This window comes from Euphorbia lathyris, chromosome 3 (genome assembly GCF_963576675.1).
Source record: "Euphorbia lathyris chromosome 3, ddEupLath1.1, whole genome shotgun sequence".
In the NCBI taxonomy this organism is placed as follows: domain Eukaryota; kingdom Viridiplantae; phylum Streptophyta; class Magnoliopsida; order Malpighiales; family Euphorbiaceae; genus Euphorbia; species Euphorbia lathyris.
In genome coordinates this window covers 45,490,268-45,562,146 of record NC_088912.1, presented here as the reverse complement: position 1 = coordinate 45,562,146, position 71,879 = coordinate 45,490,268, and the positions used below count along the sequence as shown (strand labels likewise).

At 36.6% G+C, this 71,879-nt stretch overlaps 5 protein-coding genes across 5 annotated transcripts; 3 read left to right on the top strand and 2 right to left on the bottom strand.

Moving 5' to 3' along the window:
* Positions 1–4,787: 4,787 nt before the first annotated feature.
* Positions 4,788–8,484, top strand: LOC136223069 (probable alkaline/neutral invertase B). The gene is made up of 5 exons (XM_066010858.1): positions 4,788–4,945; positions 5,226–5,714; positions 6,042–6,473; positions 7,057–7,615; positions 7,877–8,484. Exons 2-5 carry the CDS (start codon positions 5,259–5,261, stop codon positions 8,164–8,166), a joined length of 1,737 nt encoding a protein of 578 aa, XP_065866930.1. The 5' UTR covers positions 4,788–4,945; positions 5,226–5,258; the 3' UTR covers positions 8,167–8,484.
* Positions 8,485–15,704: 7,220 nt separating this feature from the next.
* LOC136223168 (uncharacterized) lies at positions 15,705–18,537 on the top strand. Its single transcript, XM_066011036.1, has 6 exons — positions 15,705–16,041; positions 16,830–17,029; positions 17,179–17,319; positions 17,398–17,478; positions 17,986–18,110; positions 18,223–18,537. Exons 1-6 carry the CDS (start codon positions 15,819–15,821, stop codon positions 18,269–18,271), a joined length of 819 nt encoding a protein of 272 aa, XP_065867108.1. The 5' UTR covers positions 15,705–15,818; the 3' UTR covers positions 18,272–18,537.
* A 175-nt stretch (positions 18,538–18,712) lies between these two features.
* Positions 18,713–20,315, bottom strand: LOC136223167 (type III polyketide synthase B). The gene is made up of 2 exons (XM_066011034.1): positions 19,983–20,315; positions 18,713–19,852 (listed from the first exon to the last, which is right to left on the bottom strand). The coding sequence occupies exons 1-2, from the start codon at positions 20,167–20,169 to the stop codon at positions 18,864–18,866; spliced, it is 1,176 nt and encodes a 391-aa protein (XP_065867106.1). The 5' UTR covers positions 20,170–20,315; the 3' UTR covers positions 18,713–18,863.
* A 1,418-nt stretch (positions 20,316–21,733) lies between these two features.
* Positions 21,734–27,307, bottom strand: LOC136224283 (5'-methylthioadenosine/S-adenosylhomocysteine nucleosidase). Its single transcript, XM_066012568.1, has 8 exons — positions 27,079–27,307; positions 26,934–26,997; positions 26,016–26,107; positions 25,436–25,542; positions 25,054–25,128; positions 24,551–24,625; positions 23,567–23,659; positions 21,734–22,267 (listed from the first exon to the last, which is right to left on the bottom strand). The coding sequence occupies exons 1-8, from the start codon at positions 27,170–27,172 to the stop codon at positions 22,070–22,072; spliced, it is 798 nt and encodes a 265-aa protein (XP_065868640.1). The 5' UTR covers positions 27,173–27,307; the 3' UTR covers positions 21,734–22,069.
* A 23,574-nt stretch (positions 27,308–50,881) lies between these two features.
* LOC136222659 (COBRA-like protein 1) lies at positions 50,882–55,928 on the top strand. Its single transcript, XM_066010392.1, has 6 exons — positions 50,882–51,053; positions 51,126–51,205; positions 51,352–51,811; positions 54,066–54,225; positions 54,314–54,576; positions 55,612–55,928. Exons 1-6 carry the CDS (start codon positions 50,996–50,998, stop codon positions 55,926–55,928), a joined length of 1,338 nt encoding a protein of 445 aa, XP_065866464.1. The 5' UTR covers positions 50,882–50,995.
* Positions 55,929–71,879: the final 15,951 nt, after the last annotated feature.

The window sequence follows — 71,879 nt, the reverse complement described above, 5'->3', positions numbered from 1 at the left end:
TTACTTGGTATCCAACTCGTGTCACTAGAGTTTCCCTAAATTTCATGACCCACAAACTTGATTAGTACCCGAATTTGGACCAATGAGGTAGAAGAAGAGGAACCACGGGCTCGAGAGGTAGAAAGTGATCAAGAAAGAAGTTGGAAGTTGTTATATTGCAACCACATCAATGAAGTATACTATTCCCCATGGTTGGCCAATGTGGTGTTAGTAAAGAAATCCAATAGCAATTAGAGGCTATGCATTGACTTCATAAACCTTAATAAAGCTTGTCTAAAGGATTCATATCCATTTTGCTACATAAATATGCTTATTGACTCAATAATGGGCTACGCCATTTATTTCTTTACTAGATGAAATAACTGAATACCACCATATACACATGTCTAAGGATTTCATAGAAAAAATAATCTTCATCACACTTGAAGGGACTTACTGCTACAAGATCATGCCCTTTAGCCTAAAAATACAGGAGTTAAATACTAGAGACTATTCAACAAGATCTTTAAAGACCTCACTGGTGGTAAGATTGAGATCTATATAGACGACATGATCGTTAAGAGCAAAACAATATAGGACCACACTTTAGATCTAGAAATGGTCTTCAAACCACTAAAGGACCAAAAAATTGTACCTTTGGTGTCAACTCTAAATGTTCTTAGAATTTATGATCTCACAAAGAGGAATATAAGCTGACCTGAATAAAATTTAGGCCATCATCGACTTGGCTCTAATGAAAAAGATAAATGATGTCTAGAAACTCAATGGCAAGATCAATGCCCTAGGACATTTCATCTCATGCTCGGCCAAATAGTGTATGCCTTTTTTTATAAAAGTCAAAAGGGGGTTAAGGATTCCAACTAGATAGATGAGTGCCAAACGTCCTTAAAAAACTCAAATAATTCCTAACTTCACCCCTAATGTTAATCGGTCCTAGGAGAGACCCTCTACTTATATGTCAATGTGGCTGAAGAATTTGTAGGGATGGTTTTGATAAAGGAGGAAGACACTGAGAAGTTTCCCGTTTACTATATGAGTAGATTGCTAAGAGAAGCTTATATGAGATAATCAAAGCTTGAAAAGTTGGCTTGTATATCAGTCATTACAGCCTAAAAGCTCTAACACTTCTTCCAAAGCCACCCCATCATGGTACGAATATATACCCATTTGAGAAAATTACTCCAGTGTCTAAAAACTCAGAGAGAAATGCTAAATAGGCTCTATGATTGACAAAACATGACTTAAGGGTTGAGCCTAGAAAAGCCTTAAAGGCTCAATCACTTATTATATTCATGGTAGGAATTCAAAAAATAGAGGCAGATGCTATAATCACACTAGATGTTTGGGAGGTGTTTATAGATGCGAGTTCTAACAAACATGAAACTGGTATCAAAATTTACATCAAGGGCATAGATATGACCGCCCTTCGGTATGCTGCATTGTTAACCTTCCTCACCTCCAACAATGTGGCTGAATATGAAACAATACTAAAGCAAATTCAAATCCTAAATATGATAGATCTATACATAACAATGTTAAAGAGAGATTCTAAACTAGTGGCCAACCAACTTTATAGTAATTACGAAGCCAAAGAGATGGCAATGAAGAAACATTTGGTGTTGGTAAGGCAGCTCATGGCTTCGAGGCACTGGGAAAGAAGAAAACTAAAGATCATGCACATCCCAAGATAAGATAATAATGAGGTCGACCATCTGGCTATAATTGCATCAACTCTAGATGGGTCACGAACCTCCCCATGAAACCTCGAGGTCATATCACAAGCAAGCATTCATAAAGCCGATGTAATGGTCATATACTTAAATAATGAATGGGTTTATCCCATTTTCTCTTACTTAATAATAACGACCTTACTAGAGGATAAGAATGAACAAATCAAGGCCATAAGGATGTTCGGTCGATATTGAATACTATATAACACCTTATAATGAAGATCTTTTAGCCATCTCCAGCTCAAGTGTGTTGGTTTCGTCAAAGCCCAATGTATTTTTTGGAAGAAAACCATGAAGGAGTTTGTGGTAATCACGGGGGTAAAGATACTTTGGTGAGAAAGGATTGATTACAAGGGTTCCACTAGCCTAAAATGGTATAAGATGCAACCGATTTTATTCATAAATGTTCATCATGTCAGACTTACTTACCTCACATAATATCCCTAACTTCCATAATGAAGTTCAACCATCCTACATGGACATTCGCCACTTTGGGCATTGAGATAGTCAGTATTAATTGTAATTACATAGATAACAACTTCTCCCTTTATTTGTCTCTTTAAGGACTTAAGACGAACCAAATCATATGGCGATTGGAAATAAAGAAACTCACATTCTCGTAGATGGTGTCAATAAGAGCAACTTTTTTATCCCCCATTGGCCTTCTTTTTTAGATAGAATGTTCAATGATGGGAAAGAATTAACCTTACTAAGAAAGATGCTTGTTAAGTAAGGCATATCAAAAGAAGTATTGTATTGTAGCACTAGACTATTTCACTAAATGGGTTGAAGTTGTGTCCTTCATCGCCTCCAAACAGATAATTGACTCCATGAAAATGCATACTTGGAAAATTCATGATCCCTCACACTATAATCACACACAATGGAAAAAATATTAAAAGCAATGCATTCAAAACTTAATGTGAGTGACTACAAATCAAGCTTCGACTCACTTCAGTATCTCATCATTAGACAAACAAGATAATTGGGATTACAAACTGAACCACAGTGAATGACCTAAAGTAAAGGCTGGACACCCTTAAGACATATTGGGTAGAAGAGTTTCACAAAGTCCTTTGCGCGATAGAACAACACCAAGAACCACCATAAGAAAACCTCATTTCTCCCTCACTTATGGTTCAAAAGCTTCTGTCTTTATTGGGATAGGTTCCTACAACTTAAGAGCAGTTTTTTTACTAAGAGATAGACAATGAAGGAAACTTAAGGGAAAAGTTTAACCTGTTGGAAGAGAAGAGAACATGTAGCAACCAAGATGGTCATATATAGTCAACGATGAAAGCAACACATGATAAAAACGCCAAGCCAAGATAGTTCTATATAAAAGGCCCAGTTCTTTGAATCACTGAAGCTTCCCAAGTACATGAAGGGAAAAGGAAACATGAGCATCAATTGCGAGGTCCATTCTAAATAGATGAATGTTTGAGTACTCACAATTACTGCTTGAAAAAGTTAACATGAAAACAAGTCCCTATAACTTGGAATGCAACAACTCTCTGAAAGTATTACAATTAGAAAGACTTTTGGTCTCATTATGTTACTCTTTCATTTAAGATCATGTGCTTCAACAGTTAATAAAAAAAAGTTCTTAAAACCCTTCGATGAGGCTGTGAAAAACAATAAGAAAAGTAACAACAATAAAATTAAGATTATGTTTTGCTCTTTATGTGAGGACTAAACTAACTCCAATGGTATTGGTATGATGAAGAAACGTAAGTTTCTTTGGATAATATTGAAGAAACATAACTTTATTTATCGAATATCAGAAAAATGTAATGGTTAATTAGATAATGGCAGAAACGTAAAGTTTTCAGGAGAATATCATAAAAACGTAAATATATGAAGAATATCGTCATGTAAATGAATGAAAATCTACCATTAAAGGAAAAGAAAAAAAAACTAGTTAATTAAACTTGATTATCTTCCTTGTAAGGATATTTTTTTTTGTAAGGATATTGATTATTTACTTAGTAATATTATTTGTTTATTTATTGTCTAAAAGTTTATTACTTTCTTTATGAATATAAAAATTAATTTATCATAATTTATTTTAATATTAATTAGAAAATAAAATAAAATAAAAAAATGATAATGGAATTTAACATTTTACTCTTCATGTGAGGATTAAACTCACTCTAGTACTACTCGTACAAGAAGAAACGTAAGTTTACGTGGATAATATTGAAGAAACATATTATTATTTTTTTGTTCGTAAGGGCATCCATCGTCGGCAACAGTGACTATCCCCTTTCGCAGATGGTTTGCACCTCTATAGTTGGGACTGCTGACCACAAAAATTCTTTCCATTCGCAAATGTGAGGACCGAACCCTGAATCTTTGGTTAAAGGAGAAGAAACATATTAATGATTAGTTAGATTTATATCAGAAGTGTAAGCTTTTCTGGAGAATGTAACATAAACATGTTTATTTAGAAAATATCGAAACATATATTTGCATTTAAGAAAATGAACGATGAAAGTTTATAAGAAAGTGAAACTAAAATTAATTAACTAAGTATTCATTTGTTTCTATTTTTCAGAAATATTTTTTACCCTAAAAAATACCGATCTAAATCGTTAAACAAATTCACTTCTTACAAGGATATTGGTCATTTATTTAGTCTAATTTTTTTTTTTTTTTACATTTTGTAATCTAATGTTTATTTGTTGTCTAAAGTATTAGATTATTTTCGTTATATTGACCACAAGAATGTTAGGCATATCTAATTATTTGAGTATTCTTCAAAAAAAAAAAAAAAAATGTTTTGAGTAAAATAATTATTATAGTAAATAATACTAGTAGTAATGTATTGGCACGTGAGTGTAATTAATTTAATAAATTAATGATGGTTGTAATATCAAATTAAAGGAAAAGGTAAACAATTTTTTTTTTCACAAGGGTGAAAGGGAGAGGTGAGAGGTGAGCTGCATTAGAGAGGAAGTGAGAAGAACGGAAGTTTGGAAGCATCAGAGAAGGAAAGAAGGAAGATCAAAACTCGGTTTCAGAAAAAAACAATCAGAGTTTTTCCCAATTACACCTGATGCTCACCTTATACTATTCCTCCTCCTCCAGCAATTACCCGCTTTCCTTTTTCTATAAATTGCATCCAACTATCACTTTCAAATCCATCACACTCCTTCTTCTCCTTTCTCTTTCCCTGTTCGGCGCTTCAGGGCCTTTCCTGCCTTTTCCATTTGGTATGCTCTCACACCTCTTTTTTTCCATATCATCTTCCACTACTATTCACAATCTTTTCTATGCATGTTTCTTTTTATTCATTCTTTCGATCTTTCAATTTCTTCTTTTGCCCCGCTTTCTTCTGTTGCATTCGGATTTCGGTGAACATGTTTAATTAAACGAGCGAAAATCTTTTTTGTTTTCTGAAAAATTGTTGAAAAATGTGATGTAAAATCGGATCCTAAACCTGGTTTTGCTTTTATTAGATGAGAAATGTGAAATTTGCCAGTTCAATTTCAGGTTATAGAGCTGTGAACTTTGAAGTTGCGGAAAATGGAAATGTCAGGAAAGTCAACAAGGGATGTGAATGCCAATGGCAACGGGGAGGAGAGGAACGGAGATAACCATTTTAGTGCAGCATCTGAAGTAGAGGAATTGGATTTCGCAAAGTTACTCGATAAACCAAGGCCTCTCAATATGGAAAGACAAAGATCATGCGAGGAAAGGTCTATGACTGAACTTGGAATTGGAATTGGAATTGGGATGTCTCCTCGCGCCGCAACCAAAGGTGATAACAATTCGAAATGCAACGACCTACTCGAAACCGTATTCTCGCCGACTAGAAAGTCAGGCTTTAATACCCCAAGGCACAGTGACCTCTTCGACATGCATCCCGTTGTGGCAGAAGCTTGGCCTGCTTTGAGGCGCTCTTTGGTTCATTTTCGTGGCCAACCGGTTGGAACAATCGCCGCATTGGACAATTCTGACGAAAAGCTCAACTATGATCAGGTAAACATCCGTATTTATTATTTTATTGTTAATTTTATGATATTCCGTTTGCCATTATATTCTTTATCTTCTTTTTATAGAATTACGGATTTCATTTTCTTTATAACATTTAAGTGTTACTGTTATACTCCATATGCTGCTTTTTTATTGTCTGTCTATGTTTGGGGATGCGGTGGTTCTTGTTGTTTTCAAGCTAATAACTCACTTTAGCTCCATTCATTGTCTTCATATGTATGTGTCTCTGAGATCATAATCTGAGGTATTATGTTTTCCTTTCAAATTGTTTTTTTTTTGTCAGTATTATTTTCAGTTTCTTTGTTTGCATAGGTGTTTGTGAGAGACTTTATCCCAAGTGCATTGGCTTTTCTGATGAATGGTGAACCGGAGATAGTCAAGAATTTCATTTTGAAGACCGTTCGTCTTCAGTCATGGGAGAAAACGATTGACAGGTTTCAGCTTGGAGAAGGAGTAATGCCAGCTAGTTTTAAGGTACGCCATGATCCAGTCAGAAAGAAAGATATGTTGATGGCTGATTTTGGTGAGAGTGCCATAGGAAGAGTTGCTCCTGTTGACTCTGGATTTTGGTGGATTATATTGCTCCGCGCATACACCAAGGCTACAGGAGATACATCTTTAGCTGAAAAGCCAGAATGTCAAAAGGGTATGCGTAAGATTTTGAGCTTGTGCCTTTCGGAGGGGTATGATACATTCCCAACTCTTCTTTGTGCTGATGGGTGCTGCATGATTGATCGTAGAATGGTGAGTTCCCTGATGCTGAAGTTATTATTGCATTAGTACTAGATATAAGCAGACTGCAGCTTGTGATATATACTGTTTATTTGTTAATATTCTAACTTCAGCATTGGACACCGTTGTTAATGTTTGAGTTGCATTTTAGAACTTATTACTTAGTTCATTAAAAGAATTTACTAATTGATAGTGCAGAATCCAAACCTGCATAGTTCAAGCAAGTTTGATAATTTTATCAGCCTTATTATCCCTATGCAAGTACTGCACTTGTATATTTAATGCGCTTCAGTTGTTTTTAGTGCTACCTTTGTTGTGTAAAATCAAACATACTGCTTAATGGATTTGTGATACTACTAAAAAATCTCAGAATCAAGCTGAGAGGCTGAGGATTCAGCTAGCTTAGTTCTGTTATGTTCGAATAGATGAGAGCTCTGTATTTGTGATTTGTTCAATTTTTGCTTGGCAGTTGGCACAGTTTTGAGTCCTTTAAGTAATGATTATCATTCACATGGATAGTTAGTTAATTGACATGCTTTTGTCTTCCCTTACATTTTTAATCAATGTAACTTAATTTGGTTACTTTTCTTATTAGGGAGTCTATGGGTATCCAATCGAAATTCAAGCACTGTTCTTCATGGCCTTGAGATGTGCTTTGCTTTTACTTAAGCAAGACCCGGAAGGGAAAGATTTTGTGGAGCGAATTACAAAGCGTCTTCATGCCTTGAGCTTTCACATGAGAACTTACTTTTGGATGGATATGAAACAGCTTAATGATATATATCGCTATAAGACAGAGGAATACTCTCACACTGCAGTTAACAAGTTTAATGTAATACCTGATTCTCTTCCCGATTGGATCTTTGATTTTATGCCTGATCACGGTGGTTACTTTATTGGTAATGTTAGTCCTGCAAAAATGGACTTCCGTTGGTTTTGCTTGGGGAACTGTATTGCAATTGTGTCATGCATGGCAACTCCTGAGCAATCCATGGCAATTATGGATCTGATAGAATCGCGCTGGGAGGAGCTAGTGGGTGAAATGCCGCTCAAGGTGTGTTATCCTGCCCTTGAAAGTCATGAATGGCGGATCATAACTGGATGTGATCCGAAAAACACCAGATGGAGCTATCACAATGGAGGGTCATGGCCAGGTATGTTCCCGAATACTTTTTCAGTTGGTGGGTATATCAGAAACTCAGAAAAATACAAATACTATTTATACTTCCAAGTAAATTTTGTTTAATGTTTTTGTTGCAAGTTATCTGGTGTTCTGGCATTGAGTTGAAAGAGCAACAATAACCTTTGATATGCTCCAAAAACCTGATTACACCATTTCGATTACATGCTTTATTGGTATGAAGATCTGTAATCTAATCATTATAACTGGAAAGTTTAATTACTTATGGGTGCAGTGCTTTTATGGCTTCTCACGGCTGCAAGTATCAAGACGGGACGCCCTCATGTTGCAAAACGCGCCATCGAGATTGCTGAAAACAGATTGGTGAATGACAACTGGCCTGAATATTATGATGGTAAGCTGGGTCGATTCATAGGGAAGCAGTCTCGCAAGTTTCAAACATGGTCGATTGCAGGTTACTTGATATCGAAAATGATGGTGGAAGACCCGTCCCATTTGGGCATGGTGGCACTTGAAGAAGACAAACAAATGAAGCCGGTCATGAAACGATCAACCTCTGTTTGATGTGTGTTATCAAAGTCGTCTACTTGGCTTGTGTAGATGTTAAACTAGTGTTTTTATAGTGGAAGGAAGGTATATAAAGCTTCCTAGTACTGCTCGGTTTTTCGCTTTTCCGGTGGTTCAAGTGTTTGAGCAATCAAGGCTTGGTCCTAGTCGTGTCTATGTACTGTTGAATGTTAGAGTCTGTTGTTGGTGTTTTGTCTGTGTTGTTGTATATAAGTTTCTAGTCTCCAAGTGAATGTAATGAAAGGCGTGGTTACTTGTAGTTGCTTTCACTGAAGTTAGAAGTATGAATAAAAGCTGAGTTTTGCAGCCCTACAATTATCGTTTTGTGAATTAATTTGAAGGTCCCTACACAGAATCTGTTTGCTAGAGTTGTGTCTGCCAAGACAAAGACAGACACATTCTTTGTTTTTAGATTAGCCGTTCAACCTTGACTTTCGACTTGTGATTTTTTTACAACTAATGCAAAATAATGTGTTCCAGTCACAATTTGACATGTTGCATTACAAGACTTACTTTAACGAACAATCTATACAGTTTGGAAAAAAAAAAAAAAAAGATAGTGCCTTGTTCACTTTGTTTACTTGGCATAATAAAATTATGACTTTTTAGTGGTATGACACGTTGATTTGATGGTGTAGTATGTTAATTTGATGATATGAAAAATAATATTAGAACGCTAGTATGTTAATTTGATGATATGAAAAATAATATTAGAACGCTAATAACTTTTGTATCTGTATAGATACAAATCACACCTAAATATAACAATCTATTAGAATCTTATGTTACTTTAATATTTTTTTATTACAAAAATTGGACTGCAAATGTACTTTTACAATTTTTAGGAATTAAAAGCAAAACTTATAAGAAAGTTGTCTCGCAAAAGAGTATCATGAGTATTTGGCTAACTCTCTATTTGTCTCCTCCTCGAAGCTCATTCTCTCTGTTTGGATTGGTTTTTGGTTTTGATATCAGATTGTAACTTTTATTGGTAGACTGTAATAGAGCCAAGCTGAGCTTTGACTTGCTCAAACTCAGTTCGCTATAAAATTAACGAGCCCGAATTTTGGCTTGTTCAAACTCGGCTCAACTCATTAGAAAATAAATGAGTTCGAGCCGAGCTTCGAGCTTGTTTCGAGCTAAAAATTCTCTTTGAACTTGGTTCATTAAAAAAATTATCTAACCATGAATTATTTGTGAGTAAATCGTTAATTATATTTATGAAGTTTGCTTGCAAATAACTATTTAATTGTGTACATAAACAAGCTCACAACAAGCAAAGTTTGTGAATAAATAAATAAGATGCTTACATATAGTTCGTCTATTACACATTTATTATGTTTGTGAATCAACTTTACTTTGTTTTTGACAAAGTAAAGCTTACTTTGTTTTTTCACCATTGGATAATGGTGGACTTTAATAAAGTAAGTTCATCCAATGATAGTAAAAACAAAGTAAGACTTACTTTGTTTGACAAAGTAAGCATAACCTAACTCTTAAGTTTAGATATTTGTGAACTAACACAAAACTATATAGTTTTCTACAAAACTAAAATTTATTCATAAATATTCTAATCGGGTCTTCTCGTGAGCTTTTGAGCCGAGCTTTGACCTGCTCAAACTCCGCTCATTTACAAACCGAACCAGTAAATCGTACTTTTGAATGATTTGTTTACAAATCGAGATAAGTCGAGCCGAGTTTTTATTATGCCGCTCATGAGCAGCTCGACTCATTTAGCCCTACTTATTGATACAAACCAAAGAGAATAACATATAATGGTTGGTGATAACTCCACCATTAACAAACAAATGAGCAGCTCTCACTTAAATTTCTTTATTTGTTAACTTTCTAAAGCATATATACTCTTTTTTAACACATTTCTACTTGTAAATTTACAAGATGAAACTACAAGAGTTTTCTTTGTAGTTTTCCTATCTGTTATATGTATATTCAAGTCCATAAGAGTTTTATTTATAATTTTTCCTATTTTTTATACAGTCTGTGCTTATTCAAGCGTGATGAAACCACAAGTATTTTTTTTTATAGCATATTCAAGTGAATAATTATCAAGGATGAACCTAATATGTCTCTCAAAAATTGTTCATGAACTATTTCCAAACAAGAAATAAATTTCAAAGTGCTGATTAATTGGAACAAGATATCTTTAAATGCAAAAACTATTATCATAGTTATCAAAACTAAACAAGTCATAGAATCGGAAAAACAAAGGGTCAAAGGTTAAAGATTCAACCAGGGTTTAATCGGGATTCACAATATCCTGTAAAATGAAAATACAATATTTTTATTCACATTTAACCTTATTTAACCTTATAATATAGTAAAATATTTTATTTTTTAAGAAAATAGCAAAATATTAACATTATTCTAAAAAGTATAATAATAAAAATATTTCTTTAATATCAATTAATAATTTTTAGAGATATCAAATTTATAAATTAAAAATATAATCCAATTCAATGCACATAATAATTTAAAAATATAAAGTATATATTTCTTAAACTAAATAGTTGTTATTGTTAATATTACTTACATGTGACTGTAATAAAATAGTAGAATAGATATTTTATAGTAGAATAGATATTTTATAATTCAACTTAAAATAGTTTTTGTATATAAATTTTTGTATATACAACTTAATATTAGAAAAATAAAATAAATTTTGTATAATAATTCTCAAAACATAAAATAGAAAAAAATAATATTAAATGATATTTTAAATATTTAAGTTGTATTGTAAATATGATTATATATTCATTAATGGTTGATAACTATCAATATTAGTCTAATGACTGAGGAGCATGTTTTGGAACAAGAGATCCTTGGTTTGAATCATCTTGTCTCCACAAATTATTATTATTTTTAATTAAATAGCAACCCAAAAGATGACTTGGCCAGACCGCTTAACTGGTTGAGTGGTTCACAGCTGAACCGATCGATTTGAACCGTTGTACCAGGTTGAACTGATCGATCTGGTCTACTTTAAATAAATCCAACATGAAAACTTACATATTGTCCACCTTGGCTTTTCGCTAAGAAATACAAATACTTGTAATTTAAAAGGCATATCACTCACATGTCAAATGTGGTCTAAATTGAGTGAGATTTATCGGTTTTGATAGGGATAACAACATGCTTAACAATGAAAAACAATTTTACTTTGTAATGTTGGCAATAAAGAGCAAATTTGTCTATAATTTTGGCAAGCTGGATCAATTTGAGAAATAATTTATCAAACGGTCTATCTTGCACATGTGCGTCATTTTATCGCTCATGAGTTATGGATCACAAATATATGAATAGACGTAAAGTTAAAAATAAAAGATTATATTATATTTTGCACGAGTTGGATAAAAATATTTAAATATTTTATCGAATTTAAATTTTTTAATCTTTAATTCTTTTATTAGATCACAAAAAAATATGAAATTTTTCGGAACCAATTGATACGAAACGGTTATAGAATAGAGAATAAAATATTTATATTTTATAATAATGTCTGAAATCGATATAATTTATCAATATTATGAGTGACATTACTTTTGATTACCAACATTAGAGATAGATGTTATAAATGAAATTGATTTTTCTTTTCACCTTATCTCATTTTAGCTACGGGGTAAATGTTAACCATCACTAGCTAGGTTAGGGTCCGTTTGGTTGCTACTTTTCACGCTCCTGTTTGCCTTTTCATTTCAAAAGGGAGAGTTTTAGGTGTTTGGTTAGTTATCTCCTGTTTGCCTTTTAAATCCGAAAAGCAACATTAGGTGTTTGGTTAGTATCCTCCTGTTTGCCTTTCACACCTGAAAAGCAGCTTTTTACAAAAGCAGAGAATCTCTGCTTTTCGGAAAAGCAGCTTTTTCAAAAAGCAAACAGCAAACTATAATAGCAAACAGCAAACCGTAACAACAAATGATAACAGCAAACAGCAAACCGTAACAGCAAACAGCAAACAGTAGGTAAAACAAACTGGCCCTTAAGGTGCAATAATCATTAGGCCAATAAATGATATTGATTACAAAAAAAATAATAATTTATATACGTAGAGAGGCTATTGGTTGGAGTAGTTGGGAGCTCCCTTCCCATGTTTGAATATTGTGAACCACAAAAGTAGTTACTGAGTGTGTTTTACCTCTGTTTTAAGGGTCCCTCCCTCCGTCCCTCTTTAAACTAGGGAAATTTAGACAGAAATTCATATTTGAAAAATTATTTACAATTATTTCAAGTAATGATTTAGAATCATGTTAAACTAGTAAAATCAGTATTTTTAATATATTTTAAGAATTGAAATTTATAAATTAGACGTCTAGGATATATTTTCTAGGGTTTATGTTTTATGAATTGGGTTTAAAATTTTTAAATTAGGATGTAAAATCATATTTTATTGTAATGTATAGAAAATAATGATATATTAAGAATTAAATTTAATAATATGATTTAATTGTAATTTTGTAGTTATTTGTGATATTCATGTATTTGACCCTAATTTATATAATGAATAATATCCTAAATATAATAAAACTCTAAATCTGATAATCAGGAAGCTATCAGGTTAATTTCCAGCAATTTAGCTATTGAGATGAAAGGCAAAAATATTATTAAAGGGATCAAGAGGCTCTGCCATTCCTTTGCTTCTATCACTTTCTGTCATATCTTTAGAGAGCAGAACAGGGTGGCGGATCGTCTGGCGGCTGCAGGTCATGGAGGAAGTTGGGGAGTCACTAATTATCCTGTTCCTCCGGCCTTTCTCTCCTCAATCCTTCTGGAGGATGTGGTGGGAGTTAGCTTTTCCAAACTAATTCCGGGTTAGGTTTTGCTTTGTTTGTTTTTTATTTTTCTTATTCCTACCAAAAAAAGAATCAACTAAAAAAACGCTCTTTTAATCCAATTGTAGAACAAAATAGTAACCGTCACAATTAATATTAATCCTAAACTGAAAATCTTATAATCATTTAAAATTCCAAATTTGCGGATTGTTCACAAGTTGCATGGCATGGCTTCAGAATTGATGGCTCTGCTGTCCCAAAATTTTTCATCAACTGCTATATTTTCGCATTTGCAGTTCTACCTCTAAAATTATTACTTTAATCTCCAATTACAATTTAACCTCAAAATTAAAACAAAACCCAGTTTAAATACAAACCTAATAATAATATATAGCTTAAAATCAAAATAGAAAAAAGTAAATAAAATACTACATACTTTAAATAATTTGTTTGACCGCACAAAAAAAAAAAAAAAAACATATGGAATTCTAAACTTATAAACAAGTTGATTTCAAATTATCTTTTTGGCCAAATCGTCAAAATATCCAGTTTAATATAAACTTGTACTAAATTAGCTGATTAAAAATATAAAAAAATGAAATTTACAAATTTCTTTCTCATGGCTTATTCTCGGTCATTTTTTTGCGGAGACAGACAAATGAGGTTGCTCATGTTCTTGCTAAGGAATCTCGTTTTGCCGATTGTCCCGTGGTATTTGATTCTTTACCTAGATGTCTAGAAGATGTAATTACGATTTTTTGCTCTTTAGTGGCTCATTAATAGATTTTTCTTTCAAAAAAAAAAAATGAAATTTAAAATAATTTACTAAAATACAAAATCAAATCCATTTTATATTTTAAGCCTGCCATTATTTTGATGGCCTATATTGTCATGATTTGATTTTGTTTTTTTATCGCATTAAATTTTTTTGAAGCATCGCATTAAATTTTTAATTTTTGATTATATTAAACATCTTATTATCAAATTACTTAGTTATAAAAATCTAATTCAATAAAAAAAAGGCTAATAGATTTATTTGCAATTTTAAAATTCAAACAATTTTTTTTTTGTAGTTTTTTATAACAATATCAAACATATAAAAACCATTTTTTGAATCGTTAAAAATACAAAATTTAAGTACACATAAAATAAATAACAACGTTAGGGATAAATTTGGTCTTGGCTACAAACGTTAGGGGCAAAATTGTACCATTTTAGACGTTAGGGGTAAAATTGCTCCTAACCCAAAAAGTTAGGAGTATTTTTGCACCTTAACCCATTAATTTTTTGTAATCATGAAGTTAAATGTGACATAAGTGATAAAAAAAAAGTCTCAATGATATTTTTGCCTATAATTTTATTGTTACATGAAGGTTGACAAAAGTGTAGTCATCCTCTTCCACAGGATAATGTCCGAAATAGTACTAAGGATTATCTGGTCAATTACTTAGAACCAGATCTAACTATATACTTCCATTTTTTTCTTTTTAAGTTTTACATCCACAGTTTTAATATAAGTCAAATACCTAATCCAAAAAAACAGTCAAATACACTTTTTGACTTTTATACCATATCAACTTCAATTTAAAAAATATATATATCTTTATTCAAAATATCATAAATATTTACTTTTCATAATTCTTTAAAAGTTTAACCAAAAAGACATCATTTATAGGAGTTTTTATATTAAGTATCGGATCTTTCATGTCACTCGGAGGATCCCTAATTCATATTTGGACACGTGTATTGTAACCCAACATAATAATTAAAATAGTGAAGCCTCTTATAAAATGTGTGGATCCCTATTACAAATGTCAAAATATATATGGAAGGTAAAAGGGTTAAGGTGCAAAAATACCCCTAACGTTTTGGGTAAGAAGCAATTTTACCCCTAACGTCTAAAATGGTGCAATTTTACCCCTAACGTTTGTAGCCAAGAGCAATTTTACCCCTAACGTTGATAAATTGGATCAATTTCAAAAATAATTCATCAAACTGTCTTCTTGGTCATGAATCTTATCATCTACACGTCACATGTGCGTCATTTTATCAGTAACAAATCATAAACATATGTTGAGATGTGAAAAAAAATAAAAAACAATATACTGTCTTTTGTACGAATTAGATAAAAAATTCAAAAAATTCACCGAATTTATAAATATTAATCCCAAATTCTATTATTAAATTACAAAAGATATGAAATCCTTTTTTTTTAGAATGAATTGATATACAATTGGTGTAAACTAATGAACAAAAATATCTGTGTTTTATAAGTGTCTGAAACTGACCCAAATTACCAACGTTAGGGGTAAAATTGCTCTTGGCTACAAACGTTAGGGGCAAAATTGCACCATTTTAGACGTTAGGGGTAAAATTGCTCCTGACCCAAAACGTTAGGGGTATTTTTGCACCTTAACCCAAGGTAAAATGGAGAACCGGAATGACTTAATAATTTTAATATAACATGTAATATTATAATATTAAATTACAACCAATTAAAGATTAACCTGAACAATTAAGTACCTGAAGTTGTTTAATCTACTTAATTTTTAGTTTATCTAAAAGACTTTAACTGAGATATGAGCCATTTAAATAGTAGCCTCCAACCAATTAATGAGATTCACATAATTTTAAATAATTATGATTGATATATAAAGGTTAGGAATTGTTATCTTACTATAATTGAATTTGACGTAGGAAAAGACAAGTTTGACCTTTTAAGGCTTTAATCTAAAACTAAATGACGAGATAGACGCATTGGAGAATTATTTTCTTCGTCTTCTCTTTTCTAAAGCAGCAAAATCCTCAAAAACATCTTCCCCCATTCTACGTCAATTTCCGGAGGAAGGTCCATTGATTTCTCCAATGAGGGCGCATAACAGGCCGATCTACGCGCTCACATCATGGTTGCGGCGACAACCCTCCAAGGTTAAGGCTTTTTTGGCGGTGGTCGCCGGGATGGCTGCGCTTGTCCTCCTCCGATCCATCGTACATGATCATGACAACCTCTTCGTCGCTGCTGAGGCTGTCCATTCCATAGGCATCGTTGTCCTCATTTACAAACTCATGAAGGAGAAAACTTGCGCTGGTAATTATAAAAAAATCAACTTTAGGGTTTTTGGAATTAGAGAGAAGCTCAAGCTCTGTTTTTCTTTTTAATTTTTTCCTGCATCAGCCGGATTGCTTGTAATTATTTAAATTGAGGGTTTTTTTTTCCATAAAAGATGATTTTTTTTTTCGTTACTTTCTATGATGTTTGACATCAAACTTGGAGAAAGAGAAAAAAAGGAAATCTGTAGGGATTTGTTGATCCAGCTTTGATGTGGCATTTTCTACCCGAGCGTTAAGCTATTTTCTTGAACTTTGAAGTTTATATTTGGTTGGTTGAGTGCTTGCATGCTTCTGCAGTCGGATTTTGAATTTGCAATGCCAAAATTTCATTCTTTTCCTAAGATGATGAGCTAAAATTATAACGATCATGTCGTCTTATAACCCTGTATTTTGATAATGCCAGCCTTAGTTTGTCAATAATAGAAGCAAAGGTTACTTTTAACGTGTGGGCGATGCAGCCTTCTTCATTATCTGGACTTTATTAGCATTCCGTTCTAGCCAACCTCTTGTTGTCAGAGATTAATATAAGGCCTTAACTATAAGCTTAAGCTTTTAGTTCGATTGGTTCCCTGACACGTGTAACTTGTTATAGCCTGTTTATTTGAGATTTTCTAGTAAAGCTCATGCAAACTAGCAGTAGGATTTTTCAAGGGATGGATGATACATGATATTCAATGATAAGGAGGCTTTTCTAAATCTTCATACCTTGTACTTTATATTGGCTGATTTTTATGCCTTTCTAACAATCATTAAATTGGTTTGCAGGACTATCACTTAAATCCCAAGAATTAACAGCAATGTTTTTAGCTGTCAGGCTGTATTGTAGTTTTGTGATGGAATATGATATACATACTATACTTGATTTAGCTACGGTGGGGACGACTTTATGGGTCATTTATATGATCCGTTTCAAATTGAAGTCTAGTTATATGGTAGACAAAGACAACTTTGCTCTGTATTATGTGGTAAGTTGCTGCGTAGAAGCAGTTTTCAGAATGTTTGCCTGTGTAGATCCTTCTTTCATGTGTTGCAGGACTTTATGCTCTGTAATGATGTATATGTTCTGCTATTAACTAAAGTTTTTTTTTTTTTTTTTTTATCAATTTGGATGCAGCTGGTTCCTTGTGCAGCTCTGGCTTTCTTAATCCATCCATCAACATCTCATAATTTTATAAATAGGATATTTTGGGCATTCTGTGTGTACCTTGAAGCTGTCTCTGTACTACCTCAATTGAGGGTCATGCAGAATACAAAGGTAGAGTTGCAAATGGTGGCAATTTATGTTGAAAGGTTTTTCATATTGAAACTCATCTTTTATGTTTGTGTTTTTCAGATAGTTGAACCATTTACAGCTCATTATGTATTTGCACTGGGTGTTGCTAGGTTCTTGAGCTGTGCCCATTGGGTTCTCCAGGTTTGTCAACAAAATTGAATTACATGGTTATGTATATTGGTTTTGGGTGTTATAACTGAGTCTTTTATCTAATTATTAATTATGGAAGTGGGTTGATGACTGCATTCCTGAATTATGCCAAACTAATTTTTCTGGTAATCTATCATTTGACTTTGACCTTGGTATTTTAGCCTGTAAGGTGAAGGTGTATACCTGGAGACAACTGTTGCAGCTGCCTCTAAAATCTTTTTATCTGATTATTTTAGTTTCCCACGATTGCTTGATTTCGGGTGGTTTTCGCCTATGCAAGGGAAATTTGACAAGTCTTTTTCCAAAATTTGTAGGGTACAACCTGCATGTTGTAAGTTGTGATGTGATATTCATGAAGAACTATTGTAAATAGCATTATTAGTACATGTGCTGAGCAAGATTATTTTATGTAAATATAATCATATGTCCTTATTGTGCTGTTGTTGTTCTATTTGGATTCCCATTCTGAAATAGCAAAATTTCTTTGTCATTGAACAGGTTTTAGATAGTCGTGGACACTTGCTGGTAGCATTGGGGTATGGATTATGGCCTTCTATGGTTCTTATCTCTGAAATTGTCCAGACTTTCATCTTAGCAGACTTCTGTTATTATTACATTAAGAGGTATTTATTATTTGAACCTCTTTCTTTTACCCAAGTACGAGATAAATGCATGGAATGGCATCTTCATGACAAGATTGTCAAATTGATTGTGATTTTCTTTCCGGTTTTGCAGTGTATTTGGAGGACAACTTGTTCTTCGTCTTCCTTCAGGAGTGGTGTAGTTGCAGGTCCTCTTCAGCTGTGGTCGTTGAGCAGCATTGCCATCTCAAATTGATGTTTTTAGGCGATGTTGTAAATTCTTTTGTTCTCCATACAGGTTTCTCCCTCTACTTTGTGACTGGAACTGAAGTGGACTTTTTGTAAATTTTGGGATGTATCTTCTAGAAATATTTATACTTGAAAAAACATAATTATCATAGTTGGATTGACTTATTTTGTCAATGTTGATCCTTTTAAAGTTTATACACTATTTCCATGCCTTGTTATATTTCTTTTTTGCTTATGAATATTCCATCCATGATGATTGGTGAACCTATTTAAGACTTCACGTGAATGGTATAACATTCTAGAAATTATGGGCTATAATACGTAGTCTAGTTTGTTCATAGAGTGTTTCCTGCTAAATTTAGGGTTAGTTTTTATCCAGTAGAAATAGAAACTGATTTGATGAAAATCAAATGATGACTTGTTAGATGGACCAAGACTTGAGCAACTGTAAAGTAATTTCTTCAGCCAATAAAGGTGCGAATACATGTTTTTGTGGTTAAATAATTAGAGATGGCTGAAGTTATTACATAAGAAACCAAAGTATATTTAGACCATTAGGTTCCTAGCGAGAATTCCCTCGAAGGTAATTCCAGGTCCGAAAGCGAGAACCAAGCCCCATTCACTCTTCTCAGTATCCCCCATCTTCAAACTCTCTTCTAACATGTACTCCAGCACATACACAATGGTATTACTGCTTGCGTTACCGTAGTCCATTAGAGCTCGTCTACTTGCATTTAGTTTCTCTGGTGACAAGTCGAGCCGCTTTTCCATTCGGTTCAATATTGCAGGTCCGCCTGGATGAACTGCCCAGAACAATTTGTTATAGTCCTTATCAGTTAGTCCGACAACATCTATCAATTTCTTGCAGAACCCTTCTATGTTATCCTCAATGATATTAGGAAGCTCCCTTGACAGCTTGAAGCTTATCCCCTCCTCTGTTAGTTTGCCATCAATAATCTTTTCAGTATCAGGCAAGAAATTCTGTATTGCTGTGTGAAGTTCAAAGAGTGGCCTTTCAGTTTCTGGAACTGGATCAGTGCCTATTATCATGGCTCCAGCACCATCCCCAAAGAGTGCAACTCCAACTAGATCATAAGGTCTCTCAGCACTTGGTGGTTTGAACCCAATTATTGTAGTTTCAGAAGTAGCCAGAAGAACTCTACTCCCAGGATTGTTTTCAGCAATGTCTTTTGCCACACGGAGACCTGCCACTCCTCCAGAACAGCCTACAAAATACAGCATGACACGCTGTGTTTCAGGACTTAGTCCAAGTCCTTTGGCAAGGTAAAGATCACCACCTGGTAGCCTAGCTTCACTTGAAGAGACATAAACCACGTGAGTTATGCTAGATATCGACCTGCCCCAATTCTTAATGCAAGTTTGTGAAGCTTCAACAGCCATCTCTGTTACAGCATCATTACAAATGTCTAAACGTTGCTTTACAGTGGGAAGGCCTTCAATGGCAAGTTCTGGGTACTTGCTCAGTATTTCGTCTGACATGACCACATACCTTGTCTTCACAGTTGTCGTCTTGCCTGCAACCAGCCACAAGAAAAAACGCAGTTGTTACAGTTAGGAGAATAGTTAAAACTAATTCGTGCACTTACGAGACACGATTGAAATAATGTTAAGGTAGTTTGAGAATAGAGAAGTCGTAAAGGTTACAGAGTCTAGCTAGCTTCTGCTTGAGATCTGGATCATCACAGTTAGTGTTCCTGAAATAGCCATCAACCAGAAATTCCTGCATGACAAGCTGGTGGGGGAATGCCTTTCCAAGAGCCAGAATTGTAGCTTTGCCAGGGCTTGCCGCCTTTGGTAAACCTTCATGTGCGATTCTTCCTTCACTACCCATTACGCTTTCTTTCTCGAAGAGATGCAAATGAATGTGCACGATTTAGAGATAGTATATGAGCTTGTCAATGGTGCAATGAAGCATTATAGCGGAAGGGTCGTTTATATATACAGGTGAAGTGCAGGCTTAAGACATAGGAAAGTTATATTTATTTGATATATATACAGGTGAAGCAAAAGTGTGCGAGTTGAATAATATAAATACAGTAGTTAAGAAGCAAGAGTTTCATGCAGGTAATGTTTAAAGATTTTGGTAGATATTTGGTGTTGTGTGCATTATAGCTGACCTAATGGTGCTTTATTTATAATCTAGATGAATATTCATGCCTACGACGGATGAATACATGTCTTTCTTTGTGTTGTTCCTTTGGAGGCAAGGGAGAGGAAGAAAAAAGTTCATACAAAAATATTTGATAAATTAAAAAAATATATATTTCACTTTTGAGCAGATTTATTAATTTGAACTTCTCATCTTGCATATATTAACATAATATTAACATATAAAAAATTGGGAAAATGTACAAAATTAGCCTTGTGATTTTTGGGTGAGGGCAATTTAGTCTTTATATATATATATATAAGCAATCTTAAGTTAAACGTTTACCAATTGGTGCAATTTCAAATCTATTTGACGAATAACGAGTCCCTTCTCAAGCGATATTGACTACATCATTGATATTGCAAATTTCATAGCGAGATTGATTACATCATTGATATTGCAAATTTTATCTTAAGAAATGGATTCGCAAAATGGAATTACTAAACGATAAGGTATTAACTAATTCTAGATGATTTATTCATCCTTTGAAGATATATTTCAAGTTAATAATTTTTTTTTTTTTTATAAAAGTTAATAATTTATTTACCCTAACATCAATGCATTATTATTGAAGTTGATTATTTTATATCATATGTTTTTAATCGTGCGTATGCAATGTCATTCATCCGTAAGGGATAAATGAATTTGAAAAATTAAAATATTAACAAATAGTTACAACTTTGCCGGAATGAATACGTCTTTAATTAATGAGGATTTCTATGACAACATAATAAAATTAGTAAAATAAAACCTACAAAACATAAAACTTGTTAGGGTTCTCCAAACTTTGGTTCACCTTTCATGCATTGACGGGCAATACAGATTATGATATGCATATACAGATTATGGTATACATATACATGAAAATATGAAATTACCTTAGAGGCACATGGAATTACCTTTGAAATGTTTTTTTTTTTCCTAGAAAACAATTTCAAATAAATAAAAAATATGGGATGTAACGTTTTGAACAATAAATATGAAACCTTTATGGTTTTAAACATGTAAATGAGGCGACTTGTTGCTCCAAAACATAGATCTACGGCTCAAACAACATATATGACTCATAACAGATCCATCATATGTTAAAAGTGAGACTTTATGGTTTTGGTAGTTATTTTTGCCAACATATATGACTTTATGGACAAAATGCCCGATTGGCTATTTAATGGCTGAGCATAGCATAAAATTGTAAGTGCGACAATGGCAGTAAATATCTATGGAGCATTATTGCAGTGTACTGTACTTAATCAGGTCAAAAACCAAATGCATATTGACTTTGAATGGAAGATACAAATGGGCATTTCGAGCAATCATCCGAGTACAAATATGATAAACCGAGTCATTCTTATTGTTCCCTATCACAAGAAGAAGAAGAAGCATCCCTAGCCTGCCACAATAATCATATGGAATCAATCCTATATACTATATCGCAAACTGTTCGCTGCTAGAACTAATCATCAATGCATATACCATTGCAAACTATATGAAGTATGATCTGTAAATTGTATGTTATAGACCAATTAATACGACACTCTCTCGCTCAAACCTTCCCAGTGATAATTAATTGACTCGTATCATCTCAGAGTTCAGAGAGACACTTCCCGCTGATGAAATCAACTACTTGAGTGACTGCCTGCTCAAGTGCAGCAGTAACGGCAGCCAAATTCTCAAGGAACTCCTCTGCAGTTGGCTTATCACCGTCCACAACATCAGTCACTGCTTTCACAAATATTGCAGGGACTTTCAAAAGATCAGCAACATAAGCTATTGCGGCTCCCTGTTACACACAAAAATCGCATTATTAGGTTTTCAATCTAGTATGGATTTTGATGCAGTCATTTTTTAAGGTATATTCCCTTAATCATCAACAAAATTGACATCAAGACAGTCAAATTTTCCCTTTTAAGCAATGTAATGACTAATCAAGATAGTAATGAACATTTACTCCAAAAGAACTTTGAAAGACAGTGTGATTATTGATCATGATAGGGTGTGTAATACCATATCTTTTGCATTTTATCAGAAGTAGAGTATGAAAGGCCTATTCAAAAAATATGCCATACTTAATGACCATAAATGATTCACACGCTGCTCTGATTGGAACATTAGAAGTTTTGAGCATTTCCCAAGCTGTAGCAGGCATATATGCATCAAATATTTGACGGAGGTTATTACAGAGACTTAATGTTTCACTTGTTTTATCCTAAAAAAAAGTTTCACTTGTTCTATTAATCATGATATGAGAAATTATGATGCATATAAACAGCCATCCATAAGGCTTTCACATAGTAACCTCAGCTATATCGATTGCATCTCATTATTTTATTACAAAGCCATGCTAACAAATAACTTGACTATAACCTATCCATCAACTTGGGGGGAGGATAATGCAGAAAATTACACTACCTTTTCTTAGTTTCTCAAAATCTAAGTAGACCTTCAAAATTTTGGCAATTTTTCCTGATTCCAATTATTAGCATTTTTATCCAACAAAAAAATTAATTGCAACTTTGGCAAGTTTCTTTTATCTTTTGATAAGTAATTGCTACCTTCTCAAGGTCTTTTCTTTGACAAACTTCATAGTAGTAGATAGAACAATTAGCAAGTACCATATGAATTCCATTAATTTCAAATAAACATTCAACAAACTCCACCGCTGAATAAAATTGCAACAACTAACCATATCACGGTATAATTGCCAAGAGTAAGCTGAAGTATAATTGCAAAAAAATGTGAAAAGGTTTGGCTATTTTGAGTCATTTGTTGGGCTTTTGGAGACTAATAGATAGGCACAACTGAAGCGATGGGCCCAATTGCAAATTTTTTTTTTGGGCGATTAGGGTTTCAGACGGTTAGGGTTTCTTGAGGAGTATAAATGTAACCTCTTTCTCTGTAATCCGTATCTCATTCATTATAGTGAATATCCTGGCTTGGTAGTGCCCCCGGACGTAGTCATTCATATTGAGTGGCGAACTGGGTAAGCAATTCTTGTGTGATCGCTTGTTTTTCGTTTATCGTAATCGCATTTATTCCTAACATCATTTAGCATTTGTTTTAGGTGATATTATAGCATTACCTCCATGTCTTTAACAACAGCATCATTTGCAATAATTGATGCTTCATCTTGTGCTGACATGTCGAGAGAGTCTCCAGTAGACAATTTCCCAACCTAAAAACATGTGTAGACCATTGATGAGAAGATTTTATGAATAATAACCCAAAATTCTTCATATTATGTCAAATGAAAATGTCCATTGCTACCTGCAAACATATGCTTATCGAGTAAAAAGAAATGATTAAGTATGCATATACATACAGCACTGATATTATGTGGTGAAGCTCTTAGCCTAGTGGTTGAGAGCTTACCTATGCGTTGGGAGGTCATGGGTTCGAATCACATCCGGGTCTGATGGGGATTTTTCATAAAAGTCTTTGTTTCCTTTTCAATCTTCTCATTAAATTTTGTCATGGAACCGATTTAGCTAAAAGCTCAAGCTGATAGTTAAAGGTCCACTTCATATTAATAGCTAACACACTCCCACACGCGAAAGCACACTTGGGCTTGAAGCGTGACAACACAGGACCATATTACCATGTCCTGCAATAACTCAACAAATGGGGCTGCCAGGAATCGAACACTGGACCACTTGGTTACACTGGTTCTGATACCATGTCATGGAACCGATTTAGCTAAAAGCTCAAGCTGATAGTTAAAGGTCCACTTCATATTAATAGCTGACAAATTTCATTAAGACATGGTATACTAATATATCTTTTTCCCAAAGAACCTATTTTCATTTATTGTTCTTAGGGATGGACTGGTTAGAAAAGAGAGATCCATATAGCTGATCTCAACCGGTTGGAATTAAGGGTATTTTGTTATTGATGTTGTATTATTGTTCTTGGGGATACGTTCCCTTCGGCTTGGCATTGGGTTCAATTTGGAAACGTTCAGGAGTCTTAAATTGTCAATGAACTAACATTTCCGAAGAAGAAGAAAACATTGATAACACTCAAATAAGGAATAAGAACAGTCAATTACTGGATTTCCTGTAATCACCTTTAGGTTGAGCTCCTTAAGGAGTCTTGGTGTTGGATGAGCTTGCCGTAAACCTACTCCATATAGATCAAAAACCTAAGAGGCAAAATATATCAGAAATTTAGTGGGAAAAAAGGTGCAAAAATTGCATTATATTTGACAGAAATATTTAAAATAAAGATTGCAGTAGAATGGAACTTCTCAATCTTAAGCTTAGCCATCTACCATGAACATGCAAATTTTTACCCTCTGCTTGTTTCCTAGTCTACTTACTACCACATTGCATACGGACCTCCAGTGATCATTTTAGCATCCCCAGAACTTTTAGTTCTAGGTTACATAAATGCTAAAATAAGAATTTGATTTGGCCAGTAAATATTTAAAAATTTAAAGCAAGCTCAATACAAGCTTTCAAATGTATGCTTGGGGAATCAGAAAGTCACATTCAGAGCAAGAATAGCAATTGCATAAATTGCTTCTTTAGAAAATAGAAGTTAAAGAAAGGAAAACCTAGGAGTACTTACAGGGATGGGGATTCTTCTATCATGGAAAGCAACATCAGATACGAGGTACAAATCACCAATGCAAGCTTCTTTTGCCTGGAAACACCAAATTTTGCTTCACATGGTGGATATATACATCTTAACTCACTTAGTAATTCTGTTAAAAGTAGGATGATGATTCACACTTTTCAATACTAGCAAATAACTCAAGTAACAGCTCAGAGAGAGAAAGACGAAATGGCACTCTTCTATTACTAGTCCATAATTAATCCTTTTTTTTCACAAAAAATATAACCCTCACTGGAGCGGGAAACAAAGTCAGTATAAACTAAAGGTAAGGAGATAACTTGTAATTTATCGAAGATAATAAACCATTTCAATCAGCTGTTTAATAAGTGTATACCTTAAAGCCACCAGCAGTTCCTGCATTAATGATCAAGTCTGGTTGTAATGCCTGGATTGAATTATATGTCATCAGAGATGCAGGGATCGTGCCTACGCTATCAACTCCTGAAAAACAGATGGTTCTAAACAAATATTGAAAGGTCCATTCCATGTAGAACTGGAGGAAGAACATATACACCCTTGAGTATTCTAATCAGTTCAAGTACAGTAGCATACAGAATTGGAAGTAGTTCCCACAACACAACCAAGTCCAAAGCATATGTAATCCAATTATGGACTCTAAGAATGTCATAGTATGTGGAAGCAGAGGGAATTTGCATCTAAAACACATCAAAATTTTGAAAAATATATTTTGTTAGAGCTGCAAATGCCAGAGTTTGATGGAAAAGAAAAAAGTAAAAGGTGATATTTCTTAGATGCACTCTATATACAATTAAAACAGCGTTAAGGGCTTATTCTTAGGGTAGAAATGTACTTATGCAATCATTAATGCAGAAAAAGTGCTTCTCATAATGTAGAACTAAAAAATGATGATAATTGAAAAAAGAATTTGCAACTTGCCAAACCTAACCACTCACCCAAACTTGGGTCTTTTCCAGGCCATACTAAATTAATGTTAAGATCATTGTAAACACCATGATATCTCACCCAAGGAACACCTTTTGGGAACCTGCATCACCACACATTTGATAATTAATCTTGAGCACAGCTTTTCAAGAAATATACTCGAATTGTATAGAAAAATACAACAATCTCTCAAACGAAAAGCCTAATAATGACCCTTACATCTACACTGCATTGAAAGACAATTGCATGTGCAAATAAAAAACACCAGAACAATTTCATTCAATTTGTAAAAGGATTGACCAACAATGCCTGCTATCTATTGACATAAAGTTTAAGATACAAATATATTGTATGCACCACCTAAAAGTAAGAGAAGAAGGAAAACAAGCAAGAAATAAACGTTAAGAAATGAAAATGAAGCTCTTTACTATGGATAGATATAGATCAAAACATAAACATCTAATATAGATGTGATGTAGCTTAAATGATTCAGTCAATACAAATTAAAGAATCAGACTATACAACTTCAAAAAAGAAAACAGAAAATAAAAGTTCAAGACTGTCATATATTGAAAATGCATAAAAGTACTCTGCAATTTTTTATCTTTTAATTTGGAGATCTTATATGTCAATCTACTGAGGATGCAATTATAGCGAAGATATCATACCCATACCCTCCATCTTTTAAAGAAAGAAAAAGACACTGAACGACCTATCAAACTGGAAGTTGACTCTTTCAGATACTGAAAAAGACAAAAGAACTGATGTTTTGGAGGTTTCTTTTTCCGAAAGCATAAAACTTCGTAAGCCAAAATCCCCCAAAAAATGGACATTATAATGATATACCAAAACAGTCATCAGAAGTTGGAAATGTTACAAGTCTAATCAGTACAAAAACAGCGAAAACAGATTTGGGGAGTGAAACACACCCTGGCTCTGGTTCCTCTTTGAGCTGGAATTTGTTAACCAGAGGCATAGCTTCCGTTTGCATAGCTGTTTTTACCAAGAAAACAAAATCAATAAATAGGAAGAAAGATCATCTCTACATATAGATAGAGAGAGGGAAAAGAGTACCGATAATGAGAAGGATATTGGAAATAGGCTGTTGTTCAGCTTGAATGGCCATGGCTTCCCCTGAAGCGTCTGATCCCTCGCCCTGAGGAGCCATAGGAAATTTCAACTTGAAGAAGTAATGAGTAGTGAGAACTGAGAATGTTTGTTTGCCAGGAAATTTTGACGACCGAGAAAATGTGCGAGAAAATGGAAAAATACACCAAGACTTCAATTTCCCCAAATAATAAGAAAAAGGAAAACTAAATCTAAATTTTCTAATTTCTCGTTTTTATTATTTACTAATAGAACACATTTATTGATTTTAGGTTTAATGTTGGTCCTCCATCTATTCAAAATGTTTGATTTTGGTAGTAATATTTTGCCCTTGTTTTAACAAAATGTTAACTTACAATCTAAATTGATTGAAATTTCCACTAATAGATTAAAAAGTAAATATTAGTAATAAATAGTATGATAAAAACTATGAATCCGAAGTATTTTCTCTCTTCAGCGGTAGGAGTGTGCATCAGTTCAACACCGAACCGAACCAAATACTAAAATTACTAAAATAATTCACACCGACACCAAACCGAATAACATATAAAACCGAAATATTCAGTTCGGTTTGATTTTAAACCAAACAAATCGAATTTAATTAAAAATTAAAAATAATAAATAAAAATCACTATAATTCATCGTTAAATTTACCTCAACAAAAAAAAAACTTGAAATACTTTCAAAATATATTCATATTAGTTTATTATCTCAACAACAATAGATAAAATTAAACTTGTAAATTCAAATATATATGTATATATAAAATAATATAGAATATGTGTGATTTAGTGTGGTTTGGTTCTTTTACAAACCGAATCGAACGGAACCAAATATCGAAATGCACTAAAAAAATAAAACCGGTGCCGAACTAAAATGTAAAAAAAAAACTGAACTGAAAAACTGAATCCAATCGGTTCGATACAGTATATGAATTGAACCGTACTGATGTACACCCCTATTCAGCGGCACCACAACTCCTTTCTCCAATCTTGATGATACCTCCCTTTTCCTTATTTTCTTTTATCTTTTATTTCTTTGTTTCCTTGCTTTCTTGTTTTAAAATCCAGCAACCTTTTAACATCAATATGGAAAAGAAAACTCCTAAGAGATTGTCCTTTATCCTTCGTCTCTCCTATCACTAACAGGGTGTTTATTAGAAGGGATATAGAAGGTGGGATATGGATAAAAAACACGAGATAAGTTATCCCGTGTTTTTTTGGGAGATAGAAAAGTGAGACGGATGAGGGATAAACTTCTTATCCCTCAAATCCTATACCCATGAGGGGGTAGTATAAAGAGGTGTGATAAGCTCCAGCAATTTTAATAGGATGAAAAAGTCCATCTTATCCCTCAAATTAATGTTATGTAGTTTAAATAAGATTAAATAGTAAAATGTATTATTTTATCTTCATCCCTATCCCACATACCAAACATTGAATAATAATTCTCGACTATCATATTTTTTATCTTTATCCCAACCATTTATCCTTATCCCTATCCCAACCTTTATCCCTATCCCTATCTTAATAGAATACCAAACGCCCCGTAAGTCCCCTGCCTAGCTCACAATCACATTGATCGAGTTTGTGCCTTATTCAACTTCACGTTAGAGCTCCTCGCAATCGACGTTCGCCATTCCATAACCTTCAGTCGTCGTTCATCTCTTTTCAATAGCAAAACTCTCATGCTCTTCTTCTCAAGTTCAAGATCTATAAGTCTTAAACTTCTTTTTTTTTTCCATTCTCCCTTCTCCCATCGATGTAGTGATTTTTCTTTGTTTGTTAACTTCCTTTTATTTGTAGTTCATATATTCTACCGAATCTCAGATTTAGCATACGTAGAAACGGTTGATCTTGTCTATAGATCACTATATCTACATAATTGCCTCAAAAGAATTGAATAAGATCCGAATATTTGGAAGGATTTAAATGATGAAATTGGATTGCAGCTACTTTTCTTCAGATTTAGAGTTATGAAAAAATATATGGCCTATCATTCGCTTGTGTTAGTTGTATCTTTTATGCTTTTTTTTTCTTTGTATTTTTTTTCTTTTCATGGATATTATATTGATTTACTCCGTATGTACGTAAGATTTTATTTCTCATATTTTTTTTTTGTTATACTTGTATATATTTTTTATCTAATAAAATAATATAATATAAAAAATACATCGAAGTATATTTTGGATAAATAATGACAAATAATACTTTAAGCTTTGAATTTATTGTTATAGTAACAATAATAAGAAAATATTTTAATATTTTAAATTATATAATGTTTAATAAATAATTTTGAAGATTGCCAAAAAAATATTTGAAATTATTAGAAAAGGTGTACTAAAAAAGAAGACTGTTAAAGAAAAAGTTGTTGGTTTTTTCATGTCATTGGGCATTTAGCAGGGCCCCCCTAGCCTGTATAATTTGAATGAATGAAAAATCAGACTTCGAATAGGACAAAACTTGTGATTTGTCATCTAATAACTTAAAGATAAAATAATATTTTGATCCAAAATTTGGATGAAATTCACATTTTTTTCATCAATTAATGGCAGGTTGCGTAAAAATTCATCCGATAAAAGTATGTTTCAACTTAACGAGTAAATCCGCTCGGAAATCGTTATTATGATTTCTTCTAAACTTTAATCTCTTTTATTACTATGAATTCTATTATCTATCTTCTTAAGGTGAGTTTTAATCAAATCATGGAGTAAAACCCCATAAACTAAAACTAAAAACGGATCTTAACTTTAATTATATGATAACCATGTTTAACCTAATTAAGGCATGTTTATCTTTTTCAAGAACTAACTTATGATTCTTAATGGTTATTGGAGATGTACCAAATCCCAACTCGAATATAATTAATCGTTTATATTGATCGTGATTAAATTGATTAATCGAAACTCATAAGTTAGACCTAATGCTCATTTAGTGTGACTTATTGGGTTTTCAAGGTTTTTCATAAATCTTATTACTATCTTAGATTTATTACTTTAGCCGGACCAAGGTGAAGTAATAAATCAAAGGTTTGGAACTAAGAAAACTTAATACTTCTTTAGATTAATTACTTTAACCGGATCAAAGTAAAGTAATTAATCAAAAGTTTAGAACTAATAGCTTGACAGGTTTCCTTAAATATATTTTGTTTTGGCTAGTGGGTTAATGATAAATAAATTAGTGAGTTGCTAGAAAATCTATGTTTTAGTTTCTTATTAGGCTTTAAATAGGATGGTCTATATATGTTTTCAAGTTAAGCAAATACGAAATACGAAGCAGATTCTACTATTTTACTGTCTACTATTTCTTTTATTCATTTTGATCTAAAACTCCAACGATTGGGATTATGTGTGGAGGAAGAAAGTTAATGATGGTCTTGGTGTTAGAAATGGTAAGAATTTCAATTTGGCTATGATAGCTAAGCTTGGTTGGAAGCTTCTTATTGAATAAGGCACTCTTAGCTTCTTATTGAATAAGGCACTCTTTGATTAGAGTAGTGGCGAGAAATGGAACTTGATTAATGACTTACTGATGTAGATTGAAATCGACTAATAGTTTTAATCTTAAACTCATAAAGATTACAAACTTCTCTAGCTAAACTAAAAGGTTGAGTAAACCCAAAAAAGATAATATTCTTGCTCCAGTGGAGGCTTCAAATTCAATATTCAGCAAAGTTGGGAAACATTACAAAATGAGGAGAATATATACTCCTCCCAAATAAAAGACAAGAGACTAAAAGGCCCCCATAGGGTTACCAATAACTAAGGAGCCATAGGGGTAAAGTAGGAATTCCATAAAGAAAGATAATAAGGTAATTAAGTTAAATGGCAAGGTGGTAAATAGTTGAGTGGCAAAACAGTAAATAGAAGGTGGCAGATATTGTTCCTAACAAGAAGAACTTGGGGAGGAAGTATTCCTCAACCCTGGTACGCCCCGCGTAACCTGATTCACGCCCCACGTGGTTGTGTCTCTGGGCTTGGTGGCTCTCGTTGGGCATTCACACGCGTGGCGTTCCCGGCAGTACGCCCCACGTTCTTTACCTCCTGGACGGAACTCTCTTCGAAGCCCGGTTCCACACTCCTCGCCTCGGAGGGCACGCCCCGCGTATATGACCCGCTGGGCTGTTCCCCCGATGTTGGATTCTTCACGCTCCGCGCCCCCTTACGTGCGCTCCACGTGCTCAGCTTTCGCCCTTGATCTCATCTCCCTCGGCTAGTTCTCTCTGTTGAAACACCTTTCCACATGATTTTGATTTGACAAAATTATTTAAGTTAATCCCATGATTAAAATATCCCAACAATTAAATTTAAGTGCTTTGATTTAATTGTACTAATGAGTTTGTTCAATGTTGAGTAAGTTAATTAACAAGAACATGAGCTTTATATCTATATGAGAAAGCAAAGCCAAGTCAGCGAGTGAAAGTCACACAGCCGGAGCTGACTAGAATGTAACTCAGCTCTGCGATAGAATATGTCTTCTTTAGAAAAGCTTGAAGGCAAAGCCGCTATGTCAAGCTGAGTCGTCGTCAGGTCAGTTTCGATAATGATCAGCGTCGAAAACAAAACCTGTCGTATTCTGAGGAAAGTTCAGAAGACTCAGAAATCTGTCAGAAGGACCTTTCCGAGAAGCATGGACTATCTGAAGCACACAACAAGACAAACCTGGTGTCTGACGAAGACAGAAGAGAGGATTGGCCTGCAGCACTGAGTGCTGACCAAGTAGTGACGAAAGAAGATCGTTTCCCCACAATGGCTATATCGGGATTCAAATCATTGGAGCCTCAGACATCACTATAAAAGGCCATTCCAACACTTTAATCCATACAGATCTTCATCAAGTCTATTCATTGATAAAGTACAAAATAGAAGCCCTGTCTTGAAAAGAAAAAGCAAGCTCTTACACCAAACTCCTATCTTTGTGTAAAAGTCTAGAGTGATTTTATTCATCTAAAGTGTTCTTCACTCAGTGAGAACAAACTCTGTATCATTTGTAATAGGTTAGAAAAGAGAAGTTGAGTACTCGTTTATAGTACTCAGTGGTAGAGAGAGGCTGAGTACTCGGTTATAGTACTCAGTGGTAGAGATAGGATTGAGTAGACGAATAGAGGATGGTACTCTTGCATACTCAGTTGCTATTGTAAACGGTTTGTGCTCTACCTTTAAAGAGCTCAGTAGAGGATTCAAAAAGCTCGGAAGGATTTCCGGGGACTAGACGTAGGCAGAGACGCCGAACCAGGATAAGTCTGCTGAGTAACTTCTAACCTTTATTCCTTGATATATATACATATTGCTTGCTAAATATTGCTTAGTAAAATAACAACTTGTATACGCTGAGCTGAGTAATCTGAGTGCTAAGTTGAAAATTGACTTAAGTGTTGCTTCCCAACTCACAATTGAAACAGCTCTAGTTAGTAAATTGACTAAAGCTGTCTCAAAACATACTCAGCGGTGCTGACCTAGAAACTGAGTAAGAGTATTAAACTTAAAATAAGTCAGCCTTAAAGTAAAAAGTTAAAATAGTTCCTAACCCCCCCATTAGAACTAATATTATCACGTTACACGGGACCAACACTCTTCGGGTCTCATCTTTTGGTTCCAGGTCCGCATCCGGAGGATGGATGCCCTCATCATACACCCCTTCTTTAAAAGATTTGGACCCCAACTCAATGATAGAATAAGAATGACACATCCCCAAGGTTGATGTTCCGCTCACCCCATTAGCAATACTCTTCTCTTGGCTCGGGTTACCCTTACTAGCAATCCGACGGGCTGCCCAACTCTTGCATCTTCTAGCGGCGTTGGTTCTCGGCTTAGGCACACAATCAAGGCGTCTTTCTTTTCTCCCTTAATAGGACCCTTCAATAGTGTGAGAATGTACTTGGCCCCATCTTTGAATACGGTGTACGTGTTGTCCCTTCCCGCATGTGAGGCATCACAGTCGAATTGCCAAGGCCTCCCAAGGAGCAAGTGATACACATCCATCTCAACCACATCCCACATAACCTCATCTTGGTAAGCCCCAATAAAGATAGGAACCTTGCACCGATGCATGACATTCGGCTCGCCTCTATACCCGCCTCTTACATTACCCCAACCCCCATACGGATCATTCAAACCGAAATGTTCCCTCCCATAACCACCTACAACATCATTATGCACAACATCCATATTCCCGGCACGCACATGCACGGGACCAACAACATCATTCACATACATATCATTTAAAGCATCATCATCCATTCTAATCCCCATATTTCTAGCAATCCTAGGCATCTCAAAATCATCAAATAGATCTCAATCGCTATCACTATCAACATTCCTAATGTTCACGAGATTAGTTCGTCTTACCTCTTGAACCCGAGGGCCCATTGGTTGTGGTGCATGATTTCTTCTAGGGGGTGGTGTTGGTTGTCATTCAAGTTGGGGTCAGTTTTGCTCTTCTTGCCGCCGATGGGGTTCTCCGGTTAGAAGAGCTTGAGTATTGCGGTTTCCGATTTTTAGTTCTTTAAGGTCGAGAAGAATATCTCGGGTACTCATGTCGTACCTCTCCTCTAACGCTCTTAGGGACTCCGTTAGATGCTTCACATTGCCTTCTAGCATATCAACTCGTTGCTCCATAGGTCCGATGGCTTCGTTTGTGATACGTGGTTGAACCATTTCCAAGAAGAAGTCTCCGGGAAGGAAAACAACTCGACTCTGATACCAACTGATGTAGATTGAAATCGACTGGGAGTTTTAATCTTAAACTCACAAAGATTACAAACTTCTCTAGCTAAACTAGAAGGTTGAGTAAACCCAAAAAGGATAATATCCTTGCTTCAATGGAGGCTTCAAATTCAATATTCATCAAAGTTGGGAAACATTACAAAATGAGGAGAATATATACTCCTCCCAAATAAAAGACAAGAGACTAAAAGGCCCCCCTTAAGGGTACCAACAACTAAGGAGCCATAGGGGTAAAGTAGAAATTACATAAAGAAAGATAATAGGGTAATTAAGTTAAATGGCAAGGTGGTAAATAGTTGAGTGGCAAAATAGTAAATAGAAGATGGCAGATATTGTTCCTAACAAGAAGAACTTGGGGAGGAAGTATTCCTCAACCCTGGTACGCCCTGCGTAACCTGATTCACGCCCCGCGTGGTTGTGTCTCTGGGCTTGGTGGCTCTCGTTGGGAATTCACACGCGTGGCGTTCCCGGTAGTACGCCCCACGTTCTTTACCTCCTGGACGGAACTCTCTTCGAAGCCCGGTTCCACGCTCTGCGCCTCAGAGGGCACGCCCCACGTATATGACCCGCTAGGCTGTTCCCCCGATGTTGGATTCTTCACGCTCCGCGCCCCCTTACGTGCGCTCCGCGTCCTTGGCTTTTTGCCCTTGATCTCATCTCCCTTGGCTAGTTCTCTCCGGGTCTCGTCTTTTGGTTCCGGGTCCGCATCCGGAGGATGGATGCCCTCATCACTTACTACCAACTTATTCTATTTTTGAAAGGTGACCTTCGCAATTTGCCCCTATAGTGAGCAATAAGACGTTTGGTTCTGACATGCTATATGCAATGGAGATTATAGTGTTAGAATTGGTTATGAGCTTGTAAGTGACAACTATGAGGTTGCTCGAAATCCCCTACTAGAAGATGATTTAGGATACGTTTTTTCCAAAAAAAAGTTAAATGCTTCGTGTGGTTGACTAGGCTCAATAGCATCCTCCATATCACTAATTGAGCCAAGTGGCATGTTTCTATAGTCACGACATGTCCCAACTATAATTCAGTTGATTCGAGCTTCATATGCTTTGTGATTGCTCAACTGCTATAGGAATTTGGAGTGTGCTTATGTCTGCCCCTTTCCATGACAGAATCTTCTCCGGTGATATTTTTTCGTTGGTCGAACTTAAATATGAGTTTCTAGGAACAATATTATGACAACCCTCTGAGCATCCGCCTAAGACACTCTCACTAGATCGGAGAGACCACCCTCACCGGAGCAAGGAAGACCAAATCGCAGAGATTAGGGATTCGGCCGCCGCCGTTTTCAATATAGTTTTTTTTATACTATTAAAAACTATTAAAATAAAAAAAGCAGATATAAAACCTTTAATTAATAATTTAAAAAGAGAACGATAATTGAATTCAAATAATATTGAGTTAAAATCATTAATATTGATTAAGTTTAAATTTTTTGAACTTTCTTAAAAATTATTATCCAAAAGACTATTATAGAATAAACTCTTTCAATTGAATTAATAAAGAACAACATTTCCAGTTTGAATCATCTATTTTAATATTTAGGTTGGAAACTCGATCAAGGTATATATTAAATTCTCTTATATAATTTAGCCTCTAACTTACCATTTGTATTCAAATTAGTAAAAAATGGATAAAAGTAGAGTTAAAAATTTAGTGCTTATAATTTGATTGTTTATGGGTTTCTTTTTAGACAATGTTATATAGGAAATAGAGTTTGCTTGCCACAAAAATATCATTCAAAGCTTTTCCTCTCTAGGTTTTATATGAACAGTACCTTTTCCTTATTCTTGCTACAGTAGTTCGTCTTCTCCAGCAGCGCCGTTTGAAGGGATGCAGCAGCACCGCTTGAAGGGGGAACTCAACTTGATGGCTGCCGCGGATCCCCACGGTTGCACGATACCAGCACCACCGCCCCAGAAACCGCCAGATGGTGGTGTCTCCGAGTCTCCTACCCAGAATCCTCCACGATCCTATGTCGATTCCGTAATCGGCGACCAACAGGAGCATACAACCAGAATAGCCATTGACTTGAGAGAGGAAGGTTTGGCATCGATTGATTTCACAAACCCACTACGGCCTGAAATTACTATTGCTCCAAGCCTTGTTGAACACTAGTCAGAAAATTGGAAGGATGCAATTATCATCAAGGTCTTGGGTAAGAATGTTGGTTTCATTGCTCTCCAAAATAGAGTTCTTGAGGTATGGAAACCAAAAGGGGAAATTAAATTAATGGATATTGGGTTTGGTTTCCATGTAGCACAATTTGCAACTCCGTCTGACAGAGATCGTGTGATCGGGGAAGGTCCCTGGATAATTCAAGGGCATTATTTGACTATTCGTACCTGGTCCCCAGACTTTGTTCCTGCTGAAGCTGCAATTGAATCAAATCTCGTCTGGGCTCGCTGTCCACATCTTCCACTTCAGTACTATGATGAGGATTGCTTGATGCTAGTAGGTAACTCTTTGGGAAAGGCAATAAAGGTTGATAAGAACACAAGACAGGCAACTCGTGGCCGTTTCGCACGTGTCTATGTGGAAATTGATCTCCACAAGCCTCTCATTACTCAATTCTGTCTGAATAAGAAGGAATATCGGGTTGAATACGAGGGTTTGCATATTGCCTGCACGAACTGTGGTCGCTATGGACATGCGAAAGACTCTTGTCTCCATCCTAGCACCCTTAGCTCTGAACTCGCCACCCCTGTGGAAAATTCTGGAGACGCGGTGATGCAAACTTCGGATGCAAATGAAAGCACTCTTGGTAATGTGGCTAATGCCCCTGTGCCGGCTGAGACAACCCCAGACTACGGACCATGGATGATGGTGCCCCATAGGAAATACACTCCTCATCCTAAACACCCGCCCACGTGGAATCAAACGGATCAAAATACCCCTATTGTCAACACATTGCAGGTAGAGAAGACCACCCCTAATGGTGTTGCTGCTAAGCCTTTCTCCCAGGTACCAGCAGCTGACTTCCTCCCTCGTCGGGGCTCCTCTAGCTCCAATCGAGGACGGGGAAGCTTCAAATACAATCAACATGGTGGGGCTCTTGAGAATCAGCGCACCAACAACGCCTCCGGTCCAACTTCCACGATTCCTATCCAAAATACATTTACGGGTTTGATGGATAATTTATTGGATAACATGGATGAGGATCAGACGCTTGGTAAGGAAAATTCTGTTGAATTCAAATTCAGTGCCAATCGCTCTAAGCGCATTCGTGCAAGTGATGATAAGCCAAAACCGTTGACTGAAGTTGATGCAAATATGGGTAACGTCTCAAATATGAGGCCTTCTAGTACTGGAGCTGTTTAGCACGCCATTCCCGGTTTGTTCTTTCTTGCTCCTTTATTAATGATTATTATATGGAATTGCTTTGGAGCCGGTGGTAATGAGTTTCACCGGACTCTTCGTCACTTGTTATATCTCCATGATCCTATGATTCTTATTCTGCTAGAGACTCGATTGTCGGGACAAGCTTTGTAAGACACTTAATTTTTCAAATGTTGTTTATATTGAGGCTGATGGGTTTAGTGGGGGGATATGGTTGTTCTGGCATTTTGATAAAATTAATGTTTGTGTGGTAGAAAAGAACTTTCAGTTTCTTCATTGCCATGTCAGCTTTGTGGACAGATCTCTTTATGCATAGAGCTTCATGTTTACTGCAGTGTATGTCCGCCCTTAATTTTACAATAAGAGAATTTTTCTAAATGATATCCGTACTCTCCAAAAATCCATCAGTGGTCCTTGGCTTTTAGCAGGTGACTTTAACTGTATAAAGTCTCCGGCAGAAAAGAAAGGAGTCTCTATTCGCACCTTGGATAGGTGTGTTTTCTTCGCCGACTGGATTAATGAGCTGTGTTTTGTTGATCTAGATTTTGTTGGTCCCTCTTTCACCTGGTTCAGAGGCACTACCCCGAGGACTAGGGTTGCCTGTCGTCTTGATTGGGCTTTAGCTAATCTTGATTGGCGTCACCTTTTCCCAGAAGTCGTGGTTTGTCACCTCATCCGCAACAAATCAGACCACTGTCCTATTCTTATTGACTTACTTCTGACGAGGGGCCCCCCAACTGCTAAGCCTTTCCGATTTCAAGCTGCTTGGCTGCAACATCCAGAGTTCAGACCCTTTGTTGATAACAACTGGAAAACTGATACGCAAATATCTGACAATCTTCAGTCCATCACACCCCTGATGTAGAATTGGAACCGTAGTGTCTTCGGTAACGTTTTTTAGCAGAAAAGGACTTTAACTAGGAGAATTGAGGGAGTTCAGCGTTGCATTAGCCACAGAGTGACATGGGGCCTATTGAAGCTCAAGAGGAGGTTGATCAACGAACTGAATGAGATTTTGCAATGTGAGGAAATCCTCTGGTTCCAGAAATCCCGAGTTAAGTGGCTTCAGTTTGGTGACAGAAACACGACCTTCTTCCACACCTCCACTCTTATCCGTCGTCGTCGAAATAAGATTGAGGGTTTGAAAAATGAACATGGCATTTGGATTTGGGACAACGCAGTCATCAAAGGTTTGGTTACTTCCTTTTTTACTACGTTGTACTTGGAAGAGAATTTTTCGAGACCGCATTTGACTACTTCTACCAGCTTTCCTCCTTGGGACCCTGCTATCTCAGCTTCTCTTGAGGGAGTGTTTTGGCCTGATGAAGTACGAAGTGCTATATTCAGTATGGACCCCTATAAAGCCCCGGGTCCAGATGGCTTCCATGCAGTGTTCTACCAGAAGATGTGGGGAACAGTGGGCAATCAGGTTTGTTTTGCGGTTACTCAAGCTCTCAACTCTGGAATTTTGGATGACAGTTGGAATCGCACTTTGATCACGCTGATTCCCAAAGTTCCCAATCCTGAAAATTTGACTCAATTCCGACCGATTAGCCTATGTAATATTTTATACAAAACGATTACCAAGTGCATTATCAACAGGTTAAAGCCTCTTCTTCGGTATGTGGTCAGCCCCACTCAGAGCAGCTTCGTCCCGGGTCGCCAGATTTCAGACAATATTCTTGTGGTCCGAGAAGTCATCCATTCTACGAGGTATAAAAAAGGGAAGTCAGGTTGCATGCTTATGAAACTTGACCTCGAGAAAGCATATGACAGGGTTAGTTGGCATTTTCTGCAAGATACTCTTTTCTCTTTGGGTCTCCCCCTCAGGTTTGTTACCCTGATCATGAATTGTGTTTCGAGTGCAACCATGAGAAATCTTTGGAATGGAGAGCAATTGAAAGAATTCAAACCTTCCAGGGGCCTTCGCCAAGGTGATCCACTCTCCCCTTACCTATTTGTTCTTTGCTTGGAGCGTTTGAGCCATCTGATTAATGATGCTGTGAATAGTAATGTTTGGAAGCCTATCATCCTCACCAAAAGAGGGACCCCCTCTCCCACTTATTCTTTATGGATGGTATTGTGTTGATGTCAGTAGCCTCAGTGGAGCAGGCTTGTGTGATTAAGAGCATCCTCCATGATTTCTGCGCCAGTTCCGGTCAGAAAGTCAGCACTGCAAAGTCCAGAATATCTTTTTCTAAGAATGTGTTGGAAGCGCTTAGTAGAGGGGTGTGTGACATCCTCGGTTTTGCTAAATTAGAGGATCTTGGAAGGTATCTTGGCATGCCCCTAATCCATGGTCGGGTCTCCAAAAATACTTTCAAGTATGTGGTCGACAGAGTACAAGAAAAACTTGCAGGATGGAAAGCCAAATGTCTCTCTACGACTGGTCGAATTACATTGATCCGCTCAGTCACCTCTTCGATTCCTAGTTATGCCATGCAGACTGCACTTCTCCCCTCCTCTATCTGTAACAAGCTCGAGGCTTGTAATAGAAACTTCCTTTGGGGTTCCACTGACTCCTCTAAATGGATACATCATGTAAACTGGGCTACAGTGTGTCGTCCTAAATCAGAGGGTGGTCTTGGGATTAAACAGGTCAGGGAGTTGAACCTTGCTTTTATAGCAAAAATTGGTTGGAGACTGTTAATAGAGCAAGATGCTCACTGGGTCAAGATTTTTAAAGAGAAATATGGGGGGCAGTGCTCGGGCCCTGATATATTCCGGTGTCCGAGTAACTCCTCCACAACTTGGAGGGGAATCGTAAAGGGTAGTGTTGTCCTCCTAAGAGGTTTGGGCAAAATGGTGACCAATGGGGAGAGCACTAATTTTTGGCTTGATCGTTGGTGTGGGGAGGAGCCTTTGTTTCAGCATATGGGCCCTAACACTACAAGTGTGGACACCCAAAGCAGCATTTCAGATCTTTGGTTGGCTTCCGGTGGGTGGAAGTGGGAGGTGCTAGCTCCATTGCTCCCTCAGAATGTTTTGTTTCGGCTTGCCTCTTTCGTTTTATTTCCGGATAGCAGTGAAAGGGACGGGTGGTATTGGATGGCTTCAGCATCGGGTTTCTATACGGCCAGCTCAGGCTACACTCTGTTGACCTCAACCGCTCCTAGTGTTCGTGAGAAAACCTGGTCCTCGATTTGGAAGCTCAAGTTACCGGAAAGAATTCGTGTTTTTCTCTGGATGACGAGACACAAAAGAATTATGTGTAATTCGCTTCGCTTGGCCCGACACCTCAGTGTCTCTGCTGATTGTGCTGTTTGTGGTGAGGAAGAAACGATCTTGCACGTTCTTCGTGATTGTCGCAACGCAAGATCCATTTGGCACAAGTTAGTCCCTTCGTGTTACCTGCTCACCTTCTTTTCTCTGGATTGGAATCACTGGTTAGATGGGAATCTTCAAGCTGACTTTGTTTTCAAGAACCTTGATTGGCCTGTGATCTTCTCCATCTCAGTCTGGTGGATCTGGAAATGGCGAAATGTGTTTGTCTTTAATGGTAAAGTTTGTAACCGAGACAGGGTGTCCTTTATTTTAGAGAAGACACGGGAAGTTAGAGATGCTTTTCTTCAGGGTGGCACTAATCTGAATTTGTCAAGAGATGTTATTTGGGTGAGTTGGGCCCCTCCGGAATCTGGATGGGTCAAACTGAACACAGATGGGGCAAGCAAAGGGAACCCGGGCAGAGCCTATGCTGGAGGTATTGTTCGTGATGAAAGGGGTATGCGGATTGTAGGTTTCTCTGTGAACATAGGCATATGTACTGTGACTGTTTCTGAACTCTGGGGGCTATACTTTGGTATTCAGTCAGCTTGGAAGAACGGTTTTCGCCGGCTTATGGTGGAGCTTGATTCTAAAGTTGTTTTGGGCTTTATGACAAGGGATATACAACATTATCATCCTTGCTATTGGTTGATCTCCAAGTGTCATGAGTTACGTGATAGGAATTGGGTCCTCTTGTTTACCCACACTTACAGGGAAGGGAATCGGGCTGCCGACTGGTTGGCGAACTTCGCAGGGAATCACACTTTGGGTCATCATGAGTTTGATGTGCCTCCTGCAAGCCTTCAGGACATCCTGTTTGCTGATCAGATGGGAACTGCTCTAAGACGTGTTGTGTAGTCTGTTCCTTTCTTCTTCTTTGTTTCTTTTCTGCTCCTGAGCTTTTGCCCTTTAGGTCACCAAAAAAAAGAGTCTGCTTGCCACAAGCATCGTCTGTCTATGGCACTGTTGCTACCTTGGTCAATTTTTGTCCACCCTTCATCTCAAGATTAGCCCACCAAACCTTAAATCCTAGCTCCGTGTTTTCGGCTTCATGAAAGACTCATTTGAAATCTACCATCATTTCTCTTGACTTATCCATCATTGTCAAACCTTCTAAAGAATAGTTATTTCCCACATTTGGTTCAACTTTTGGATGAAATAGTTATTCCATGAAATCTCTATTCATTGTTTTTATGGAATAACTATTTTTCAATTTATCAAATGAATAACCTATTCTTAATATTGTATTTTATAATTTATAAAATTAACCCAATTAAATCATCAATCTATCTGGTCAATTTTTCAAATCTTATAAATTGTCATGAATCCATAACTTATATCATAAAAACGTGAAAAATGGAAAAATAAGGATAATCTTAAAAAATGTAAAAATATGAAACAAGAAAAACGTGAATTATGTGAAAACGTTACAATGAAAAAAAGGCGAACAACATGAAAACGTGAATAAACGCAAAAAACAAGAAAACGTAAAAAAAAATACACGAAAAAACACAAAACAGGAATAACGAGAAAAAATTGACGACACACGAAATATACAAAAATTTGAAAAATAATAAAAACACGAAAACGTAAAAAGTACGAAAAATACGAAAACGTAAAAAGTACGAAAAATATGAAAACGGGAAAAATGCTAAAATACAAAAACGCGATAAACATGAAAATACGAAAAACGCGATAAACCTGAAATATAAAAAATGCAAACAAAACACGAAAACATGAAAAACGTGAAAAAATGTGAATAACACGAAAAAGTAACAAAATACGAAAACTACAAAAATGCGAAAACAAACAAAAAGGCGAAAAAGGGAAAAACCAAAAAACTTTGAAAACGCGAAAAAAAATAAACAAATACAAAAAAAAACACAATAATGTGAATAACACGAAAACATGAGAAAACGCAAAAAATACGAAAATGTGAACAAACGCGAAAAACAAGATAACTTGAAAAACACACACACACAAAAAACGTAAAAAATGTAAAAAACATGAAAATATGAAAAAACTTTATAAACACATTTTTCACATTTTCTTTTTTTTTAACATCTTTCACATTTTCGTGTTTTTCGCTTTTTCACGTTTTTCGTGTTTTTTCACCTTTTTATGTTTTTAATATTTTTTTACTTTTCGTGAGTTTCGAAATTTTTCACTTTTTGTGTTTTCACGTTTTCGTGTTTTTAACATTTTCGTGTTTTCCATATCTTTTCAAGTTTTTTATGTTGTTTGTGTTTTCTTATATTTTCGTGTTTTTACAATTTTTCCGTTTTTCATGTTTTTATTATTTTTTCGTTTTTAATGTTTTTTCTATTTTTCGTATTTTTTCCGTCTTTCATGTTTCCCATTTTTCTTTTATATATATATTTTAAAATAATATATATTAATAATAATTAAAATTTTAAAAGAAATAAGAAATTATATTTGAGGGTAATATTGTATTTTGATTAAAAAATCTATTCTATTCTATCTTATTCCACCAAACAAACATAGGAATAGTTATTTCTAAGGAATTTCTGTTCCATTCTTTGCTAGGAATAGTCATTCTATTCCATTCGATGTGATTCCATTCCATTTTGCGAACCAAACGACACCTTCGTATTAGAGATTGGAATCTCCAGTTCGTCCATTCATATAAAGAGTGTAATTGAGTTGCTGACTGAATAGTGAACTTCGCAAGTTCTTGTTCCTCAGGTTAACATGAGTTTGGTGTGCCTCCTACAAGCTTTCGGGAGATTCTCTTCAAAGATTGTCGTGAATCTGTCCTCAACATATTAGTTCGCTTTTAGTTCTTTCGTTTTTTGTTTTTTCGGCATTTAACCTTCCTGTGTAAAAAAACTTAATTTGTTCAAACATCGAAGACCTGAACCCGTTCAGTTCACATGTTCCTATTTGCTATTAACTATTTGTCGTTAAGTAGTAAATTTAAGTTGATTTTTTCTGTTGAAATTTTACAAAAACTTTTTATCCTTTGTTTAGAATTAAAAGGCAAAAAGCAGGATCGAAAAAATGGAAACAAATGACACTTAATCAATTAATAAAGGGAAAATTGAGACACGACCTCTACTTCAAAATAATGTTGGAATGTGCATTGGCAATGGCAACAAAACCAGGATTTGGGTGGACAAGTGGCTAAAAACGAATTCGGGTTTACTATCTGCGTCGCAGGCTATGGATAGGGCAGATTGGACGGTGGATAAATTAATATATGATGGGCACTGGAATTTAGAGAAACTTTCTAAATTATTTTCTCCTAAGAAAAGACAGAACATCCTACAAGTTCCTATTTCAATTCAGGGAGGCGATGATCAGTGGAGTTGGCGGAGAGACAGAAAAGGAATATATACTGTGAAATCGGCTTACTATGCGCTTATGGAAGGCTACCCACGTCCTCTAGAGGCGACTTGCAATGCTCATTGGCATAAGCTCGGGCAATTACACTGTCCTCCGAAAGGTAGCTCTCTATACTCGTCATGTTGATATTATTATTGTTTGTCCCCTATGTCAGCAGCAAGAGGAATCCTGATCACATTTACCTCTTTAATGTACGGTTACCACGCGGGTATGGTCTTCATCCCAGATCTTGGGGTTCAAAACTATCTCAGCAGCTAATTTCAGCGAATGGTGGCAAACTACTATCTCGGCTAGTTTATTGGACCAGGCGGGGCAGTGGGCGTCTCTGCTCTGGTATTCGTGGTTCTAGAGGAACCAATGGGTCTGGAATCGACGATCGATCAATACAAATCTAATCGCCAGCCAAGTGTTGGATCATCTGAGGTCGTGGCGGGCAGCAAGATCTCTGGGAGCACAAGCAGTACCCGTCGTCGTTAGGGGGCAGGAAGAACGTGTGGTCCGGCCTGTTACAGGGCTTAAACTCAATTTTGATGCTGATGTCGACCTTGAAGCATGACGTATAGGAACATGTGCAATTATTTGAGATGAATCGGGTTCGTTTGTGGTTGCAAAATTTCAACAGATCCAGGGCGGCTTCTCTGTGTCTTTAGCAGAGGCGATTTTGTGCCGGGAGGCTTTAAGCTGGATCAAAAAGAGAGGAGACTAGGGGATATGCGTTGAGGGAGATGCGCAAATTATAATTAATGCATTACAGAAGGAAATGGAAGAAGATTATTCTAGTCTAGGCGTTATTCTGGATGACTGCCATTCTATTGCTACTAGTATCTCGGCTATGTCGTTCAATTTTGTTAGGAGATCGGCAAACCGGGTTGCTGATGCTTTGGCTAGATTAGGCTTGTTTTCACAATCTCCATCTGTAACTAATTCTATCCCTCATTCAGTTGTAAGCCTTTTGGCTGAGGATTCTTATTAATTTATATACAATTCATTTATTCATTCAAAAAAAAAAAATAATAAAGGAAAAATTACAAAATTGGATCAAATGGGAGATCCATTTATATATTTAACCCATTTACTCAACTTACTACATATCTAGACTGATTTAGTGTGACTTTTTCAAAATACCTTTAACCTTTCATCTTCCCCCTTCCCCTTTCTCTTCTTTGGCGCACAATTTCTCTTCCCGAGAAGATTCCCATACCTTTGGTCTTCCTCTATTCCTTTATATTGCGAAATCTGCACCATTTCTCGTCATCACCATGTCTTTCTTTTCTTCATCTCTTTATCTCTTGATTCTTCATCTTCCTATTCCTAGAAAACGAAGTCATGGTTCTTCATCTTCCTGTTTCTGCTCGTCTCTTGGTTTCTTTCTTCTTGTGTGGATCGAAGAAATCGTTATTCTATGTTATTTTTATCGTTTTTTCCTGTTTATCATATAGTTATTGACGATTTTAATGGTGAAAGGCGGGAAAAATGTTAATATCTACTATTTTCTCTTCGGTTTTTTTCCAGACAATCACTTCGTGTAATCTGGTTTCGCGAAGGTCTGCGAGGAGAAAGAGCCTGAAATATGACGATTTGACTTCACGAAAACGGATTACGTAAAGTCTGCGAAGAGAAAAGTTCATGAGTTTTTCCTTCAGACTTCGCGTAATCTGTTTTCGCGAAGTCAAATCGTAGCATTTCTCCTCGCAGACTTCGCGAAATCCTCTCTCCGCGAAGTGAAATCATCCGCTTCCTTGCACATTTCTATTCGCATACTTCGCGAAATCCTCTTTTTGCAAAGTAAAATCATCCTCTTGCTTGCACATTTCTATTCGCATACTTCGCGAAATCCTCTTTTCGCGAAGTTAAATCGTCCTTTTTTCTGCCTAACACGATTAAATTTTTCTGAAGGTGGTTAAATACATAACATCCCTTTTAGGAAGGCATTGTATACTAGGATACAGACGAGATGACTTTCCTTCTGATGCATGGAGAAATTCTCATCAAGATTGGTCACATTAACTTTGAAATGATTTGTTAGGAGTTTATTGTGGCAATCTTGTTGTGGAGGAGTTGAGGTGGAACCTGTGAAATGTCCATCAAAAAACCCTGGACTTCCATTTCTCATCCCAAAAGGTCTGGACTTCCAAGATTGGGAGAAATTTCCGTCAAGATTGGTCACATTGACCTTGAAATGATTTGTTAGGAGTTTATTGTGACAATTTTGTTGTAAATTTTGATAATGTTATGCTTTTAATGTTGTTATTGTGGCAATCTTATTGTAAATTTTGATAATGTTATGATTTTAATGTCAGAATCCCTTGTTGTTACACTACGCCAAAACCCTCTTCAGACGACGGTTAAAAACCGTCGTTCTGCGAGATATAAATCTGTCACGGGGCTCGCTGCCGTCTATTGCACCTTCAGACGACGGTCAGGTTCTGTCATGTTTCGTCATCACACATGACATTAGCCTATTTTCTTACTGTCATTTTACCCTTGTTACGATGCAGCTTATTTATTACTGCCGTCACCTTTAATGGCATCAAATGACATTTTTACAATTAAAACCGTCAGGTTAGCGTGTGGAAAATTGGCATATCCAATTTGAGATGACAGTTCGTATAATAATTTCTGACGTTATAGCCTGTTTAGATGACATTTTTAAAAATTAAAATGTCACTTTATGCCTTCTTCTTCGTTTGAATTTCTGGTTTTTATACCTGAATACAGAAACATTCTAAAATATGAAGATGAAATTCTGTATGTCAATGGTTTTAATTTTATTGGAGACCAATACTCATAATATGTTTACATTTGTGCCTAACGTCAATCCATTTCAATACATTTCTGAATTAAAACACCAAAATAATAACCAATACATTTGTGCCTAACGTCAATCCATATCTTCCATAAGTCAATCCATATCTTGGAGTAATAATCAGGCCTATAATCCCAAAGGTCTTGCTATCTACAAAAGCCAAGCAGGTCATTAATATTACACACAACCCTAAACTCAGTAGTAATTACGTGACCCTTCCCCTAACACGGCCTTTCACTTACCACAATCATATCACTATAAATATATGCATCATAATTCAGAATCATACCTTCAACAGCCAGAAAACTTACCAATAATGGATCCCCTTGTTGAAACTCCAAGAGAAATAATTGCTGACTTGGGTAACTTGTACATGGAGAACCCAGAGTGGCTTCTGGCCATCAATGGTACGTATGTCAATCTATAGTTGTTCTATAACCCTTCCTGATTTCTTCTATGTATTTCTAATGATTCTTCTTGGATGATAACGTAAAGGTCCTCTCGATGGTAACTTCTTCCAATGGTCGATCAGAATGAAAGGCCCCCAATACACCCCATATGAAAGGGGTGTATTTGAAATCAGAATCAGATACCATCCGGATTTCCCAAACAGACCTGCAAGAGTAATATTAACTCAGATCAGTAAGATATAATCCCCTATATGAAACATACACTCATAGAGCTCTCCTCTTATTCTCAGTTTTGGTTCCGGAATAAGATATATCATCCTAACGTGGATACTCATGGGTCGATTAATCTTCCCCGTATCCTTAATGACCATCGCTTTTCCACTACCACGGTATAATGCAACCATTTATCCATTTCATTTGATAAACATACAACATCATATTTTTGTTCTAATTATTCTATGCATTTTGTAGTGTCTGTGGCACATATATGATCTACTTCTACAGCCCCACAGTGAGGAGCCATTTCCTGGGCAAGAAGCAGTTGCTGAGCAATACCGCAGCAACAGGGAAGAGTATGAGGGGATCGCCCGGATATGGACTGAGGAGTATGCAAAGTGCATATGAGGGTGTCCAAATCTCCTAAACTATCTTGGCTAAGAGAAAGGAGAATCAGAAGGCAATGTGAGCTCCAAATGTGGTTCTCATTCCAATTCCAAATTTCCTTTCTTTAGTCAAAATAGTTAAGGAGCTTTGGACCTTTAATTCCCCCCCTTTTGTAATATATAACGTAGAGCTTTGTCCTCCTAAACTGACCCTTTTATAATGCTTCTTCCACTTGGTAATGAGGGTTATGATGTTGTCACCATAAGGGACTCTGTTTGTGCTGAATATGAAAGGTGTTCAAATCTCCTAAGCTGTCTTGGCTAAGTGAAAGGAGAATTGAAAGGCAATGTGATATCCAAATGTGGTTCTCATTCCAATTCCAAATTTCCTTTCACTAGTCAAAATAGCTAAGGAACTTTGGACTGTCAATTACAACCGAAAGGCAACACTCATCCCCCCTTTTGTAATATAACATAGAGCTTTGCTATTCAGTTTGTATGTATGTGCAAGTAGACTAAACTGACCCATTTACAATGCTCCTTCCACTTGGGTTGTACTCGTGGTACTCTAAACTTAGTAATGAGGTTTATGATGCTTTCAAAACAAGGGACTCTGTTTGTGCTGAATGCATCATAAACCTATCACTATGTTTAATGTTGTTGTTACGATATCAAACCGAGTGGAAAGGAACATAGTAAGAGTATGGCCAATGCACATACATAACCCTTTATGTAGAGCTTGTTATTCAGTTCGTATGTATATGTATATTCTATCCAATCAAAATATATTTTATCATTTGCAAGCCATATCAGTACATGCAATTAGCCTAAATTTACCCTTTAATACATGCTTCATACATGCTTCATAAACGAATTGCATTCAGAATTCTTACTTATCATTTCAAATAAAAATGAGCCAGTTGAGTCCATAACATTTTCAGCTTTAAGAGTATGCCTAACATGCTATAACAAGTTATTCAAGACAACTTATTCCTTACTTATCATCATAGGTCATGTTCAATTTAAAAAAGAGTATGGATATATCTTATCATTTGCAAGCCATATCAGTACATGCTTCATACATGCTCAATGACCCTTTTACAATGTTCCTCGTACACATACTCATTAGGAACCTCAAACATAAGCATCAACAGAACATCAAACATAAACATGTTTCATACACATACACATACTCAATCATTTCTAGCAGTATAACTCATAGGTGTAAGAGTAGTGCCAATCTCAATGAACATTCAAAGCTTTAGAGTATGCCTAATCAGCCACATGCTTAATGACCCTTTTACAATGTTCCTCTAATACTTGATGCATGATTAATAAGCTACATGCCCAAATGAACAATCGTACACATACTCATTAGGCACCTCAAACATAGGCATCAACAGAACATCAAACATAAACATGTTTCATACACATACACATACTCAATCACTTCTAGCAGTATAACTCATAGGTGTAAGAGCAGTGCCAATCTCAATGAACATTCAAAGCTTTAGAGTATGCCTAATCAACCACATGCTTAATGATCATTCATACATAAAGTCTATGAGTCCTAGCTTCCTAAACAGTTATATCTAACCAATCAGTTCATACCAATCATTTCATCATCACCCAAAACATCATACATATATGTAATTGTTCAGTTCAAACCCACATAACAATATATATACTAAATCAGGCTAGTTTCCTAAATCAATGAGTTTTAGGTTCCAAAACAGTACATCAAACATACACAATCACTTCTAAAAGCATGACCAATCAGTTCAAACCAACATAACATTAATATATATTCAGTAAGTTAAAGAAATCTTTCCATATGCTAAAGGCATGAATCGATTGACAATCTCCTCAGTCAGCCGTCCCATGTACTGAAGCATTCTTACTATCCCTGCAAATAGTGTTCAAATAAAAAGGAAACAGATGAGATCATACCATCTACTATATCAGGCACTGTCTTGCCCTAGATTAAAAAAGATAAAGACCCAAGCTTTACAGCAGTGAATCTAAATACAATAAAATCAGTGTAGCTAAGCGAGAGATCTAAACCTTTCAATGATAGGTCTGAAAATCACAAGATCCTTATACCAGCTGCTGAAATCGATATACACAAAAATAAATCGGATGAGGAAAAGATAAGAGTAAGGAACAATGATACATCTAGGAACGAAGAAAACATGGCTTACCAGTACCGTGTTTCCAGCTCACCCAGTGATTGCATGTTCAAATCAACCATGGAGATAGAGAGGGATGAGAGGGATGAAGCTTGCGTAACCTAAAACTAGGGTTTGGGATTGAGAGAGGGTTTATATATCAGCTGAAATTTCAGTCAAATGATATAGAGCGCCTAAAATTTGGTATGGCCGCGTAAGTGAAATTTCATTTGCCGCTTTTTTGTTTTCGGCATACAATGACATTCATTTATTAGAAGTGTCATCTGTTGAGCGCATCAAATTTAACGAAAACGCGCATTTTCTTTGGATGATAGGATTCTGTAATCGTAATGTCATCTGAGAATCAAGCGCATTTTTTTATTTCGCCTTAAGATGACATACAGTTAAAATACTGTCACGAAAAATATTCAGACGACATGAAAACAAATGTCTGTCATGTATCTTGTGTCATGTGAAAGGGAAAATGGCATAGTGTTATGAACTTTTTTGTTATATACCACTTCGCAGATTTCGCAATATGCGAAGATAAAAAATGCTTAAAAACACGTCTTTTATCTTCTCTGCGAATTAAAATCATCTACTGAATCAAACATTATTTTCGCAGACTGCATGCGAAGTCAGACGGTAGGGAGAAAGATGAAAGGCTAAAAAATTTCTAAGTGTTATATATATATTAAGGGTATTTTGGGAAAGTCACACAAACATAGTCTAGATATGTAGTAGGTTGAATAAATGAGTTAAATATGTAAATCGATCTTTCATTTGACCCAGTTTTGTAATTTTCCCATTAATAAATGTTTAAAAACAAAAAAAAAAAAGAAGTGATTATGATTAACTTTCTTATTGTTTACAAAGGACCAGTAACTACTTTTGTTATCTCAAGTATATAAGTTTGGTAATGATGATAACAACCTGATTAACTGAGTCGTACAGTATAGAATGTAGTTATGTAAGACAAGTAGATATATGCCAAAGCTGAAAGTTGTGTACCTTTTAATCCTGGCAAATGCAGAATCTTCTCCTTGAATGACTTTTTCGAAGATCATGTCACCGTATAATCCAACAACCTACTTGATATTTCCAATGATTCTTCTTCATATATAGTACGACCATTTCTTGACCTTTTTATGCAATCTTTATCCACTCCTCCTCCATAAAACTAATCAATTCTTATGTCTTCTTTTCTACTAATAACAACAATACTATTAGTTTCTTTCTGCAATTTATCAGGTTTTTACTGCAACTTTTTCATAGTTCTCAAATTGATTCTTACTTGCTTTTCTAATAGCATATGATTTGCAGAGTGCTATGATACTTTGGATCCCAATGGAGAAATTACAGTTACCTTTGACATCATCACGTGGACAGATGATGGATACAAGGTCAGTAATCATCTCTAGGTATGCTGTCTTTTGCTGCAATTTTTCTTTCATTTTTGGGAGCTTCAAACAAGGATAACTTAAGTTAGCCATGGCAGAGTTAGAAAAGTATAAATTTTATTAGAGTGATATGTTTTTTGGTTTGACAGGCGAAGGTAAGCATTGAAAATATGTATGCGTATCGGCAGATAGGGAAACCAGGGTGGAAGATAGGGTGGACATGGACAAATAAGGAGGTAATATGGTCAATGGCTGGTGCATTTGCTACCTCACAAGGTGATTGTACAAGTTTCCCATATAAAACAGCTCATTGTTGCCAACAAAAACCGGAGATTGCTGATTGGGATCCTGATACTGCTCCGCCAGAACTCAGATCGGAGGACTGCTGCCATGGAGGCGTTTTATCTGCAAAGGCTATTCAACCTGAAAACTCATTCTCTTCGTTTGAAATTACAGTTGGAAACTTGAACTTAAATCAATCGGATGTTCCTCCTCCTGCAAATCTGACACTATTAGCACCAGGTCCTGGTTATACATGTAGCCCAATTTTGCTCACTCAACCTTCTCAATCTTCAGATATTGGAGGCAAAAGAAAAGTTCAGGTTTATAGTGAGTACTCTCTATCCCAATTACACAAGAATTACCGCAATTTTGTATAACAAATCAGTTTCGATTCCCCAAATATGAATAAAATCTTAATTTAGGTGTCCAGCCCAAGTCCAAGTCCACCTTTCATAAATCGGGCTTGAATATACATACAATATCCAAGCCCGATAAACTTGGATATGAAATGGATTGATTTGAGATTTTACATAAATTTTTTACAAAGTAAACCTTACTTTGTTTTTACTACCATTGGATGAACTTACTTTGTTAAAGTCCACCATCATCCAATGGTGAAAAAAAACAAAGTAAGCTTTATTTTGTCAAAAACAAAGTAACCATAGAAAGCACTTAACTAAATTTTAATTTGTTATATTTTTATTATGGGTAAATTCCAAAAAAAACCCCTGTGGTTTGATGTTGTTCCAAAAAAAACCCTTGTGGTTTGGTTTTACAAAAAAAGGACCGTGGTTTCGCCGTTACCCGAAAAACGGAAAATGACTTAACACCGTTAAAAATGCTGACGTGGCAAGGGGTAGAGTTGGAAATTTTTTTTTTTTTTTTATATTTTTTCTTTTTCTTTTTCTTTTTCTTCTTCTTCTTCTTCTTCTTCTTTTCTTCTTCTTTTTTCTTCTTCTTTCTCTCTCTCTTCTCTTCTTCTTCTTTTTTTCTATCTTTTTTTCCTTTTTTTTAATTTCCAGAATTCTGGAAAATTCCAGAATTCTGGAAATTTTCCAGAATTCTGGAACTTATCTTTCATCTGGAAATCCTTGCCTCGATTTCTTCTTCCATGTCGTACCACACACTCCACCGGAATCAATCAGACGGAGCCTTGGCTACATCGATTTCACCCCCAAATCCTTGCCTCGTGGAACTGGAAAATCTGATAAAGAGGGATTTTACGCGGCTGCGCTTTGGCTACATCAATTTCACCCCAAATCCCTAGCTTGTAATGTTCCATCCATGGCGAATTTCGGTTACTTCAAGGACTTGCCGGAGATTCTTTACCGGATTCTAGAGGGATCTGATGTGAGGCAGAAACAGAAAGATGAGTGGAACCAGAGAAACTCTGCCGCCCGTATTAGTGTTCAACGTCTGAATTTCAGACGTAACGTCTCGATTTCAGAAATAAAAAAAAAAATAGAAGAAGAAGAAGAAGAAGAAGAAGAAGAAGAGAGGAAGAAGAAGAAGAAGAAGAGGAAGAAGAAGAAGAAGAAGAAGAAGAAAAAGAAAAAAGAAAAATAAAAAAAAGAAAAAAAAATATTTTTCCAACTCTACCCCTTGCCACGTCAGCAACTTTAACACTGTTAAGCCAATTTTCGTTTTTCGGGTAACGGCGAAACCACAGTCCTTTTTTTTTTGTAAAACCAAACCACAAGGGTTTTTTTGGAACAACATCAAACCACATGGGTTTTTTTTAGAATTTACCCTTTTATTATTTATAATTATATTTTAAGGGTTAGGCTATGCTTATTTTGTTTTTAACAAAGTAAGCTTTACTTTGTTTTTTCTACCATTACATCCAATGGTAGAAAAAACAAAGTAAAGCTTACTTTGTTAAAAACAAAATAAGCATAGCCTAACCCTTAAAATATATTTAGTTAAATAAACTAAAGGTGACATTAAAAATTAATTATCTTAGTCTGGGCCACCCGTTGTGAATATTGTGCAAACTTAAGGTAGTTAAATTTCAAATTTGGCTCATTCTAATGTAGATTTGTTCATGGGTCCAAATGCTCTCCCGACCAACATTTAATACGTGGGGCTTGGACAAAGAAAATGACCTTAAGCTCGGGCTAAGCCAGTATAGCCCGTCTATGTCTAGTGCGAACTTGAGATTTATAGAAATAGTACAGACCAGCCAAGTCCAACCCAGCCTATTAGTATTTTTTTTGGTAGGACCCAACCTATTAATATTAATTATTATTATTTTTAAATATGATTTTTTTGGAATAATTTAAATATGATTTTTAATTTTTATTACTAAAAACTATACATATAATTTTGAGGTGGACTTATTTAGACTTGGTTTCAGATTTATTTTTTAAGCACAAGCCCAACTAAAATAATAGTGAGCTGTGCTAAGTTTGGGATGAGTATTTTTTAGGTAAAACTCCAGTGGGTCTGACCCCTAGTCCAGTCTATAAACAAGTCTAATTGGGAGAAACTAACTAAATTGATTAAAGGGATCCACAAGAAAATGACATAATCTTGGAATAGATAGGATTACAGTTGAAATAACAGGTATTTCTGTTATCAGGAACATGGAAATCAACATGTACATATTCAAGTTTTGTGGCGAATAGGAAGCCAGTTTGTTGTGTTTCACTTTCAACATTCTATAATCCTAAGGTTACAAATTGCCCTGACTGCAGCTGTGGATGTAAAGAGTCCCAAAACAATACACTTCCATGCATAAGGTGTGTTTCTATATATCATTTGATTCCCACTATTTCTAAAAATGCAGGGGGAAAATCCTAACATATTTTTTATTTTATGTAATATCAGCGACGTTTCTGCTGAATCATCATTGTCGAATCTGAATAGTGTAGACTTAGTGAAATGCAGTGATCATATGTGTCCAGTTGGTGTTCATTGGCATATTAAAAACATATATACGAGTCATTGGAGGGTGAAGCTCACTATTTCTAACTATAATTACAAAGCAAACTACTCAGACTGGAATGTGTTAGTACAACATCCTGCTTTTACCCAAAAAATTACTTCATACAGCTTCAACAAAACAATCCTCTCCACTGTTGGCTTCACAGGTATTAATTATGAATCGGACTAAGGTTTAAATTTAATCCTTCTATCATTTTTTGGGAAGTGTATATTTACTGGTAACATATGAAACAATAAAGAATTTCACTAACGTTTCCAAATAGGATCAATGTTTCCCCTAGCTCGTAGAAAATTTAAACAAGCTGGTTTACTGAGTCGCTATTTAACTGTCATATAGAATCTTCTAAACATCAAACATAGTTACAAAAAGACCGAATCACACACAAAAAAAAAACAGTCTAAAAGATTTATTACATCAAAATGATGGAGGCAAGCTTCAAGTTATCCGAGTATAAATTCAAATACAAGTTATGTGATTTTTATGGTGATAAAGGTACACATTTGTCCCTAATATTTCTAGAAAAATGCAGATATATTGCTCACATGAGAAATGATAAAATTTTGTTTTAAATAGTCCCACGTTGAATCAATTTTTCACCTATGCAATAGCGGAGTCAGCCTTAACTACTTGGAGTGAAAAAATAAACCCAACCGATATGTATTGAGATTAAATTTTTTTTTTTAACTCAACACATGCCAAAATGTAGCACAAAAAATAGAAAGAAAGATGCACAACCCTTTATCCATCATGGGTGCAATTAACACCCTGCATGAGATGTAGGTGTGTGTGTGCAGGGCAAACCTCCCCTATAAGAAATGGTTCCCCACCGCTAGAGGTGCTCTGTCTCTATACTCAAGATAAAATCATATTTTATGAGTTCTATTACCTAGACATAAAATTACTCCATGTAGCATGTACCATTATTTGGACCCAAAATTACTTAAAGTGGAAACCGCCAATAATGAACTTTTACCATTTTTATGTTAGGGGTACATATGCATTTCCCTACAAAAAAAATTAAGGTCAAATTTGAACCTTATCCCAATTTTTATGAGAGAATTGAAGTTTTATGACTTATGATATGAAATCAACTCATAAATTTAGAGAAAGATAAGTGCAATTAACCCTCATAAGTGGCAAAACTGAATCAGCCTGATACATATATATATATATTTGGCAGATAAGGTAGCCATATTCTGGGGGATAGAGTACGTCAATTCAGAATTAATACAAGCAAAAGAGCAAGTTGGTTCAGTGAGCACAGAGATACTTATAGAGAAAGACTGGAGAAGTTTCACATTGAGCAATGGTTGGGGGTTTCCTCGACGAGTCTATTTTGGAGGTGATGAGTGTCAGATGCCACTTCCTGACTCTTTTCCAATGCTACCAAATGGCAGCTCCACCCTTAAATTAAACCTTACTTATATTTTCCTTCTCTTTTTACCATATCTAACTTGTATAATAATGCATCCACAATATGCTTATTCATCCGATTAATGTTGATTTCAGTTCAGATTGGGCATAAATCATGAATTCTGATAATTGTCTCTCGACAACAACATTATGCAAGAAGACACATTTTGTACCATTGTAATATGACTGGAGAAAGACAATAATCAAGTGTATAGCACTCACCGTTCTATGACTTCTTGCACCATTGACTGTTAGCTGCTTCCTTACCTGCAATTAGGGATTACAAAAGAGATTATATACGTGAAAATATTTCTATCATTATCCGTTTATTATATGTGTTATTCGTTTAAGAATACGTCTTAACTTTCATTCTCATTTCCACATAACTTGTTTAATATACAAATTAAATTATAAATACATAAATAAAAATAATTAACCATAAATTTAACAAATAAATCGAAAATTCAAACACTTTAAATCCCAAATAAACATAATATAAAATTCAATCATAATTATATTATTTGATGTATATTACCTAACTTTTTTTGTATATAGTCAGGGGCGTAGACAGTGGCTTGGCCCCTCCGACTATCGGAACCACCTTAACCATGGGTAGTTTCGGCCTTTCTGTTGCCATATTGTTAGGATAAACTTCAAAAAAACCTATGTGGTTTCACTTTTTTTTTTTTTGTAGAAAAAGGACTGTGATTTTTTTCTTTTCAAATACAGGACTGTGGTTTATTCCGTTATACTATTTACGGATTTGGTGAAGATGTCGTTTATTTGCTGACGTGACTAAAAAGCAATTATGAGTTTTTTTAAAAATTGATCAAAAATTTCAAAAAAAAAAACCCTGTGGTTTCACTTTTTTTATAGAAAAATGACTATGATTTTTTTTCTTTTCAAATACAGGACTGTGGTTTATTCCATTACACTATTCACGGATTTGGTGAAGATGCCTTTTATTTGCTGACGTGGCTGAAGGGCAAATATGGGTTTTAAAAAAAATTGATTATAAAAGGCATTGAACAACCATATGAGATTTGCGCTAATGTGAGATTTTATAGTCAATATTGTAGCCACAAAATAGTTATAAAAAATCCATTAGTCGATATTGTAAACCCAAAATAGTTATAAAAAATCCAATTTTTTAAAAAAATCCATATTTGCCCTTCAGCCCCGTCAACAAATAAACGACATCTTCACCAAATCCGTAAATAGTGTAACGGAATAAACCACAGTCCTGTATTTGAAAAGAAAAAAACCACAATCCTTTTCTGCAAAAAAAGTAAAACCACAGGGTTTTTTTTTTTTAAATTTACCCCAATTTTTTTAAAAACCCATATTTGCCCTTCAACCACGTTAGCAAATAAATGACATCTTCACCAAATCCGTAAATAGTGTAACGGAATAAACCATAGTCCTGTATTTAAAAGAAAAAACCATAGTCTTTTTTCTGTAAAAAAGTGAAACCACAGTTTTTTTTTTGAAATTTATCATTTTTTTATCGAGTATTGAATTAGCCCCCCAAAATGGCCCATTATGTGTTAGGCTTATCCAAAATTCAAAATTTCAATATTTTGGGCCTATTAGGTACTCAATAAATCCAAATTTCTAATTTCTTAGGCATATTAGGCCTCTCTAAATCGAAATTTCTAATTTTTTTTTATCTGTTAGGCCTCTCTAGATACAAATTTCTAATTTTTTTAGTCTGTTAGACCTTCTTAAATCCAAATTATTAATTTTTTTGGCCTGGTAGGCCACTGAAATCTTTATTCCTTATTTCAAAAATCCTATTTCTGAATTCAAAATCATTTTTTATCCAATTTGATCCAATTGAACGAAATATGATTTTTTTTGTTTATTTTCTATTGAATATTTAGAATATTGAATATATTTTAGAATATTAAATATATATTGATATTGAATATTTTTTTCTTATAGTAAATATTTCATTAATAGTTAATTATACATCCTAATTTTTTTTACATGTTAGGAATATTAAAAGAAATCTAACTTAATTTTGAGAAATTGTACATTAATACTTAAAAATTGGGTCTTGACCATTCAAATTATAACACATATATATAAAAAATATTTTGAGCAAGTTCGATTTAGCAAATATTTTTTTTACAAACACACATGTAAAATCGCCCATCAACCGAGTAATTCTGTATTCGCCACTGTATATAGTTAACATGTGTGTATTGGGATATTTTATATGAAAAAATATATTTAGACCCCTAAATTATTTATTTTTCATAAGTCTTTGGTTACTAACTTTTAGTATTGCCCATCTCCCCCTACCTATTTATCATCTGTGCAAAAGCGTTCTCAGCAAATATCAGGAAAGCGGAATCTGAGGGTAAAATTCATGGGGTTAAAGCTAGATGTGATGGACCGAGTATTTCTCATCTGTTCTTTGCAGACGATTCGTTGATTTTTGGGAGAGCAAACGCTGCAGAAATTGGTGAAATCCAGCACATCCTTACCGAGTATGGGAGAGTTTCAGAACAGGTGATAAATTTCGATAAGTCCGAAGTGTTTTATAGCTGTGGTGTGAACCTGGAAAGGAAGCATTTCCTTACCAATTTACTCGGTGTGAAGGAAACCGGGGCCTTCCCTCGGTATTTCGGACTGCCGACAATTATTGGAACATCCCGAAGAGAGGTCTTCTCTGTAATAAAGGAAAGGATAAACCACAGATTGAGGGGGTGGGAGGAACGTAAATTATCAGTTGGGGGCAGAGAGGTACTGATCAAATCTGTAATCCAATCTATACCCACTTACATTATGTCTTGCTTTTTGCTTCCAGATTATTTCTGCAAAGAGATCCAAAGTGCAATTAGCCGATTCTGGTGGGGTGGTACCACGAGTAAACAACCGATTTACTGGTTAGCTTGGGACATTGCTTGCAAATCAAAGTTTGAAGGGGGTCTTGGCTTCCGAAGTATGAGATCCTTTAATCTGGCTTTATTGTCAAAACAATGTTGGCGGATCATGTGCAATCCAATTTCCTCGATGCACCGTTGTGCTCTGGTCCGAGCTACTTCTGGCGGGGCGTCTTGATGACAAGGGAGACATTCCGCAAAGGATTATATTGGAGAGTGGGGAACGGTTTGAATATAAATATCTGGTCTGACAATTGGATACCTTCACTGAATGCATGCCACCCGCTAGTTGCTACTGCTGTCCCAAGACCGGTTATGGTACACGAACTAATTGACCACGAAAACAAGTGTTGGAATAGGGAAATCCTTCACCAATTCTTTCAAACTGACGAGCTAAATGAAATATGCAAGATAAATATCAGCTTCCGTCTTCCTCCGGATAGGATGTACTGGGCTCACACGGCTTCGGGTAACTTCTCTGTTAAATCTTGCTACTATATTGCAAAACATGACCGACTTGCAGGTACTAGTTCGACCTTTGGCAGCTCCTGGAATCGGTCAAATATAAGATGATATGGACCCTCAATCTGTCGGCTAAAATCAAACACTTCTTGTGGTGAATGTCGTGTAATAAACTTCCAACTGGCGAAGCACTGAACCAGCGGGGACTGTCGACTGAACCGAGATGCCCGTGCTGCAACCACGGCCACGAAGATTTACGCCACTGTTTTATGGAATGCCTGTACTCTAAGGAAGTTTGGCGTAAAGCACCAATCCCATATCGTGTTTGTTGGAGTTTAGTGTCCTAAAGACAATTGTTTTAGGATATTAATATTAATGAATAAATTGTTTATTTGATCATTTGTTTAATAAGATATATAGCATTAAAATGTAACTATATATAAAGGCACAAATCTTTCATAAAGAAAGTAACCCTAAGTTTATTTAAGTAATTATAAAGTGTTCATACAAGCATGAAGTGAGACTGTACTTTATAATAGAACCAATAGACTTAAAGTAAACCCAAGTCAAGTAATATGTTATAGGGGTTGGCATATTACTGTTGAGACTTGCATGTAACAGTATTTTCTGTCGAGACAGAAAGCTGTGTTGAAACACCTTTCCACATGATTTTGATTTAACAAAATTATTTATGTGAATGATAAAAATATTCTAACACATTAAATTTAAATGCTTTGATTTATTCACACTAATGTGTTTGTTCAATGTTAAGTTAATTGATTTATAAGACATTAAGATAAAAAGCCTAAAGGCCCATAAGAGGAAGTCAAGCCCAAGTCAAAAGATCAAGACCTCACGGCCCAGGAAGACAAAACACAGTCGTTCTAAGCAAAGCGCTAGCTCAGCATGAAGAAGGATCGAGAAGCCTTCTATCAATTGCTTCAAGATGAAGCTGCTGAGTTAAACGACAAGAAGTACAAGTCAGCGGCAGAACGAAATCAACTTAGAGACAAAGTATTTCTACTTTGGGTAAAGCTCAGAAGACGCAGTAAGCTGTCTGGAAGACTTTACTATAAATGTCGAAACATTCTGTTCATCTGACGAAAAGCTGCTGAGCACTGCCGTAGACAGAAGATACAAGAATCTCATTGGCCAACGACACTGAGCACGTCCAGAGTGAAAGCGACAGGAAGCCGTTAGCCTCCAATGGTTATTTCGAAATTCGAAATCATCGGTGCCTGAAGTGTCACTATAAATATGCCTTTCAAATGTTTCATTCGATGCAGATCTTCAATCAAGTCGAAACGCTGACCAAATTCATACTTGAAGTTCTGTGAGAAAAGCAAAGCAAATCTTACACCAATTCCAATCATTGTGTAAAAGTCTAGAGTGATTTAATTCATCTAAAGTGTCTTAGCAATTGTTGTTTAGGACAAACACTTATCATTTCTAGAAGAATAGAAAGGAGAAGCTGAGTACTTGGTTATAGTACTCAGCGGTAGTTATAGGAGTGAGTAGAGGAATAGAGGAAGGTACTCTTGTCTACTCAGCTTCTGTTGTAAAAGGTTTCGTGCTCTACCTTTAAAGAGCTCAGTAGAGGATTCAAAAAGCTCGGAACGAGTTCCGGGGACTGGACGTAGGCGGAGAGGCCGAACTAGGATATGTCTGCTGAGTAACATATTTCTAACCTTTAAACTCCTTTATATATTGCTTGCTATAAAACTGACTAAGTAACGAACTCACACTGAGTTGAGTGCACTAAGAAGCTGAGTTCAGGAATAGACTTAAGTGCTATCTCCTGACTCAAGGAAAGAAGCAGACTTAGTCACCAGTTGACTAAGCTTGTGTCTTAAAACTACTTAGCGCCGCTGTGTAAACCTTTTCTTAAAGAAAAGAAGTCAGCCTTAACGGACAAAATTTTAAATAGTTCCTATCCCCCCCTTGGAACTAACCTTGTCACATTAAACGGGACCAACAAGTGGTATCAGAGCTTAAAAGCTCACTGAGCAAGATATAACTATCTTGAGCTGATCCCCACAATGGCTGAGAACAACACTCGTTTCCTCCCAGGAAATCAGACAACTCATATTCTTCCTGAGGGACTGTCCATTACTCGGCCTCCTCTGTTCTTCGGGTCTAACTACACCTTTTAGAAGAACAGAATGAAAAATTTCATTCAGGCAACAAATATGAGTGCATGGCTTTCTATAGTCCAAGGCCCATTTGTTCCTGTTGAAACTGTTGACGGCCAAACGGTTGGCAAAGCTGGGGCTAAGTGGACAGAAGATGACCTCAAGAAGCTACAAAATCATGCTTCGGCTATAAACATGCTTCACTGTGCGTTAGATGCTGCAGAGTACAACAAGATTTCAGGTTGTGAGTCAGCGCAGGAAATCTGGAAGAAACTGGAGGTCACCTATGAAGGAACCAACAAAGTTAAGGAGTCCAAGGTGAACCAGTACTTGAGGTTGTACGAGCTGTTTGAAATGAATGATGATGAAGGAATCTCTGAAATGAACTCAAGATTCACAAATATAATCAACGAGCTCAAAAGAGTTGGCAAGATCTTTACTGAGGAAGAGCAAGTCAAGAAGATACTGAGGAGCCTTCCCAAAAGCTGGCAAGCCAAGAAAACCGCTGTTGAGGAAGCTCAAGACTTGACCACCTACAAGTATGATGAACTCATTGGATCTCTGCTGACCCATGAGATCTTAGTGAAGAATTTTGAGGTGAAGGAGAAGTCTGAGGACAAGAAGCAAAAGTCTCTTGTCATGAAAGCTGACTCCACTGATGGGAGCTCAACAGACGATGAAGAGATGGCCATGTTCACTAGAAAAATGAAAAGGATGTTCAGAAAGAATGATAAATATTCCAAGAAGCCTTACAAGAAGTTTGACAAGTACAAAGCTGACTCTAGCGACAACAAGTACAAGAAGGACATCTCAAAGCCCATCACATGCTTTGAATGTCATCAAACTGGCCATATCAAATCAAGCTGTCCTACCTTGAGGAAGGAAAAGAAGAACAGCAAGAAGGCAATGGTGGCAACCTGGAGTGATAGTGATGAATCATCATCATCAAGAGCTGATGCCACTGAGTCAGCAAAGATCTGCTTCATGGGAGATGAGCTTGCTGAGCCTTGTGTTTCTGAGCATGCTGACCCCTCCATTGCATTTGACGATGAGGCACACTCAACTGAGGTAAGCCTGAGGTGTGCTGAGAAGTCAAAGATGTGGTACATTGACAGTGCATGCTCGAGGCATATGACTGGTGATGAAACTCAGTTCATCACACTTGTGCGTAAACGAGGTGGAAGCGTAAGTTTCGGAGACAACAAAAAGGGTAAGATAGTAGGGTCAGGAACCGTTGGTGGTAATCCTACTATTGAGTCAGTCTCCCTAGTCAGTGGACTTAAATATAACTTACTCAGCGTAGCTCAGCTATGTGATAACGGGAGAAAAGTTATATTTGATAACACTGGATGTAAAATACTCGAGGGAAAAACAAATGAATTGATTTTAACTGCCCCTCGTATTGATAATGTCTTTATGCTAAATTTGGAAAAGAAATTTTCGAAAAATGTATGCTTAGTGTCAAAGGAAGAAAATTCCTGGCTATGGCACAAGAGACTTGGTCATGTAAGCATGGACCTCCTGGCCAAATTAGCAAGAAAGCAATTAGTTGAGGGACTGCTAGAACTTAAGTTCGAAAAGGATCAATTATGCAATGCTTGTCAGGCTGGAAAACAAACTAAAACATCTTTTCATAGTAAAAACATTGTCTCAACCAAGCGTCCACTTGAGTTGCTACACTTGGATCTCTTCGGACCAGTCCAGCCGCAGAGCTTGGGTGGTAGGAGATTTTCCTTGGTCATTGTAGATGACTTTTCTCGGTACACTTGGATCATCTTGCTGAGTAGCAAGGATGAAACCTTTGAGACGTTTTCAACATTAGTAAGAAAACTTGAAAATGATAAAGACCTAAAGTTAGCTCACATCAGAAGTGATAATGGTGGAGAATTCAAAAACCAACAGTTTGTTGAATTCTGTGAAGCCAGCGGCATTGACCATAATTTTTCTGCTCCTAGAACGCCTCAACAGAATGGGGTAGTTGAAAGGAAAAACAGAACCTTGGTTGAAATAGCTAGGACAATGCCGAGTGAGCATAGGCTTCCAAAGTACTTTTGGGGAGAAGCTGTCAACACAGCTTGCTACATACTTAATAGGGCTCTAGTCAGACCCATATTAAAGAAGACTCCCTACGAACTTTGGAAAGGACGAAAACCCAACATTGGATACTTTCGTGCCTTCGGCTATAAATGTTTTATTCTAAATACTAAAGACAGCCTTGCTAAGTTTGATTCAAAAGCTGATGAAGCTATCTTTTTAGGCTACTCACCAAACAGCAAAGCATATAGAGTTTTCAATAAACGAAGTCAGGTCTTAGAAGAGTCAGTACACGTTGAGTTCGATGAAACTAATCCTACAGAAAAAGACAAGCAGCTGACTGAGGATGATCCATACTCAGCACCCGCTGACCAAGAAACAACCGCTGAGTCACTACCTCAAGGGCTGACCAAAGGTAAAAGCGAAACTCAAATTGTTTTCACTGACCAATCTATACCTGCAGAGATTGTTGAAACACAACCAGCTCAAGACATTGTTGAAACACCTTTCCATATAATTTTGATTTGACAAAATTGTTTAAGTATAATTAAAAACATATTCTAAACACACTAAGTTTAAATGCTTTGATTTATTCTACTAATGTGTTTGTTCAATGTTGAGTTAAAAATTGCTTATAAGACATAAGGATTAAAAGGCCCAAGCCCAATACAAGAAGTCAAAGCCCAAGTCAAACAATTCAAGACAACTCGGCCCGCGAATGTCAAAACGTTGTCGTTATGGACAAAACGCAACTCAGCGGAAGAAGGATCTAGAAGACCTTCAGGGAACAACTTCGGAACGAAGCTGATGAGTTGATTCGACAAAGCGTACAAGACAGCAGCTAGCTAAGGAAAACTTCCAGACAAAGTGTTTCCACTTTGGGTAAAGTTCAGACGACACAGTATGCTGTCCAGTTGACTTTACCATAAAAGGAGAGACACTCTGCCGAGCTGACCAAAAGCTGACCGAGGACAGAAGATACTCAAATCTGATTGGCCGAGAGCTCTGAGCAAGTCAGGATGACAACGACAGGAAGCCGTTTCCCTCCAACGGCTATTTCGAAATTCGAAATGACCGATGTCCAGACGTCTCTATAAATAGTGCCATCAGAAGCTTCATTATACATAGAACTTGATCAAGCCATTACGCTGACCAAATTTCTACGCAAGTTCTGCAAGCAAAAAGCAAAGCAATCTTACACTAAATTTCATATCTTTTGTGTAAAAGTCTAGAGTGATTATTCAATCATCTAAGGTGTCTTAGCAATCATTGTTTAGGACAAACACTTATCATTTCTAGAGATTAGAAATGAGAGGCTGAGTACTCGGTTATAGTACTCAGCGAGAGATTAGGATTGAGTAGAGGTATAGAGGAAGGTACTCTTGTTATACTCAATTGCTAAGATTGTAAAAGGTTTGAGGCTCTACCTTTAAAGAGCTCAGTAGAGGATTCGAAAGCTCGGAACGTGTTCCGGGGACAGGACGTAGGCTTAGAAGCCGAACCTGGATAAATCTGCTGAGTAACATATTTCTTACCTTAAACTCCTTATATATATTGCTTGCTTAAATAACCAAAAACTGACCAAGTAAAGAGGTCAAGCTGAGTTGTGCGCATCGAACATCTGAGCTCAGGAATAGACTCTAAGTGCTATATCCCGACTCAAGTTAAGAAACTGACCTAGTCACCAGTTGACTAAGCCAACATCTTGCTGTTTACTCAGCGCCGCTGTTAAAACCTTTTCTCTTAAGAAAAGAAGTCTGCCCTAAATTCAAAAAAGTTTAAATAGTTCCTAACCCCCCCCCTTTGGAACTATACTTGTAATGTTATAAGGGACCAACAAGTGGTATCAGAGCTTAAGAGCTCATTGTAAAAGGTTTAACCACCTTGAGCTGATCCCCACTATGGGCGAAAACAGCACTCGGTTTCTCCCAGGAAACCAAACAACTCAGATCTTACCTGAGGGGCTGTCCAGTACTCGGCCTCCCATATTCTTCGGGTCTAACTATACCTTCTGGAAGAATAGGATGAAAAAATTCATTCAGGCTACAAACATGAGTGCCTGGCTATCCATAGTCCAAGGCCCATTTGTACCTGTCGAAGTTGTGGCTGGCCAAACAGTTGTTAAAGCTGAGGCCAAATGGACAGAGGATGATCTCAAGAAGCTACAAAATCATGCTTCGGCTATAAATATGCTTCACTGTGCGCTCGATGCTGCAGAATATAATAAAATCTCAGGTTGTGAGTCGGCGCAAGAGATCTGGAAGAAGCTGGAGGTCACCTACGAGGGAACCAATAAAGTAAAGGAGTCCAAGGTGAACCAGCAGATGAGACTGTACGAGCTGTTCGAAATGAACAATGATGAGGGTATATCTAACATGAATGCAAGGTTTACCAACATCATAAATGAGCTCAAGAGACTTGGGAAGATCTTCACTGAGGAAGAACAAGTCAAAAAGATACTCAGGAGTCTTCCTAAAGACTGGCAAGCAAAGAAGACCGCTGTTGATGAAGCTTAGGACTTAACCACCTACAAATATGACGAACTCATCGGCTCGTTGCTGACCCATGAGATATCAATGAAAAACTTCGAGGTGAAGGAAAAGTCTGAAGACAAGAAGCAGAAATCTCTTATCATGAAAGCTGACTCCACTGATGGGAGCTCAACAGATGATGAAGAGATGGCTATGTTCACAAGGAAGATGAAAAGGCTGTTCAGGAAAAATGACAAATATTCTAAGAAGCCTTACAGAAAGTTTGATAAGTATAAAGCTGAGTCCAACGACAGTAAATACAAGAAAGATAACTCAAAGCCCATTACATGCTTTGAATGTCATCAAACTGGCCATATAAAGTCAAGCTGCCCTACGCTGAGGAAAGATAAGAAGAACGGCAAAAAGGCAATGGTGGCTACATGGAGCAACAGTGATGAGTCTTTATCAACAGAAGCTGAGGCCACCGAGTCAGCGAAGATATGCTTCATGGCTGATGAACTTGCTGAGCCGTGCGTCTCTGAGCATGCTGACCTCTCCGTTGCATCTGACGACGAGGAGCAATCAAATGAGGTAATATCACTTTCCCAGCTCAGAAACGAAATGGGTAATGCCCTGAGTGATCTCTATACACTTGTGAAAAAGTTTAATAAGAAAATTAGAGCACTCAGCAGGCGCTGTGACGAGGTTGAAGAGATCAAGCTGAGTGATCTCAGATACCTTCTTCAGGACAACTCAACTTTGCATGATAACATGAAGTTCATACATGAGTCTGTCTCTGAAGTCCAATCAGTTTCAAAGAAACTGAGAAAGGACGTCACAACTATCCAGAACCAATTAAAGGTTCCAAATAAAAGAAACATTCCTCTGAGAACTCAGTACCAAGGTACTCAGCAGAGATGGAATCCCCAGCGGAATGTCCAGTGTGACTTCTGTGGGAAGAAAGGTCACACCACAAAGGTGTGCTGGCATGCTCAGCACTGGGGTGCTGATCAGTCAGTGAGACAACCTAAACAGAAGGTCAGCTGTGACTTCTGTGGAAAGAATGGCCATACTGTCCAAGTATGTCGCCATAAAATAAAATATGATGCTTTACCTGTTGCACCTAACAAGCAAGGACCCAAAAAGAATTGGGTACGTAAAAGTAACTAGTTACAATGCAGGTAAGCCTGAGGTGTGCTGAGAAGTCAAAGATGTGGTATATTGACAGCGCATGCTCGAGGCATATGACTGGTGATGAAACTCAATTCATCACGTTTGAGCGTAAACGAGGAGGAAGCGTAAGTTTTGGAGACAACAAGAAGGGTAAGATAGTAGGGTCAGGAACCATCGGAGGAAATCCTACTATTGAGTCAGTCTCCCTAGTCAGCGGACTCAAATATAACTTACTCAGCGTAGCTCAGCTATGTGACAATAGGAGAAAAGTTATATTTGATGCTACTGGATGTAAAATATACGAGGGTAAAACAAATGAGTTAATTTTAACTGCCCCTCGAATTGATAATGTCTTTATGCTAGATTTAGAGAAAAAGTTTTCAAAAACTGTATGCTTAGTATCAAAGGAAGAAAATTCCTGGCTATGGCACAGGAGACTTGGTCATGTAAGCATGGACCTCCTGGCCAAATTAGCAAGAAAGCAATTGGTTGAGGGACTGCCTGAACTTAAATTTGAAAAAGATCAATTATGCCACGCTTGCCAAGCTGGAAAACAAACCAAACAATCTTTTCACAGCAAAAACATTGTCTCAACTAAGCGTCCGTTAGAGTTACTACACTTGGATCTCTTCGGTCCAGTCCAGCCGCTGAGTCTAGGTGGAAGAAGATTTTCCTTGGTCATTGTAAATGACTTCTCTCGGTACACTTGGGTCATCTTGCTGAGTAGCAAGGATGAGACCTTTGAGACATTTTCAAATTTGGTTAGAAAAATTGAAAATGATAAAGACCTAAAATTGGCTCACATCCGAACTGATAATGGTGGAGAATTCAAAAACCAAAAGTTTGTTGAATTCTGTGAAGCCAGCGGCATTGACCACAATTTCTCTACTCCTAGAACACCTCAACAAAATGGGGTTGTTGAAAGGAAGAACAGAACTCTGGTTGAAATAGCCAGGATAATGCTGGATGAGCATAGGCTTCCAAAGTATTTTTGGGGAGAGGCTGTTAACACAGCGTGCTATATTCTTAATAGGGCTCTAGTTAGACCTATTGTAACGACCCGGTCATCAATCTACCTAAAGAGATAAGGATTCCAAGAGGGCACTCAGAGAGTGCAATCCTTGATTCTTCTGGGAATACCCTGATGACGAGGAATCAACTCAGGAGGTACCTCAGCAATGTAGCCTTCGTCTCAGTTCAGGAACCTAAGAACTTCACTGATGCTGAGGAAGATGAATTCTGGATGAGCGCAATGCAAGAGGAACTTGACCAATTCAGAAGAAATGATGTATGGGAGCTAGTGCCACATCCAAGGAGTCAGAAGACCATTGGAACAAGATGGGTCTTCCGCAACAAGCTGGATGAGCAAGGAAACGTAGTCAGGAACAAAGCAAGGCTTGTAGCTCAGGGCTACAGTCAGCAAGAAGGTATTGACTACGGTGAGACCTTTGCCCCAGTGGCAAGGCTAGAGGCCATTAGGATTTTATGTGCATATGCATCTTACATGAACTTTAAACTGTTTCAAATGGATGTTAAAAGTGCATTTCTTAATGGAGTTATAAACGAGGAAGTTTATGTTAATCAACCTCCTGGGTTTGAGGATCCTAAATTCCCAAACCACGTTTATAAGCTCAAAAAGGCTCTGTACGGCCTCAAGCAAGCACCACGTGCTTGGTATGAAAGGCTGACCAGTTTCCTACTGACTAGAAACTATGTCAGGGGCAAAGCTGATACAACCTTATTCATTAAGAGAAAGGGTAAAGATACCCTGCTGGCTCAAATTTATGTTGATGATATAATATTTGGTGCAACTAATGAATCAATGTGCAAGGAATTTAGCAAACAAATGCAGACTGAGTTTGAAATGTCGATGATGGGAGAACTCAACTTCTTCCTCGGACTTCAAATAAAACAAGGAAAGAATGGCATCTTCATCAGTGAAGCTAAATATGCCAAGGAGATATTAAAGAAATATGACTTGGAAAATTGCAAGCCAATATCCACTCTTATGGGCACTGACATTGTCCTCTGCGCTGACGAGAATGGTAAGTCAGTAGACAGCAAATTGTATCGAGGTATGATAGACTCTCTACTTTACTTAACAGCCAGTAGACCGGACATTCAGTTCTCAGTATGCTACTGTGCTAGATATCAATCTAACCCTAAGGAATCTCATTACATAGCTGTAAAAAGAATCCTTAGATACTTGCAAAGCTCAGTGAACGCAGGTTTATGGTATCCCAACACTCATGGCTTTACACTCGTTGGATACACTGACGCTGACTATGGTCGAGACAAGCTAGAACGAAAAAGCACCTCTGGAGGATGTCATTTCTTAGGAAGTTGTATTGTATCTTGGTTCAGTAAGAAGCAGGAGTCAGTAGCCTTGTCTACCAGTGAAGCTGAGTACATTGCTGCTGGTCATTGTGTTGCTCAAGTCCTATGGATTAAGCAACAGCTTGAAGACTATGGTGTTCAAACAAAGACAATTGAGGTCAAATGCGACAACAAAAGTGCAATTGATCTATCAAAGAACCCAATTCAACACAGCAGAATGAAGTATGTCAGCATAAGGCATCACTTCATTAGAGACCATGTACTCAAATGTGAGATAAAGCTGACCTTCGTCCCAACGGATGAGCAGCTTGCGGATATCTTCACAAAGCCACTGGCTCATGAACAGTTCAGCATACTGAGAGAAGCCATTGGTATGTTTAATCCTCTTCAGTAAATTCATGTTCTAAAATGTAAATTTATGCTGAGTGAATTACTATGCTGAATGATTTATGCAAATGCATGCTGAGTGATTGTTATGCTGAGTACTTAACACAAAATACACATCAATACTTAGTCAATATGCACACCGAGTAGTAATCTTAAACTGAGAAATCATCCTTTCATATACTACTGACCACTTAGAATCCAAAACGCTTAGTATTCTAAACGCTGAGTGTTAGATCCGTTGCATTAAATGCAAAAGCACGCGTATAGCCACCTAGGATGACGTATGCGCCGAATGTGTCATAAAAGCCAGGACCTTTATCGGTTGACAATCCCAAGGCAAAACTGACACATGGATTCGATAAGATCCACTCTTCACCGCTATAAATAATGGGTAAATCCCCATTCTTTATTTTCTTTACACCTACCGAATTCTAAGGCAAAGCTTTCTCTCTAAAAACTCTCAAAGGTTCCCAAACTTGTTCTGAAACTATGACTAAAGTTTCCGTCAACATCTCCGGTGCCGGTAACCCTAAGACCAGCTCCGATGAACCCTCCAGGCAAACTTTTGTGCCTGAAACTACCAAGGTCACTACGCCGAGTAAAGGAAAAACTGGGCAAGCTACCTCCTCCAAAGGAAAACCGACCAAAATCAGAACCTATACCAAGGTTTTTGATAACATTAGCGAATGGAAGGTGGACTTCTCACGATGGGTCTCTGAGAACTTCGTGACTTCCGAGCAACCCTTCTGCGAATGGAGATCGCAAAATGGATGGACCGAGCTGTTCTCTATTAGGGATCACACCTATCCTGGCCTAGTAAGGGAGTTCTACAAGAACCTCCAAGTCGCTGATGATAACCAGGACTATCTGGCAACAGTAGTAAGGGGGAAAACGATTTTCATCAATCTCACCTATTTGACAAATTTGCTGAAGTTGAAAAATGAAAGAGCAAAGCTGAGAAGATCTGGAGATCATGACGGTACTGGGTACGAAGTCACCTTCTGTAAACCTGAAGGCCACTCAGGAGAAGTCTCCAGTTCCTCTATGGGTCAGCACCAAAAGATGGCTCACTATCTGCTGACCTACTTCATTTATCCTAAGATCAACTGCACCTCCTCAGCAACAAATTTTGAGCAATGCTTCATATGGCATATGTTGACATACAAGCCAATCAACATGCCAGTATTCCTAATTGCTGGGTTCCTGAGGAGCACTGGAACTCTCAGGCTGGGCTCGCTCATCACCAGGATCCTTATTGACCATCAAATAGACCCGACTGATGACGTTAAAGCTAGAGGATCTGAAATCACAGCTGCTTCGCTGAGGGCTTTAAAGTTCAATCAGCCCCTAAAGAAAGCAAAAGCTGATGCTGCTGGTGAACAACAAACTGAGGGAACTGCTCCCAAGCAAAGAAGAAGGACCAAGGCTCCAGCTGCCCATAAGAGAAAAGCTGTTGAGACTCCTTCAAAGAAGGCTGAGCCTAAGGCAAAGAAGCCTAAGTCAATTGCTGAACCAGGTCAGGAGAGACCTAAGTCAGCTGAGAAAAGGAGCAGGCAAGATGAGCCTGAAATTGAGGAAAGACCAGATGCTGATGAGCAACCTCAAAAGAAGCAGAAGTCTTCTTCACTGACTCCAATTGACGCAATCCCTACTGACGTCATTGTTCCTGGTGACTCTCACTACACACAGTGTCTAGGAACTGTAGCTGAGCATCAAGAAGATGAGGTGCATCTGGACGATCAGTTCATTGCACAAGTTGAGGAAGAATTAGATGGTGACAGTTCAGAAGATGAAGAAGAAGAAGAGGCAGCGGTCAGGATGACGCTGAGGACAATGAGGAGACAACTAGTGAGGTTGAAGCTGAGCAAGCCAATACTGAGTTGGCTGTTGGAGAAGAACAAGAACATGACCAACACAATGTTGATCAAGTACAAGAACAAGCTGACCAGCTTAATGCTGATCAAGAAGCTGATCAAGAAGAAACTTCTCCATCTCACTCAGGAGAGTCTATTCAAGCTGACCCTCCTCCTCGCACAAGAAGATTGGTTAAGGCAAGTCAGAAGACAGTCAGTGACATTCCTGTTCAACAACCAACCCTTCCTGACTTTGTTATTCAGAAGCCAACCAAGGACCCTTCTGCAGTTAAGC

Coding starts and splice junctions, on each gene's coding strand:
- LOC136222659 (XM_066010392.1), top strand. CDS start 50,996: ATGTCTTCTTTTCTACTAATAACAACAATACTATTAGTTTCTTTCTGC. Junction 51,054..51,125: donor TTCTTTCTGCAATTTATCAG/GTTTTTACTGCA, acceptor TATGATTTGCAG/AGTGCTATGATACTTTGGAT. Junction 51,812..54,065: donor AAGAAAAGTTCAGGTTTATA/GTGAGTACTCTC, acceptor TTCTGTTATCAG/GAACATGGAAATCAACATGT.
- LOC136223168 (XM_066011036.1), top strand. CDS start 15,819: ATGAGGGCGCATAACAGGCCGATCTACGCGCTCACATCATGGTTGCGG. Junction 16,042..16,829: donor GAAGGAGAAAACTTGCGCTG/GTAATTATAAAA, acceptor ATTGGTTTGCAG/GACTATCACTTAAATCCCAA. Junction 17,030..17,178: donor ACTTTGCTCTGTATTATGTG/GTAAGTTGCTGC, acceptor ATTTGGATGCAG/CTGGTTCCTTGTGCAGCTCT.
- LOC136224283 (XM_066012568.1), bottom strand. CDS start 27,172: ATGGCTCCTCAGGGCGAGGGATCAGACGCTTCAGGGGAAGCCATGGCC. Junction 26,108..26,933: donor AAAGAGGAACCAGAGCCAGG/GTGTGTTTCACT, acceptor GTGGTGATGCAG/GTTCCCAAAAGGTGTTCCTT. Junction 25,543..26,015: donor TGGAAAAGACCCAAGTTTGG/GTGAGTGGTTAG, acceptor TCTGTTTTTCAG/GAGTTGATAGCGTAGGCACG.
- LOC136223069 (XM_066010858.1), top strand. CDS start 5,259: ATGGAAATGTCAGGAAAGTCAACAAGGGATGTGAATGCCAATGGCAAC. Junction 5,715..6,041: donor AAAAGCTCAACTATGATCAG/GTAAACATCCGT, acceptor TTGTTTGCATAG/GTGTTTGTGAGAGACTTTAT. Junction 6,474..7,056: donor GCATGATTGATCGTAGAATG/GTGAGTTCCCTG, acceptor TTTTCTTATTAG/GGAGTCTATGGGTATCCAAT.
- LOC136223167 (XM_066011034.1), bottom strand. CDS start 20,169: ATGGGTAGTGAAGGAAGAATCGCACATGAAGGTTTACCAAAGGCGGCA. Junction 19,853..19,982: donor GCAGAAGCTAGCTAGACTCT/GTAACCTTTACG, acceptor GGCTGGTTGCAG/GCAAGACGACAACTGTGAAG.